The sequence below is a fragment of the Magnolia sinica genome, chromosome 3 (assembly GCF_029962835.1).
Source record: "Magnolia sinica isolate HGM2019 chromosome 3, MsV1, whole genome shotgun sequence".
NCBI lineage: Eukaryota > Viridiplantae > Streptophyta > Magnoliopsida > Magnoliales > Magnoliaceae > Magnolia > Magnolia sinica.
The window spans coordinates 104,352,569-104,424,657 of NC_080575.1; the positions used below are offsets into that span (position 1 = coordinate 104,352,569).

The 72,089-nt window shown below is 39.0% G+C and overlaps 2 protein-coding genes across 5 annotated transcripts; one reads left to right on the plus strand and one right to left on the minus strand.

Moving 5' to 3' along the window:
* The first annotated feature begins 19,226 nt into the window (after positions 1–19,226).
* On the plus strand, positions 19,227–24,068 carry LOC131240518 (heterogeneous nuclear ribonucleoprotein 1-like). 2 transcript variants are annotated; one of them, XR_009168794.1, is made up of 3 exons: positions 19,227–19,589; positions 21,771–23,084; positions 23,602–24,068. XR_009168794.1 is itself a non-coding variant. In XM_058238793.1 (2 exons), the coding sequence occupies exons 1-2, from the start codon at positions 19,368–19,370 to the stop codon at positions 22,938–22,940; spliced, it is 1,392 nt and encodes a 463-aa protein (XP_058094776.1). In that variant the 5' UTR covers positions 19,227–19,367; the 3' UTR covers positions 22,941–23,330. The 2 variants fall into 2 exon arrangements, 1 of the variants encoding a protein (XP_058094776.1); XM_058238793.1 differs by lacking the exon at positions 23,602–24,068 and having other exon boundaries at positions 21,771–23,330.
* Positions 24,069–26,836: 2,768 nt separating this feature from the next.
* LOC131240519 (uncharacterized) lies at positions 26,837–51,268 on the minus strand. 3 transcript variants are annotated; one of them, XM_058238795.1, is made up of 25 exons: positions 51,159–51,268; positions 49,309–49,551; positions 46,215–46,432; positions 43,133–43,238; positions 42,925–43,026; positions 42,680–42,739; positions 42,282–42,360; positions 41,378–41,525; positions 35,066–35,189; positions 34,655–34,835; positions 34,228–34,256; positions 33,560–33,708; positions 32,812–32,917; positions 32,566–32,661; positions 32,416–32,465; positions 32,185–32,308; positions 30,458–30,520; positions 30,290–30,349; positions 30,025–30,186; positions 29,695–29,768; positions 29,498–29,591; positions 28,960–29,096; positions 28,782–28,862; positions 28,017–28,122; positions 26,837–27,094 (listed from the first exon to the last, which is right to left on the minus strand). In XM_058238795.1, exons 2-25 carry the CDS (start codon positions 49,480–49,482, stop codon positions 27,023–27,025), a joined length of 2,595 nt encoding a protein of 864 aa, XP_058094778.1. In that variant the 5' UTR covers positions 49,483–49,551; positions 51,159–51,268; the 3' UTR covers positions 26,837–27,022. The 3 variants fall into 3 exon arrangements, with proteins under 3 accessions (XP_058094778.1, XP_058094779.1, XP_058094780.1); XM_058238796.1 differs by lacking the exons at positions 46,215–46,432; positions 49,309–49,551; positions 51,159–51,268 and adding an exon at positions 43,808–43,884; XM_058238797.1 differs by lacking the exons at positions 42,282–42,360; positions 42,680–42,739; positions 42,925–43,026; ... (2 more) ...; positions 49,309–49,551; positions 51,159–51,268 and having other exon boundaries at positions 35,066–35,203; positions 41,378–41,517.
* Between the last annotated feature and the right edge of the window lie 20,821 nt (positions 51,269–72,089).

The following is a 72,089-nucleotide window of genomic DNA, read 5'->3' on the forward strand; positions in this document are numbered from 1 at the left end:
TCGATCCGAGTTCGATTTGAGCTGAGTTCGATCCGAGTCGAGTCGAGTTGGGGCCAGCTCGAACTTGGCTCGAACTCATTTTCAAGCTTAAAAAATCAGCTCGACTCAACTTGAACTCAGCTTTGAAATGAGTTGAATCGAGCTTTTTCGAGTCGTGTCGAGCGAGCTAACCGAGCTAGCTCAGTTCGTGTACACCCCTAAACATGAGTGGTCGTCCCTACTTGTCCAAGCCCGACCCTAAATTTGATCGTCCCTACATGTTTAAACCTGACCTTAAATCTCGATCATCCTTGTCCGAGCAAAGGCTACAGAACACCCATTCCCGCCCGTCCGAGCCCGACCCCAAATTTTGGCGGAACACCACTCAACCCTAAATCCCAACCATCCATGTCCAAGTCCAACCTTAAATCTCAGCTCTCTCTCTCTCTCTCTCTCTCTCTCTCTCTCTCTCTCTCTTCGTCCCTGTCTAACCACTCGGTCGTCTTTGTTTGACCACTAGAGCTGGTAACCCCCTTTCTCCCCCTCTCTCTATTTGGGCACTCGGCCAGCCGCTGTCTATGGCAACCTGACTGTTGGTGGATGTCAATTAATTTAAGTATATATATAATCAATTACATTTATTATATAATCATTTGGGTTTGGACTTAGGACCCGGACCATGTATTTAAATTTTGATAGATATTGGAATCATGTGAATTAGAATTAATGTGAATCATATTTATTGTTAAATTGTTAGAATTATTGTGAATAATGTTTATTGTTAAATTGTTAGAATTAATGTGAATCATGCGTATTGTTAAATTTTTATTAATTGTTCAATTAATTAGATCGATTTTTTATTTTTTATTATTGTTATAATATAAGATAATCAATTGCTTGTTCGAGAATTTCTATGTAATCAAGCATAAATACAGTCTATTTTTGGAAGCATGAAAAAATCTCAAATTATCTCATTTTTGGACAGTTCAATGTTAAATAGATTGGAATGCTTTTATTTATTATAATTTAAATGCATATGCTTGTTCTGGTTCATCTCTTTATTTTTTTAGATATATTTTTTTACATTTATTTTAGTCGTCAAATATCCACACTTTGTGTGGATACTTGACGTGGGAATCAAATGTATGATCAATATTTATAGAAAGATAAGGAGAGATGATGCCAAAATTTTAGCGTGTCATTTAAATTAAAAAATAAAAGATTGACAATTTATCCAACCTTGAATGGGTGAAATATGATTTAGACAGTTAGGAAAGTCTAGAAATGTCACGCCCCGAAATTCGAGTACAGAGTGTGCACCCTCAGACCCGAGTTTCGGCCCATGACATGTACACTGAGTGTACTAATTTCATTCAATTATACAATTATTCATTTACCTACTAGCTCTATCGTAGATTTACATTCCATTCATACTCAATAACATCTCAAAAATAAGAAACGATAATTTATTCCAATAATTAAAAATAAACATAACTAAGGACTCTCTCAATTGGGATCTTATAAAATGAAATAAATATGTCCAACAACTTGAAAGAATTAATTTACAATCTAAGAAAATTAAATATAATTAAAGTAAAAAATATCATGACTAGTCTAAGGCTGCAACTTCTTCTTTTGTCAAGTAGGGTCACGTGTCCCTTAAATCCTTTCTGGCTTGACCACATATTCTTATTTTTGAGTCACCGGCCCACCCTCATTCATATCTGTATGGTTTTTCCATCAATAAAAAATATAAGCTGGCCAGGCTTAGTGATATAACCCAGCATGGTTCATAATCATATCAATTAAAATAATACAAAAAATACATGTACAATGATGTAAAATGGAGTATGAATATATCAGATGGGGTGATCGTCCATCTGCTTGGGTTGGAAGTCGTCAACCCGCATCCACCCATTGGGTAGGCTTCCACCTTTCGGTAGGCTTGGGCATAGCCCGCATTTGGTAACGCTCTACCAGGATAGACATTTCTTCCAGGGAGGGCCCCTAGGATCGACCATGCATTATGCAATGTAATGAATAAAGGATGATATGTAAATGCATATTTTTCATAATTGGTATAGTTGTCTCGATTAAAATATTTACATATAAATTTATCGTACAATTATCATATCAAAATATTCAAACCAGTAAATCAATCAAACAATCACAATGATTTATTTTAATTTTAATTAATTATGAGACAAGTTGGGTTACTCACCTGAGTCTGGTAGTGTAGAATCCACAGGGTAATTATGTTGGTTTGAATTCAGAAATCCTATCAGTTATATCAACAACATTATTATTCATATGTTTTATTACATGGTGGGGCCCACCTCTGATTAACATCCTAGGTGGCTAGATCCAAAATAATCAAATAATTAAAATTTCTATTCTATTTTTTTCTCTTTTTTAAGATTATAAAATTGAATGAAATTAGTACACTCAGTGTACGTGTCATGGGCCGAAACTCGGGTCTGAGGGTGCACACTCTGTACTCGAATTTCGGGGCGTGACAAGAAAAGTATTACAATATGTGGAGTTGTATGGTGAAGATTACAATCCAGTAAAATGAAAGCATTATAATCCATCCAACCTTTATTTTAATGAATACTTAAAAATTAATTTTTTATTTTGTATTTATAAATGACTAGTGAGGAAGTCACGCCTACTCTCGGTGTTGGTGCGTCAGCCACATATCTTATTGTAGAGGAAGAAGTGTATTCAGATTTAGCTAAAGGAAAGAAAAATCTTCGGTGTGGGATGACTTCAAAGAAGTCATAGTTAATTGTGTGTCAAAGATTAGATTTGTTCATTGCAAATCATTATACACTAAGAATCCTGGGATGTCAACTGCTCATTTAAACAAACATAGGAAAAGTTGTTTAAAGAAACTACGAATCACAATTCTAACCCAGCAATTGTTGTCATTTACCAATTTTGAAGGAGACAACTCTCAAGGTATACTTTGCACTCATAAGTTTGACAAAGAAAAGCTTAAAGAGTGGTATGTAAGATTAGTAAGCATTGAAGAAAAACACTTTAGAATAATAAAGAGTAAAGTTTTTATGAAATACAGTAAATTTATTAACCCTCAAGTTGAGAAGGCCTCCTGTAATCCCTCACAAAATTCACTGTACTCATTCCTAACGTGTATGCAGGTATTACTCTCAAAGAATTGTACATCATAGACACGGCTATAACTATATATTGGGAAGATACTCCTCCTATGGAAGATATTAAAATAACGTTGTGAACACTATAAGTTTGTAATATTTTCACTTTTTCATTTGTAAGTCGTCTTTAATTTTCACTTTTACATATATGATGAATTGAATTTTATGTATTGGATTTTATGTACAACCTTAAACTAAAACTCAAACTTAGCTTAAGATGGCCCGAGTTGCTGACCAAGCCGAGCCGAGCTAACCAGTCAAGCTCAAATAGCAAGCCAAACTTGAGCTGGGATAGCCTACTAGCCAAACCAAGCCATGCCACGTTCGACTTGGTTCAACTCGATGTCCAACTCTAACCGCATTCATGGCGAAAAGCGTATCATCAAAGGAAAAAAAAAGGGCAAAAGATATCCCTTGACATGAGTATGATTTTGACAGCATCAAACCCGTAGTGCTACTACGTGACGACTTTTTATTAGCTCACATTTGGGTTGGGTGTAAACACACATCATTTGTGTGTGTGTGTATATATATATATATATATATATATATATAGAGAGAGAGAGAGAGAGAGAGAGAGAGAGAGAGAGAGAGAGAGAGAGAGAGAGAGAGAGAGAGAGAGAGAGAGAGCAATTGAAGATGAAAGATGTATACATGGCATATTGGTACATGTGGAGTACTGCCTTACACATGTAGGGCACAAGAGAAGTTAAACGGTAGTACATGTAATACATCAGCACACGTGGAATGCAAGAGAAGATGAATATTGGATACTTTACACATGTAGGGTGATATAGAAGATGGTTGGTTTCACACGAAGAATAGTAGTACATGCTAAACAATTTATACACGTGGGGTGCGAGAGAAGATGAAGGGTACAGCGGCACTTGTTGGGGTATAACCATAGATAGACAATAACTATTTGGCATGTCCACACATGTGGCACATGTGAAGTAATTTAAGATACCTTGAAATTTTTATTTTCCTCCTATCATAAAATAATACCTTTTTTTAACAGTAAAAAGTGAAAAAAATCCAGGGTACCAGATTCAATTGGGATGGAGCACAAATCAGAGATCCAGGCCATTCATCAGGTAGGGTACAATCTTTACAAGCCATGGACCAAGATTAATGTGTGGTCAGCAAGTCAAACTTCTACGACAAAAAGGAGCGGTTGGGAATATTTTTTCAAAAAGTCTGAAATTCAACGTGCATGTGTGACTGACTCTATGAGCGTACGTCCCGGGCTTTTGTCATCAGCATTTTCACATTTTGCAGTATGCCACTACCTGATGAATGGCCCAGATATTCGACACGTCTTTTCTCTGAGTGGATCTTCGCCACTTGTTCTGCCCTCATCATATGATGGCCCTCTCATTGGATCACCACCCCAATAATACATGATTGCGACTGACGAGTGTGGTGGACCACAGACATTGTTGGAGAAATAATTTGATACACTGATGGAGTATGATGGTTGATACACAGGCACTAAATAGGCACAATTGACGTATAAGTAGCTTAAATTTAAGCCGCTAAGTGGATCTTAAAACCAAAAATTACACTGATTTGATTACCTAAATATCCCATTAGTGGACATCCACTTGGATGGTTAGAATGAAAATATCCAACGGTTGGCAAGCAAGTTTACACAAATCGGAGGTAAGAGTCATTCAACCAAGATAATTTTGGGATGACAACCTGTCTATAGTGGGCCCCACAATTTGGGCTGTTTAATTTGAGTTTATGTGTGCCACTTGTACAATTTCTGAGTGCCAGGTCATGACCCTCGGCCAGAGTATCAAGTCGCTCCCCGTTGCATTTATGCACCAATCTAGTTACCTCATTCCCAATCATTCAAACTTGCTAGTACACCCCCCACCAGTAATGCCTTAGTGGGTGTTACCCTTACTATGTGGGTCCACCCAAATTGATGAATTTTTTGTATATCCACGCCGTTCATCCATTTTTTAAGATTATTTTAGAACATTTTCTGAAAATGTAAGCTGATCCAAACCTCCAGTGGACCACACTACTGGAAAAAGTGGTGAATGGCCATTAAAAGCTTTTGCAAAAAAGTTTTAGATAAATCTTAACTTTGTATTTTCCGTTCATCCAGGTTTGGTTGACTTTATTAACAGGTTGGATGGCAAATAAAACATTACGAATCTGTTTAAGGTGGGCCCGGGCAAGTTTTAATGGTGGGTGTTCAATAACCACTGTATTCTGTGGTGTAGTCCACCTGAGATTTGGATCCTCTTAATTTTTTGTACCACCTTCTAAAATGGGCTGTAGAAAAAGGATGGACGGTGTAGATATACAACACATCATGAAGGTGGACCTACACGGTAAGGGTAAGTGGGTGTTACCAGGATAATACCTAATCCGCTCCCACCGCCACCGCACCAAAAAAAAAAAGAAGAAGAAGAGGTGAGTTCAATCATTGATGGGCCATAATAAAAAAATATAAACATGTAGAAGGACGTGGGCCAAGTGAATGTCACATAGCCCAAAAGGCTCTGAGAAAGGATAATCAAAACCATCTAATTTCAGCAAATGAAGCTGGTTTGATGCCCATTTTATGTTTTGACCGTTCCTTTTGGTAGCCACTCATCGGATGGTTAGGATCGGTCCCTCGGTAGATCGAGGAGAATGGATGATGAGAAGACTAGGAGGAATACTCGGCTGGAGGGATGTAAGGGGAGTTTTCACGACAAATGACAATACGGAATCGCAGGTGAGATCCGGGCCGTTAATCAGGTAGGCTGCACTGTTGGACACGTTAAATAAAAAAATCTGTGAGTCATCTAATGAGATAGGCCGTACTCATCAGTTGATTAGGAATTGTTTAAGTTGCCTGACCACCAATTTCTCTCCTAATTAATGGTGACGCAGGAATGATGAAGGAAAGGTGACGCAGGAAAAAACGTGAAATAATAAGATAACAATAAGTTTTTCTCAAGTAATTAAAACTTTGAACTTATACGGAGAGTTATTAAATAATGTTTATATGACATTTCGATTAAATTATTAATAAATAAAATCTAAATTCTAATTTAAAATTATCCACAATAGTAAAATTCTTCTAACATGCTAATTTTCTAATTCATTTATAATACTCGAAATAGAAAAACTTTTCAAAAGTGTAATTTGTCAAAAATAGAAACATCTAGATAAACATTATTGAAGTATTCTTACTAAAAGTAATAAATTTTTCTAAAATTATAATTTTGAACCAGAAGCAAGAGTTTTTTTTTTTGGACACTGAGGTGTGTGACTTCATATATAGGCTAGTGGACCTTGGAACTTGATAGTTTGTGTTTAATGGCAATGCCTAGATAAAAAGTTGCGGCTTTTTTATAATCAAAACTTTGAACAATAATTTTTCCATATCTGGAATGAAAATTTTCAAATCAGACTTGAGACCCAATTATATCATGCCCTGAATAGGATCGGGTCCAATTCTAACCAATTACTTTCACTTTTATTTGAGCTTCTTTTGCTCCATTTGTGTTAAGAATGCATGTCCTACACTAGACAAGTTTACTAATTGACTTTTTGGCCTATGCATGCTTCTAAGGCTTTAATAAGTCTTCACTAATAAGCATCTAACCCCTAATGTTCCTATGGTGTGTTCCACTTGAGCTTCGGACATGGCTATTTTTGGCTCATGCCCTACAATGAGTTGGTAAAATGGACGGATAACCTGGATAAAACACATATGTTATAGTGAGCCCTATTGGAATTTTCCACTAAGGGTCACTAGCCATTTCTCATTTCCAATCCAGCTAGTGGGTGGTAAAGTTCTATAAGTCCCATCGTGATGTGTTGTATATGTCCTATTAATCTATTTTGTTAACTCATTTTAGTTGATGAGCTTAAAAATTAGGTAGATCCAAAGCTCAAGTAAACCACACCATAGGAATAAGGATTGAATGCTTAAACTTGAAATTTATTGGAGGCTCATGGCAATGTTTATTAACCATCCAACATGCCCATAAATTCATATACAAATGCTCGCTTGATTTAAAACTTCTGTGCCGTGGGAAGTTTTCAATGGTAGGCGTTCATTCCCTACTATATTGTTGTGGTGTATTCCACGTCGGCCCTCGTTTTCAGGCTCTTGCCCTCAAATGAGCTTAAAAACTGGATGTATGGTGGATAAAACACATACATCATAGTAGGGCTCACAGAGCTTTTCCACCTTTTGTACCTTATTTCTGATCGTTCGTGAAATGACCAATGAGAAAAGAACGCATGTCATTCTATGGGGAAGAAATAGTGTACAAAAGATCTTTAGAGATATTTAGAGCACTTTTCACGAAAGCACAGCTGGCGCTGAGCTGGACGGTATACATCATATGATGATGGGGCGCGACTAAGAAGTCTAAAAGGCAGAAAACGATCGAGAGAAATGGAACGGTTAGAAGAATACAAAGGGACAGAAGGATGTGAAAAACTAGCGTGTCAACGATTCAGGTACCATAACAATTGAAGTAAAGAAGAGAAATAGATGCAGAGTATCCGTGTAGCAAAGAAGTCTATAAATAATAGAGAAAATCCACAAAGCAAATGGTCTTACCCTAATCCAACAAATCCAGTCGAATTTATCTTATCTTATCTTAGCATAATCCTTCAGCCTTAGCTCCATCTTAGGAGTAGCAATAATCTCTTAGTTGTAATCCAAGTCTACAACTATATGCTGGAATTTATCTATTCTCAATACAAGCACTTCTTCATTTATAAAGGCTCCTTACAGTCGCATCTTGATTGGCCATAAATATTTCTTTCTTGTTTGATGACAGCTAGGCATAAAAAGTCACTTCGTTATGAAAGGCAAAGTTGAACCCATCTTTGGAGGAAGAAGTCCACCATCTGATTATCGCCTGATCATTCTCTAAAACAATTTGCGAGTGGTTGAATAGGCAACCGATTTGCTCAAACCTCGGTCATATATAATCACAATCATTGTATCTGCTTATATTGCGGCTTGGGTTCAGGTTGTTCGGTTGGAATTGAGCCGCATAGTTAGTTATGGCACACCCACATGCACTACACATGACTACAAAATCTAAATTGGGAAAAGTGCCGAACAAATTTTGGCACACCCAGTGGGACTAAAAACTGCTTGGTTGCCATAAATATCTATTATGCACCGCTGTAATATGAGCCAAAGAGGTCATAATGCTTCTAGCACTACTAAACCACCTTCTCAATAAGAGAAAATGCAAGTGAGGCCAATGCCTGAGGTATTGTCGAATCTAAGACTGTAATACCCCGGGTTTTCAGGAGCTGTGTAGGAACTCGACTCCCAAATTCCCAGGTGTCATGGGTGCCCTAATGAGCTTCAAATTTTAATTACATTTGGATGATCTCATAAACAATGGAGAGTTTAGCAAGGCATGCAGCGTAAGTAAATCATAAAGCAGTATCGAGTGCTACTAAATATAAAAGTATCTAAACCACAAATCTCAAGTCATCTAAATAGGGAACTAGTCTCACCCATACATGACCCAAAGCGACTAGAGCCCTGGCCCATACCCCGCGGTAGCCCGAACTCAAACTAAAAGCATCCGTTGAAAGTTTGGAAGCAGAGAAACTCCTCAACCTCATCCATGCTCACCTCGCTCGGCTCGTCAAGCTCCGCCTCACCTGCATCTAGTAAAAGGTCTATTTGGTGTTTTAAAATACCGTCCCAGAGTTGGAGTAAGTAGCTAACTCAGTGGTTATTATTAGCCTTAAGTTACAACAAGCAGCAATTATATGATGAATTTAATGAAAGGCATACATTCATAGATCTTAAACTAGTCTTGTTAATACATGTACATGTATTATTATATGATGCATGACCTCGCAACAACACTCCCTCGAGCGACTTCGTCTAACGATCACGGATAACCAACACTCTCTCATTGCGACCTCAACTGCCGAGTCGCTAAATCCTAACTAATGCAATGCGTGAATAATGTTAGCCGAGTATTTAATTAATTCCGTTCATCCAATAGATTGAGAAAACTGGTACACCCCATGTATCATTGCCTTCAACTGGTTGCGAGGCCAAGGCCCCTCAACATGTGAGGCCATGACCCTACGATCCTTGATCCCATCGGATTCTCCATCCCCAATTTCAAGTACATGGGGAGTACTGAGAAGAGGAATCGCTCACGGTCACTACAGGGAGGCTCGTCACCCCAACGTAGACCGACAGCTCGGACACAGTGTCCTATTCCACCATGCCCCGCTCTCGAGTCAGTGGATCGGTTTCAAATGGTTCAGTGGTTGAAGGGTGTTCAGGTTCCATACAGGCATTATCACGCCCCAAACTCGGAAACCGGGCTCACAAAATTTTCGATCACCGAATCTAGCACCGACAGCCTCTGTAAAACCTCATTCTCAGCTCCCGGCACCCATTTGCCAGATTTCGATCCTAGGATCCTACAAGGAGAATTTCTAATATCAATTTGATTCGTAATAAGCATAACTATAAGCATAACCCACGAACAATAATTACAAGAACATCATCACAAAATCCACTATGATAAAAAAACATTGAGTATAATGCGTAAGAAAGGAAAATACAATATAATGAAAGTAACAGAAACTCTAAAAGCTCGGCTGCACACTCCAACTGCGACGAGGCTATGACTGCGTCCTGGCGTCACTTCCATGCATCAATCGTGCATAAGCTTATAGAAAGCTTAGAGGGTGGTGTAAGTGTGTGCGCAATATGAGCGTGCTCAGAATGCAATGTCAGAGTAATGCGGAATCATGCTGATGATACATGAATGCAATCAGCTGTACCAAGGCTATGCGGTGCAAGATATGAATGTTATCGGTCATATCGAGACCATGCGATGCGAGATGCAACTAAAGCATGCCGATCTTCATTCAAATCCTCATACAACTCATCAGATATCAGTACAATTCTTATTCTGGATAATCATCTGGGTTTAGTACACTCCAAATGGCACTGCCCCTCTTCCAGCCGCATAGTCCAAGTGAGCGTAAGAAACCTCACTATCCGCCTGACCAGTAGTCTGCCAATACCTATCCGGCACGTCGATAGCAGACCCATTCACGAGCTGGTCAAACTCAGCCTAGTAATGCCTCCTACTCTCGAGCGAGTAAGGCCACACCCTTTCCAACTGACCACGACACAATGGGAGACGCGACCTCCTGGTATTCGGCCCTTACGCGCTCATATATCCACTCAATCTCGACGTTGGAGTCATCTTCTGGTACCATCGGATTTAGAGATTTTCACCCAGGGACATCTATGGTGCCCCGATGCTTAGTAACAATATTTTTGGTGTCCAATCCTACCATCCACGATATGCTTGTGGAGGTCATAAACTTGATGTCGCTAGGGTGTATAGAAATCATGTCATACAAATGTGAAGTGCATGAATCACACTACCAATCATGCAATAATTATGTGCGTACTGCGTGCTTATGTAGGACAACTCCGCCTATCAGGGAGCCCATAAACAATCTGCCCGAAGGCATATGCTATGATTAATCACTCCTCATATCAAGCATACGTATGATGCGTACGAGCATGAATCATGGAATTATACTAAACATGTTATGTGATGATGGATTCTGTTTATAATGAAGATGGGCCTAGATGACCTACACACTATAAGTATGGGCCTATCAATGGGCCCTAGGGAGAGTTACAATGCGGGCATTTAACCATCATTGCTCTTACAATGTGGACGTCAAACCACTATTGCTCCCAAGGCATGGCCGCCAAAACATCACGACATACATCGTGGTGGAATCTCACATCGCAATGGGCCTCATATACATAACAGTCGACCCATACAAAGGCCTCACATATGTCTCATTGGGCCTCATATATATCAAATGGGCCACATCATGTGGGCTACTCCAATGAGTCAATCATACATCAAATGGGCCGAATCAAATGGGCCGATCGATTGGGCCAAATCAAAGGGGGCAAATCAAATGGGCCGATTTATATGGGCCGATCAAGGGGGGCCGAATCAAATGGGCCGACCAAAGGGGTCAAATCAAATGACCGAGTCGAATGGGCTGAGTCAAATAAGTTGAATCAAATGGCCGAGTCAAATAGGCCGAGTCGAATGGCCGAGTTCAATACACCATTCATCCACTGTTAGAGATCATTATAGGGCATAAAAAAATGAATCATATCCAAAGGATCATCTGGACCATACCACAAATGACAGTGGTGATAATAATTTTCATGGTGGAATTTCCAGTGGGCCCACCATAGTGTTTATTTTTCCATCCAGTTCCCAGGGTCACAAAGTTCTGGACAGGGGGAAGAAACAAATATCATATTAATTCAAAAACTTCTGTAACCCAAAAATGGGATTTCAATGGTGGGCATTCTACTTCACTGCTTTCTGTAGTGCGGTCCACATGATATTAGATCTATTTCATTTTTGTCTCAAGCCTTAAGATGAGTTACCAAATGGGTGGACGGTTTAGATATAACACAAATCTCAGCAGGGTCCACAGAATTTGTTACCGTCAATCCAGTAGCTATTCCGCTGGTGGATGGGTGGTTTGAACGTTACACATGTATTAAAGGGCCCCACGCAGGGACGCAGATGGATGGCATGAAGAGTACATGCATCAAGGCAGGTCCTACCGTCCAGAAACGCTGGACAGTGAGGATTTACAACACGAGCATCATGGTGGGGCTGTCAGATGGGTGAACGGTTGGATGGGAAAACACCCATCATCAGCGTGGGGCTGTTGGGAGGCCAGATGGATGGATGGCGTGATATATACATGCATCCAGATGAGGCCTTACATGGCTGGTGACGTATAACACCCAACAACAGTATAGCTGGGGTGTGTGACCGGGCCAGACCACCGTCCAGATGGATGGTCGGGATATATCATATACTGTATATGGTGGGTCCCATGAAATTAGGATGGACGGCGTGGGTAGGACGATACATCAAGGTGGGGCGTACGACAGATGGATGAACGGTTAAATATAACACATACCTGGTGGGGTCCACAAGCTGCAGACGTCAGCTGCATGATATATAATATAATATAATATAACATAATATAACATAATATAATATATATAAAAGATATATTATATATAAATATCTTTAAAATGCCCACCGTCCAGACCCTCTGGACGTTCTGGGACCTTACACATCCCTCATGGTGGGTCCACACATGTGGCCCACCTCAATACATATACAATATATATATATATATATATATATATATATATATATATATATATATATATATATATATATATATATTAAAATATTATATCATGCATCTGATATATATATTATATATACATTTTTTTTGCTGAGGAGTACACTCACCGTCAGCTCACACTACACTTTAGCCATACACCACTGTCAGCTCACACGCTTCATTGTGGGGCCACGTCCAGCATCCCTGGACGCTGCTGGACAATTTGGATACAACACAGGCATCATGGTAGGTCCCACATGGACGTGGCCCACATGTTTGGATTGACCTGATATTTGTGTTTTTCCTTCCGTCCAGGCCCGCTAACGGGCTGGATGATGTAGATCCAACACATCCATTAGATGGGTCCCACATGAAGGTGAATGGCATGAATAAAATACATACTACATGGTGGACCACACACACACACACCATCAATATAAGAGAGAGAGAGAGAGAAACGATGAGATAGAGGGACGCCGCCACTATGGGCCCCTCTCAACATTACATACATCAATGTGGGTCCCATGACAAGTGGCCGAAAATTTTGAAATCAACGGTGGATCATTCACCTCTAGGCCTTCTCCTTGATCCCTTGGATTCCTATGCTCCTTGCCTTCAACTTTGATAGAGGTTGATAGATATTAGAAGGTTGAGATGGAAGATGAGAGAGTGGGAAAGTGGGCCACACTTGGAGTTAGGAGAGAGGAGCTTGGACATATGAAATTTCTCATAAAATTTAGGAAATTGCTAGAGAATGAGAGAAAGAGAGAGGTAGAAATAATGGATGAAGGGATGGATGGAGTGGTGGTTGTAAGGAAAGAAGGTGGATAGGTAAGGTTTAGTTTGAAATTTGTAAAAGAGGGATGGGTAGGGGAGAGAGAGTTGACTTGTGGAAAAAGGAGGGATGGGTGATGTATTGGGGTATGGCTTGTACTTAACATTGATTGATTGATTGATTGATTGATGGGACATGTTGTAGAGATTTCCTCGAAAGTCACAACGCGCGGCGTTTCTTTGAAATGAATGTGGGCCCACATCTCCTGGCCTGGGTATCGGTTCGGTGCGCGAGTCACGGCGTTGAAATCGCGGCGATGGCGCGGTCGCTAAGGTGTAAATTTTGGGTCGAGCTGACTTCGGTATACAGGACTCGGCTTAGGTTCATGCGCAAACGTTGGATACAGGTCAAGGTTTGCCGGAATTCGACTGGGAGGACCGCGGAAGCATACAGGACGGTACGGTCTAGGATACGGGTCTTACAGGCGTGAGCATACATGGTTAACAAACATGGTTGGTCAGTGAATGAACTAGACCGTGCGAGTTCAGGCAAGTACGTGACGGATAACATCGAGTACAAGCGACCCATGTAGCCTAACTACTGTCACCCGTTCCCATCCGCCCAAATCCGTTAGTTTAGTCGCAGGATGGTCCTACTAACGGAACCACCTTCTCCTACCTCAGTTCCCTAACCAACTTAGGGGTTTAATAACATTCAATAATATTTCAACAATTTCGTATTCGTCTTCTAACGCAAGTAAAGTCATGCACTCATACATCTAACATAAAGATTCAGATTTTTCTACAATACAACTATTAATAAAATACGATACTAATGTGTGTGTTGAGTGGGGTTATTGAAGAGACTAAGAACTATACATCATTCATATGATAAACATACAACAAGGATTAATGCAATCATGTATGCCACAAGAAGGGTTATACTAGGATCGCATATGAGATGAACATACCATACCAAATCAAGCCTAATTATGTTGGAGAGCACATAAACAACACTCAATCATGTCATGGAATTTAGTAAAATCATATATGGGATGAATATGTCACACCAAAATCAAACCCAATTACGTTGAAGAACAAATAAACAACACTTATTCTTTTCATGGAATTTAGGGGGACCTATCATATAGGGTTTTGGCTAGGTTCTCTCTAGATTACTCAAGCACATTATCCTAACATTCATAATCATTAAACTCATAGTAATATTTCTGCTAGGCTACCTAAGGATAATAGTCCGCACCTTTAAGAAAGAATCTTCGATTTTGAGCTCCCAGGGTTAAGTTTTTAGAGAAAATTATTGAAAGACCTAAACAAACATATAAGCTTATGAGATTTTGGATAAACAACTATTGAAACCGTAAATTATATTTGAGATTCAATACTTACCTCTAACTATTATCAAGAAAGCTCCAACGATGACTCCGCCTACGGCGAGGTGGCTAAAAAGGGGATGAGAGGGCGGAGGTGCACCAACACCCACACCCCAAGGTCTCTCTCTTCTCATTTCTCCTCTTTTTCTTCTCCCTTTCTCCTTTTTTTCTCTTGCTCTAGGGCATGAAATTCGTATGGGATGAGGGGGTGCCCAAATAAGGCTTTTATATAGTGCTAGATTTGGTGTAAATGGCCCTAAGGGTTGGGTTTTTACTATACTAGCCCTATGGGAGGATTTTTCTAGCCTTTAGGGCCCACTACAGGGTGTACATATTGATATACACCATAGGATAGTTAGCCCTGATGATGATCTACATATGGACATATTCGGCCCGCCATTTGGATACGCCGATCGACAGATATGGTTAGAAGTCTGTTCAACGGTCATCGATGGTCGATCGGGGCCGCGACTATATGGATATGAGTAGAAAAATATCCTTACTCCACGTATGAAGTTTGGTCGTAAACCGACTGTCTGAAATCCTGAACTTTGCATAAGAGTGGACGACCCAATTCACTTAAGTTTCAGCCTCTTTCTTTAGGGTATTTGCATTTCTCATGCACTCGTCCTTTGGCTCAAGTTGAGCGGTTCTGGACAGTACCTAAGTCCGACTCCCGCGATGGACATTAAGCATACTAAGACGGACATTATTTTATAGTTTTGGAACTAGTGACTCAACATCGAGCGGTCCAGAGCTTGTTCGAAAAATCGGGGCATTTCTGGAATGAACTAGGTATTGAGATTTCTCGTGGGCAATGATTAGGGTTTGGATTAATTATGTTCATAATGTGACCTATTCATAAGTAGTGAAAGTGGAGATTTGGTCATGTTTACTCTAAACTGTCGGTTTTAAGTTAAAAGAATAACGAGGTTGATTTGGTCTATTAGTCAAGATTCGGGTCTTATCTGACTCGACTTCAGTTAGATCTTTAATTTAGTTATGATTGTCTTGATTAGTTAACGATGAGTTGGTTAGATTTGGGCCCTACGTGAGTAAATAATGGAGCTAAATTTGATATTCAAGTGATCGGGCGGATTCGTTGACTTCCTACGGTTGATTAATCGGACTTGTGCGGTTCTTTACTGGTATCACCCATGTATAAACTAACATTGAGTGCCAGTGGTCAGTAAGTGATAATATAAGTTAATTATATTAAAAAAATTAAAAAATTTTTGAAAATCCAAAACAGTGAAAATCTAGGATGTTACAAAGACCCAATCCTCCAAGTTAGGACAGGACATAGTCATCTTGGATAGATCCTCTTGAGATAATGTTAGTCAGGTTATACGATATGTAAATGTCAATTCAACAAATTACAGAACAGTTATGAGCTCAGGTCAAGTAATCTCAAATTCAGGTTGAAACCTTTAATAGATGGATGACCAATCAGAATGAAAGCTTGTATCAGATGATGGTCATTTTTGCTGAAAGAGCACCCACCATGCATAAGCACACAATGCCTTAGCCAACTTTGCCTCAACAAACTATTAAAATAAGCTCTATCAGAAACTTAACGCCAGCACGACCAGTCCCAACAACACATCTTTTACAACGGAACACACATCCTGCTCTAATACAGGAAATGAGGAGTATTCATCAACCTGTTGAGGTCAGAAATGTCGTTCCTAAAGAAAGAAACCAGAGTATACTTAGGGAAAACTCTTCCTTGAGAATCCACTATATCATGAAAAACAAAACCTGGTAAGTCTAGAACTATCACCAGTGATTAAACCACACAATCTAGATTGTGACCGAATCATGCAACTAGTCCAAAAAGTAGCAGGCTAAGTTATCAGTCATACTACAACCTTTGTCTATTACAAGCCTTATCTGGAATGGATTGACCAATAGTCTCCCTTGCCATAAACGACTTTGAAGTTTTTTGACCAAGATGGACAACTTTGATGTTTTTCGACCAATATGGATGGCTTTGATATCTTTTGACCAAGATGGTCGAATTTATTATTTTTTGACCGAGATGACCGAGTTCGACCAAGATGACTGAATTTGATGTTTTTCGATTAAGATGTCTGAGTTTGACCAAGATGACCGAATTCGATGTTTTTCGATTAAGATGGCTAAGTTCAACCAAAATGAAAAATTTTGATTTTTTTTTTTACCAAGGTGACCGAGTTCGATCAAGATGTCCAATTTTAATGTTTTTTCAATCAAGATGGTCAAGTTCAACCAAAATGACTAATTTTGATGCTTTTTTGATCAAGGTAGCCAAGTTCGACCAAGATGGACAAATTTAATATTTTTTGCCCGATCGAGCATTCATATTTATTGCACCGAGCGTTGAACCAACGTCACTCTCACCTTTTCAACTAAAGGTGAGGTGAAAATGGGTGCAATGTTGTACCCTATTTTTAATTGTTCCTGAAATAATCAATGAAAAGAAAACATGTGTCATTGCACGGGGAAGAAATAATGTGCGAAAGATCTTTAGAGATATTTAGAGCGCTTTTCATGAAAGCATAGCTGACGCTTAGCTGGATAGTACACATCATCTTATGACGGGACGCGGCCGAAAAGTCCAAAAGGTGAAAAGAGGTTGAGAAAAGTGGAATGATTAGAAAAATACAAAGAGACAGAAAGATTTGAAAAACTAATGTGGCAACGATTCAACTACCATAACGCCTTAAGTAAAGAGGAAAAATAAATACAAAGCATTTATGTAGTAGATAAGTTTATAAATAACAAAGTAAATCCACGCAGCAAAGCGTCTCACACCAATCCAACAAATCTAATCAAATTTATTTTATCTTATATTAGCATAATCTTTCAACAGCTCTATTTTAAGAGCAGCAGTAATCTCTTAGCTGTAATCCAAGTATTGAACTTTATTCATTCTCAGTCTAAACACTTCTTCATTTTTAGAAAAGTTTCCTGCAGTCAGCATCTCAATTGACCGCAAGTATTTCAATTTTGTTTGACAGAAGTAGGATATAAAAAGCCATTTTATTAGGAAAAGCAAAGCTGAACTCATCTTCAGCAGAAGAATCTCACCGTTCAACTACGGCCTGATCACTCTCTGAAACAAAATGACTGAGTGGCTGAATATGCCACCGGATGATCCCAGTAACCGTCGCTTAGGGTCAGGTTGTTCGGACGGGATTCCCCGCGGAAGGCTTTCTCGTGAAGTTCCTGCGATGGGAACCTATGTGGAGCCCACCATGATGTTTTTGATAAATCCAACACGTCCATCCTTTTTTTGAACTCGTTTTAGGGCAGGAGGCCAAAATATAAGCCGGATCCAAGACTCAGGTGGGCCGCAGTAAAGGAAAAGGTGGGTAGAGAAATTCCTACCGTTGAAACCTTCCTAGTGTCGACAGTGATTCTTACATGCCATTCATACCGTTCATAACGTCATTCCTACTGGGATGAACTGGAAAAAAATAAAATAAAATTACTAGCCTGTTTCAAAACTTTTGTGGCCCCACTAATATTTCAACTGTGGACGTTCAATTCTCCCCTTTTCGGCCTACCTGAGTCTTGAATCCGGATCATTTTTGGCCTATAGCCCTAAAATGAGATCACAAAACGTATGGACGTGGTGGATTTATCAAAAACATTGTGGTGGGCCCCACATAGGTGAACTTCCTGCGAAAGCCTTTGGCAGGAAATCTGCGTCCAAGTTGTTCGGCCAAATAGTCGTTTCTGACACACTCGCACGCACCACACGTGAACACAAAATCCAAACCGTTAAAAAGTGCCGAACACCACCAAGTAGGTGGCTGGTGTTGTGGTCCCCAGCGAATCAGCGTCGATGCTGTCAATGCCACAATCTGATGAAAGGCCCTATTATCCTAAAAGCGTGCCACTAACGCATGCCTCCGCCAACTATACTCCCACATTCACTCTGACGCGCGTTGCGTCCTACCCCCGCCCGGACGGTAATCCGTCCAGGCGGGGCTCTGTGGGGCCTACCGTGATGTAAGTGTTTCATCCACGCCGTTAAAAACTTTTATTAAATCATTTTAAGATACAAAAGAAAATGAGATAGGTCCAAGCTTAAGTGGACCACAAAGTGAGGATTTAACTTCCACCGTTAAAAACTTCCCGAGAGCTAGAGAAGTTTCGGATCAAGCTGATATTTGTGTTTTCACTTCATCCACGTCTACATGACCGTATGAATAGGTTACTTCTTGAGAGTTGGAGAAGTTTCGGATCAAGCTGATATTTGTGTTTTCACTTCATCCACGTCTACATGACCTTATGAATAGGTTGGATAGTTAAAAAAACATCATGTTTGCCCTTAGAAAGGTTTCAACGGTGGGTGTCATTATCAGTGCAGCTTCCTTTGTTGCGGTCTACTGGAGCTTTGTACCTGTCTCATTTTTAGGATCGTATCTTAAAATGATCTTAAAAAAGTGGTGAACGGCGTGGATAAAAGACTTACATCAAGGTGTGTCCCACAGAGCCCTGTGGTAGGACGCAATCCGCGTCCCATTCACTCCTCCTAATTCATTCAGAATCAAACCCTACATCAAATCCGCACCGTCAACTCCACCCCTAAAAAGTGCCAACACACATAACATCCCGACCAGCCAGCCTCGTTCAATCCCATCCGTCCAAAAAAATAAAAAATCAGTCTGTTCTCGTGTCTTTCCTTTTTCCCCTCATCAGCATCAGAAAGATATTTCTCTTCCCAGAAAATTCCAAACGGAGCCAAAACTCCTCTCTCTCTCTCTCTCTCTCTCTCTCTCTCTGAGCTCATAGCTCTGAAAACAGAGAGAAAACCTAAAGAAAAGAGAAAGGAATGGATTCGGATCAGGGAAAGCTATTCATAGGAGGGATATCGTGGGACACGAACGAGGATAATCTGAAGGCGTATTTCGAGAACTACGGTGAGGTTTCACAGACGGTGATCATGCGGGACAAGATCTCTGGTAGGCCTAGGGGCTTTGGTTTCGTTGTCTTTCAAGATCCTACCGTCCTTGATCGCGTACTCGAGGAGAAACACACCATCGATGGAAGGGCGGTGAGGATTTCTCTCTCCTCTTTTCTCGCCTTTTTTTTTTTCCTCTAGGTTTTTGGGTTTTCATGAGGCCCTCTTGTTCTTTGATGGGTTCTGTTTGTTTTTTGAATAGGGGGTTTGTTTCCAATTTTTGGGCATTTTTTTTTCTTGCTATTTGGATTTGGATTTGTTTTTTTTCCTTTCGAATTAGGGCTAATGATGTCTGATTGGGTTTTTGTATCCTGTAATTCGCTCTTTTGTTGTGGAACGCAACTGCACCAATTGATATATACTACTTTTTGTAATTTTGGTAATACAATAGCATGTATTTGTACAATTGTCTTACCAAAGTGTGGTTATGTCAGTCAGGGTGGGTGTGGATATCAATTCCCGTTTATTTCCCACGATCTGTAATGCGACTGTGGAAGAGCCGTTTGGGTCCAAGCCCAGGGGAAGGAGTAGGGTTGATGTCCGGCGGGCTTATGCCCGTGGAATTTTTGTCGGTCAATTGAGGGAATTGCTGTTTCAAATATGAACCGACATCAGATAGCTGGGATAAGGCTTTGATGGCGATGTTGTGACGTGATGGAATACTCATGGAGTTGCTTGTTTCACAACACTTTTTTGTTGTAAATGTTTACTACCATAAAAATCTACTGATTCTTTTCATTGTTTGTACAGTGACAAAGTCCTAATGGATGGTTGTTTGAAGTTGTATTATGACTTGTTTGATTTTGTTTCAGAAAGATATTGTTGTGTATTTGGTGGCAGCTCTTATTTTTGTTATCTTCCTAAGTTTGTTTTTTTTTTTTTTTCCTATTGTAGCTTTTGCATTGCACAATTTGCTAGTATATAGACTGAAATGAATTCCAACTGAGTTATCAATCCCTTGGGTTTAATGTATATTGTGTAATGTTATTCATCATGGTGTATGCTTAGAACAAAGGAGAATGCTATGCCCAGTCATGTGACTGTGAAAAACAACTTGTTCATGTGTTGATTCATCCACGTATTTTCATACTGACCATGATACGCATATCCGCCCACGCTTAGTTGGGCTTTATCTGGTTTGCAATCATGGCATGCCTGGGTGCCTCTTTTTTTAGTTGCACTAATGGGCTTACATTCCTTGAGCTGAAAGTTTAATGTTTTTCCTCCTTTGCAGATTTCTTATTTCTATGTCATAAATATTAACACTTTGTCGAGGGGTAAATGCTTGATTCTTTTCTCTCCTCACTCTCTGATTAAATTGGAATCAAAGTGACCAAGCTCATTTTTGGAAAATTCTCGGACTGGATATTTCTCTTGAGATTTTCAGACTGAGGGTTTTCTCGGGATATTATTGGGATAATCTCGCCAAAAAATATATAAAGTTATTTATCATAAATTAATCAACTAATTTAAATTAAAAAAATATATTTATATAAAAATTATTTAAGGTTTTACTATTTTTGAGTTAATGTCATGATAAAAATGCAGTATCATAAAATCTGCTGATATTTTTCTTTGCCTATTTTTTCTAATCATGTTTATGGATTTTGGGTTGTATTGATGTCTTTTCCACTAACACGAAATTTTAGCGCTTGCTGTAGGATGAGGGGAACAAGCTCCTTAGTAAGATAAAATTACATGATGCTTTATTATTCAACATTTGGAAAAGGAAAAGGAAACCCTAGTTCATGAGAACATGATGTCACTGTTCTTCTGGAGTTGGCCTTCAGGAAAATAAAACGCTCGCTGAAAATGGGAATCTTTCCATTTTATGGATTGTAATAATGTATCATAAAGAACATGCTCGACAATTGCTATTGTTGAATCAAACATTGATTTTGTTGGTATGCAATGTGGACCTTGAACGTTTCTCTCGAATGCTCTGAATTTGTGATGAATATTAACTGGCATGTTCTAAGATTGGCCATCTTTCCATTTCGTTGAATCACTACCCTTTCCCTCGCCAATTGGAGGTTCTTTTACGCTAGAGATTCTGGGTTCCATGTAAAGATAGGTTTTGTGGTTCATGGATCAATTCGGTGTTTACATAGTGCAAACTATTTGAAATATTTTTATCCTCAGCTACCTACCTGTCTTCAGAGTCCGACATCCTTTCTGTTGGCTTCTATTCATATGTATCTATTATCCACACGTCGGTCTGTTATCTTTCTTCTTTTCCATCTGCCGCGTAACCCTCTTGCTTCCATTATTCAGGTGGAGGCTAAAAGGGCTTTATCAAGAGAGGAACACCAGACCTCTTCTAGATCTGGAAACCCCAATGCTGGGAGAAACTTAGCCGGAGGTGGCAACATTAAGACCAAGAAGATCTTTGTAGGAGGCCTGCCTCCTACTTTGACAGATGATGGATTCCGTCAATATTTTGAGAATTATGGCCAAGTAACTGATGTAGTAATAATGTATGATCAGAACACTCAACGTCCACGTGGGTTTGGATTTATCTCTTTCGATACTGAGGATGCAGTTGATAGAGTTCTGCACAAATCTTTCCACGAGTTGAATGGAAAACTTGTAGAAGTCAAGCGTGCTCTACCAAAAGATGCAAATCCTGGCAGCAGTGGCCGTTCAATGGGTGGTGGGGGTTATCAAGGCTATGGTAGTTCTGGTATGAACGCTAGTGCATATGATGGTAGAATGGATACTAACAGGTACATGCAGCCTCAGGCAGCTGGAGCTGGTTTTCCAGCCTATGGTTCTTCTGGGTATGGTGGGCCAGGATATGGATATGGGGCAGCAAATAATGCTGTAGGTTATGGTGGGTATGGTGTTGGTGGCTATGGTGGAGCTACTGCTGGGTATGGTGGGCCTGCTGGAGCCTATGGAAACCCAAATGCCCCTAATGCTGGTTACGTAGGTGGCCCGCATGGTGCTGCAAGAAGCCCATGGAACAGCCAAGCTCCTGTTGGATATGGCTCTGCTGGCTATGGTGCAGGCTATGGGGCACCAGCTGCTTGGAATGCTGCTGGTGGAGGTGGTGCTGCTGGTAGTGGTGGGACTGCTTCTGCACCAGCAGGCCAATCTCCAAGCGGGGCCACCGGTTATGGAAATCAGGGTTATGGGTATGGTGGTTATGGTGGGAATGAAGGGTCTTATGCAAATGCAGGTGGTTATGGTGCTGCAGGGGGGCGTGCTACTAGTGCCCCAAATAATAATGCCGGCAGTGGTGGAGATCAACAGGGGGCAGGTGCTGGTTACATGGGCGGTGGCTATGGTGATGCCAACGGAAATTCAGCGTATCCAAATGCAGGTTGGAGGGACTCTTCACAAGGTGGAGCTTATGGGGCTGCTCAAGGGAATGGTGGCCAGGTTGGCTACGGGGGCGGTTATGGTGGTGCTCAGTCCAGGCAGCAGGTCCAACAACAGTAATGTGGATGACTACAGTGTCAACTGGGCGGCTTTCCTTTTTCAAGGAATTTCTTCCTTCACTTGCATCATCCGAAATGCGGCTCGGTTCGTCATCTTGCTCGTGGAGCGAACAGCTCTTGCAGACGAAAGCGGGTTTTGGGACTGGTTGGATTGCTTGAATCCCAGTAGTAGTTAGCAGTATTAGCTATTTTGCAAGTATACAATGAGTAGTGTTTGCTTTCAAGCTGTAGCTGTTATATTCAGCATATTAGGTGTGTCTGGTAGCTATGTCTGGAGGATTTTCCTTCTCTAGTGTTAATGCTAGAGTAGCCTATGTTAGAATTCTCTTTTGCCTTGTTTGGTTTGATACATCAGTTACGTACTTCTTTAATGGTATTGCATTAGTATTGATATTTGGCAGCTGATAGGGAGTCTGGCATTGTAGCAGGGTAGAGAATCTCACATTGCTAGTACAACATAAAGCTTCATCAGTAGAATTTGTGCTTTTATCTCAAGAGTAGCTTGTCTGAAATGGTAGAGAGTAGAATGGCTTCTGTAAAAAGGATGGAGCTAGGAAACTTGGGTTGATAGAATAATCACAGATAGGGATAATCACTAGTAGTACTTGAGATATTTGTCAATGGCATAATCATTTCCTCCTGTATTTGGCCTTTTTGTACAGGAGATTCTGCGTTCTAAATGGGAATCGGATGCCTACCCACTTCACCGTTCTCAAAGATGTTTTTTAACAGGGTGAAAGCATGAAAAGCGTTGAGGATTCTGATCCCGCTCGTGCTCGGCGTTCACCTGTGGCCATGAAAGGGGGAAGGCACTGCGGGAGTTGGGGATTCTCTTCGAGCCCAGTTCAGATTCCTTTTCTTTTGATGGGTGTTGGAGACTTGCGCTAGACTTGTTGTGGTATGTCAAGCGTTATGTGGCAAGAATTATTTTTATTTTTATTTTCCCCTTTCTTTTTCTTCTCTTTCTTCTTCTTCAATCAACCGGGGTTCCTATGTTGCACAACAGAATCATCCCCGTGAGTTTCATCAGCAATATTTTGGAATAATCATGTGAATAATCTCGGAGTTGCATGCTTTTTAGGCCTTCTCTAACATGAGCAATTCAAAGGTTTTCCAGCTTTTGATGATATGTCATGTGGAGGTGCTCACCAATTTTGTGATTTAGGAGAGGTTTCCTAAGCCCAGCCACTTGTAGAAGAGCCTTACTCCAACATGCAAACACATGTTTGTGATCCTAACTTTCCGTCAGATGGGTTGCAGTGTTTGGATCTTCTGGCCTAATAAATCAGGTTATTACAAAAGAAGTGGGTGGCAATAAATTTTTTTATTAAAAAAATTTTAGCGGCCTGTTTCTGCACATTGTGACCCCTCCGGGGAGTGAAATGTTCTGGGTTTTGAGCTGGAAGATCTAATCGGTTTGTGATCCACCCAATGGAAAGCTTGGATCTGACCTGTGCCAAATCAGCATGTGCACATTCTTATAAATGGGCATGGCCCAGCAATCTTCTTACTGGGATCTACGCAAGAGGTTTTCTTACATTTCATATTGAGGACTATGAAACTAGAACTTGTGTATGCTGAACCTGTTTTAATCAGAGAAGAATATGTTCAGTTGTAGTGCCATGGTTGTTTGTTCTGGGCTGAGTGGCATGTAATGGGGTGTGAGAGGTGGTGTAAGGCTTGCGTGGGAGTGAAGATAGGTTGGCACTCCTGCAATGGGAGCGCTGCCTTAAATCTGCTCCAGATTTAATACTTTCTGTGAATACATTACTCTGCCCTATTTGGTAGAAGCATAAAAGTGAATTCATCTCGTTTTAGTAGACGGTAATTATGTTAGAGATGTTGATCTTAAATCCTTAATTACAGTTAACAGGAACCCATTTATATATCGATTATCTCTAATACTCGTAAACTACTGTTAACTAAAATGCGTCTACCAAACAGGGCCTCAAAATTCAAAAATGTTTGTATTAAGGGGTTAAAAACAATCATGGGGAAACATGATTAAGTACTCTAGCGAAATGCCTGCATGTGGTTATTGGGACCATCTACCCAATGGCTTCAATGTCATGCAATGATTCGAGTCTGCATGCCTATTGAGTTTGTAGCACGTCTGGTAAGTTTCACCAATGGGATGACCCCGGACCTCATTTTCCTTTCTTCCCATCAAAAATGCCAAATCAGCCAACTATTCCTTTCGATTTCCAACTTTCTGTTTCAAAGCCATCAGTTGGATGGCATGAATCGAGCATTCTTGAATGTTCATTGTAAGTGCCACTAGATGGAGGGTTGAGATTTTTTTTTCCCCACCATTTCCCTGCTGTTCATGGTTAGTGCCACCAGATGGCCAGTTTGGACTCACTGGCTCTACTGCGACATTTGCTGTCTGCTATATATATATATATATATATATATATATATATATATATATATATATATATATATTCCACTGTATTTGAGGGTGGCTTGCAATTCCCATTGAAATGAAAGAACTCAGGCCTGGGCTGGCTCAAACCGATTTATTAATTCGGTTACGCTTGCCTGAAAGCTTACGAGCATGGCCTGTTTCCTGTTTTTCGGGGCATTTTGGAAAATCAGAGAGAATCACATCCACGTATCTCATTCCTTCATAAATGTTAAAACAACTGATGATCAGACAGGCTTTTCATTTATTTTTAATATTTTGCATGGTGGGGCACACCTAATGAACTGCTGAGATCTTGCACAAAAGTGGGTGGACAGGCATGATCATCTTACGCGGAGCATAACAGCCTGTCATTTGCTTGGGTTTAGTCAAATGGAGGTTTACATGGTGGGCTGAGGTGGGATAGAGAGCCTGTTCAGGTGCTATTTATTAAACAGAAAAAATAAGCTCTTATGTGTAATTCTGAAATAATTTTAGGGATATTTTAATCAAAAGTGAAATGAAATCTTAGTAGACCACCACTTTCAGCATTCAGCCTTGAGCATCAAGTGAAGGGATGGGAACTGAAATAGGTACCCACATTTTCAGTGAAAATTAACTTTGAGCACTTAAATCATCTGGATTTTACCAAACGATCTGATTTGTGTTGAGTGCTGAAAATAAGTTCTATCAAATGGTATAGGAGTGAGGGTTGCAATCAGCTAGGCTAAATAATGAGTAAGCCATACATGAGCTCAAGCACCACCCACATACTCTAACAATCCAGGCACACCTGGGGGCAAATTGTTAGCACAATGTTGAGATCTAATGCAGCATGTGGAATGGATGTTGCCCCTAATCACCAATTAATGCAGTTTCAAAACATCCCCATGCCAGGAAGCAGTCGTTTTTGCAGTTACATGCTGCATACGGGAAGCGATCATCTACTTAAAAATAAAAAATAAATTCAGTTCTGTTAAGTTACAGAAAGGTATCATAGGAGTTGCATATGATCTGCAGTGGTTTAAGGGCTTTGATGCATTCCATGGGGTTTTTGGCTTATTGGTTTTAGTTGTCAGAGTGAGCACCATGTCTCATGTCCGAGTCATGGAGGGGACGACCTATGAAAAGGATGACTTGGACCAAAGAGCAAGCATTACTTCTTGTGTTCGAGTTGCTGATGGGGAGACCTATGAAAAGGGCAACTTGGGCTAGAGTGAAAGCAACCGAAAGGTACATGGGCTACTTGGTACCAAAGCTAGAGTGAGAGCTACAACACTGTGGGAAGGGTACATGGTCAAAGGCCAGAGTACATGCTGCCACAGAGCGGGCCACTGCAGAGTTTGGTGATATGTTATCATCACCCATGGTGTAAGGGCCTAGCTTGACACGTTCCATCAATCCCGAGGAGTTTTGCTTATTGGTCAGGTTGTTAATGAGTGTTGAGAAAAATGAATAGGCATTGCAATGTAGCTTAGGATGATTCTGTTCAATATCCTCAAACATGAACATACATTCATTAGTACAAAACATGGTCTTATTTTGTTTGCTTCCCAAGGTATCAAGAACAGAGAAACCAATGCTAACAGATCTAGCAAAATTCAGATCCTTGAAATTTCAATGGGAAAATAATGGGATGAAAAAAGCAAAGTATTATGACTTGAGCAAGAGAGGAGGAATCAATATGCTGATGGTAAACCTTTATATGGATCGTTGAACGCATCAAGGTTTCCTGGACGAGAGAATATGATCTGCATATGATAAGAAGCCATGTGTGAGAAAGAGAGCCTATTATACACATTTTGCTTGATCACACGGAAACCCATGTAAGATATTTTTAACCATTGTATAGTAGATATTCACCTAAGGATGTGTTTAGTCACGGTAAATACCATGGCGGGTGACCAACCAGCTGGCATTGTTGATGCTGGATTCAATGTATCTAACTGCTTCTGCAATGTTTTTTTACTTTTAGATAGGAGAGAAGTAAAAATATTCTAAAAATTCTAGTGGAAGGTGGCAATGTTGCGTTTTCCCGCCTTCAGCAAAATGGCCTATTAACAAAGTTTTAAGTCAGGGATACAATTTTTATGCTATTTTCGTCTTCTTCGTCTTCTTCGTCTTCTTCTTCTTCTTCTTCTTTTTTCATTTTATTTTATTTTTTTAAATTTATTATTATTATTATTTATATTTTTTAAATATGATTTTTCTATTTCACGCTCTTGAAACCATGTCATGTTCAATTAATCTAGAGTCCCCATGTAGCCATCAGCTATACCAATCTGAATAATTGCTGTTCTAGTACTTTCAAAATACTGAAATTGCAGTTCACTTGATCAAAGATGGAATTCTTTTTCATCATCAAGTTCTATTTCGGTCGGATCCAAATTGAATGAAGAAATAGGATTTTAGAGATAAGGAACAAACCATGCATAAATCCAAGTGACTCTTTCGTAAATCCAAGCGATCTTTTCATAGGTTTTTGTCCTCACTTGGATCGGGGGATCGAATTGATTATAGAGACATGAGTTTAATTAGTCAATTTATCTACTTCAAATTCATGGAAATGTCTATAAATTGACTCTCTTTAAGAAGAAAAAGAAAAACATGTCATCTAGGATAGATTCTAACCATGGAAAAAAGATATGCAACTGAAACTTATCCAGATAATACCTGATAATTTCCAAGTGTGTGTGTCTTGAAACCAGCCGCAGAATACACAAAATAATACTCCCATGTGCGAATGAACTTCTCGTCAAATCCTAGCGAAAGAATTTTACTGAATGACAAGGAGAGGTGCTACCATATCAGAACTAATGACTATTGAAATGAAAAAGTATTACCATTTGATGGAGATCTAATCATGAAATTGTATTCTTCTCTTTAAGTGGAATATGTCGAATATATCCTATACAGCTAGTTCAATATCTATCATGTTGCAAATGAGTTCTACTGGAAATATGGAGGGTCCAAAACATTTATTTATTTTTCGAAGGACCACCATTCCGAAGTAGCATCAACTGGATCATCCTTATCTGAACAATGACCTTGTTTGTGATGACAATCCATCTTCCAAGACACTATGAACATCAGATTAAATGTTTCTTGAGATGCATGAACAGTCCATTGATGGGTCCTACCGGATGGGCTGACTAGTTTGATCATTGAACATTTTTTAAATCATTACTTACCCAAAATGTCACGATTCAAGAAAAAAAAAAAAAAAAAACACAAAAGAAAACTATCCCAAATGGCCATTCTACAATCCATTGATCAGACATGATTGCCCTCCCAGTATACTTTCAGCAAGTGGAAAGTCCAGATCAATGAGCACATCATCACCGCATCCAAGAAAAATGATTTCCACTGTAATATCATACAAATTAGTTGTCTATAATTCTAAAATAAGCTAACCATGGCGGAAATTCTAATTCTTACCTCCTATTCGCCATGAACCTATTCCTCCAGTATATCAAAGTTTGGTAGTAGTGAATGCCTATGTTTTCAACGTGTTCCACACTGCATTTTCCAAGTTAATGTTGGTAAATTTTGAAAAAGAACAAGAAAGAGAAGTAAAAGAAAAATGAAGATTTTTAATTGTAGGATTATTACTAACCAGAGTCTGGAAGAAGCTGCCATGGCTGATGTTAATCTACTCAAAGATGGAAGGCATCCACCAGGAAATATATATTCCTTTATAAAATCGGAGCTCCTCCTATACTCATCATATCGTTCATCTGGTATTGATATGAACTGCACAATCGACCACAGCCAGTCAATAAAAACATGAAAAACACACAAATAAATTTGACTGTGTATGTGTAGCCCAAACATGAGGTTGTTTCAGTCATCAGGTCAACATGACCAGGCCAAGAAATCGGGACGGCCCCCTCATCAGGTGGGTCACACTTGCATGAGAAAGATTCACGGTTAGATAATATACGAGTAGTGGCCTATATTCAGCATATGCATGGCCCACCCAATGAGCGGACTGGCTTGAGCTTGAGATAGGGCATCTTCATGTTGGGAACCATTCAGCTAATAGGGTTAGATTGGCTGTTTTAAGACATTTATGATTGATTGATGATTTTTAACTGATCAGATAATTCAAATCGAACCATAATTAAGAAAAATTATAATAGGCAATCTGTAACCTGTAGGACAAACAAACCATCTTCAGCCAAAACGGATTCGCAACAACCGAAGAACTCTTCCATGTATTCATGGCCAACTCCTTCTATCATCTCACTGTAAAAAAAAAAAAAAAAAAAAAAGGTTCACCAGTTGGGGAATGCAATTTAATTCTGCCTCTTAAAAGCTGATGGAGTTTCAGCAGTTGCCAGGAAATCACCATGATATAATCCTGTCATATTTCTGAGAGCTTGGCAGTTGGCGATAGTCACATAGAAGGAATTTTATCTTGTCCTGGAAACACAATTAATTAAAATGAGAATGTCAACCAAACATGTCTTATAAAACCAACTTTCAAATATTTGGCAGTCTTGGAAGATTGATTTTCAAGAAAACAGTATCCATGAGTATTCTTCATCTCTAGATTCCATTTAAATACAACTAACAAAATAAAAATAAAGGGATCAATCAATCTTTGAGCATTTGGTTAGTAATCCATTTCCACTGATATCACAATTTTGTAAATAGAATTTTGAATAAAATAAACTACCTGGAGGCCAGCTTCTTTCACTTTCCTTTCTGCATATTTCAGCTGCTTCTCAGACAATGTGATACCTGTGTATTTACAACCAGTTCTCTTGACAACCTCTATAGCTAGGCTTCCCCAACCACAACCAATCTCAAGAATTTCATGCCTGGCATTGATTCTGGCCTGGATCATTTTGAAAAGTACAGACAAAGTCAGATAAGAACGAATTAGATGGAATCCCATCCAAATACTATTTAAATAGAATAGTTGGTGATAAGGGCCTCACCTTTTCAATCAGGAGAGAGGTTTTCCGTAGCTGCGCAACCTTTAAATCTTCATCCTTGCTCTTTCAGATGGTTCAAACATGGAAGTTAGAATCCTATAAACTGCACCTATAACATACTAGAAATAAAGGATTAAATTGAGTAAAGATTGTTTTGCAAGTGATACACACCTTAAATATAGCGCATGAATAGGTCATTGTTTCATCCAAGAACAATGCAAAGAGGTCGTTACTCTAGAAGCATGAAAGTTAAGGACAGACCGTTAAATTATATTTTGTTATAATACAAAGTACAATAACATCATGATGAACATGGAGAGAATGAGTAAGGCTATGTTTGGAAACCATGGGTTCCATGCCAAACAGTGGAAACAGGTTTTCCTTTGAAGTGACTATTCATGTTGTTTGAATAGCAAAGAAAAGGGTGGGATTCTACCAATAAATCATTACACTTCCATTATTTGGATTCTTAGCACAAAAACTAGATGAATTTTGTGAGAGGAATATGGGATTTCCACTTTTTTTTTTTTTTTTTTAAATTTTAAATTTAGGTTAGCATGTTAGTACACACCCAATTCCACTTATCCAAACATGGCCTAAATGAAAGACCCATGATACAATGCTCAAATTGTAGTATATGAGCAAACCATGAATCATTGGAATGAATCAACTTAGGTAATGTCAACGAGTGCACTAATGGGACTTGTATCCTACAGCTCCTATGGCGAGAATCCAATACAATATCTAAGTGACATTTTGCAAAAGTAGGTGCCACTACAATGAATCTCAATTCGTCCACCCGGTTCTAATATGACAAGCAGCATCAAGGGAAGCATCTTAGGAGCTACGAAATGATTGGCTGAGATAAAAAGTAATGGTCCAAACAGCTATGCCACTTAGTTCTTGGCACTTGTATGAGAATGTGACAAAAATATTGTTGAGAAACAAAAGAATGGCTATACAAAAATACAAAACACCATACAAAAATAACAATCATATCATGCTAGTTCATTTAATATAAATGATTTGAGTTAAACACAGATGAAAAATGAACAGTGGGGCTGAATCTCTCGACTAGTCCAGATTCAATGCAAGATCGCCCAGTGTATTATCATTTCATAATAATGACACAAGCTGAATCAGAGTGGTGTGTGTGGAGAGCTCTTCAAAGATCAGGATTTGATTTCGAACTGGATGAAAGTGAATTGGTATCATCTAACTCAGGAGAAACGGACAAGGCTTACGGGTGTTATACACCTTGGTGATTTCACAGGAAGAAAATTTTTGGGGAGGCAGCATGAGTAACTAAGATGTACATTGTTTTCTCTCAGCATCAAAATTTCTAACAGTTCTATAATCCTCACAATTACAGAGAACAGGAAAAGTAAAGGTCATTGACATAACTTGTACTGACAATTCTGTTCCATTTTCAGTAAGATGAAATCAAATTTACAAAGTCAGATTCAGGAAAAAATTGACAAAGCAATTGATTCCTATTTGGGAAAATTTTGGGAGACTTTCAAGGACGATTCAAGAAAAAAAGAGAGGAAGAAATATTAAAAAAATAGCAATAAATATGATTTCATTGAATTTATTTTGGATTTTCTTTAAACTATTCTACAACGACAGTGTGAGTGAAGATCTGTGCACGAGGCATACACTGACAGCCATGGATGCACTGACACTATACAAGTTTCTCTAGTTAATCAAAGTTCTACTTAGCAGATGGCCATCTTGTACAAAAATGAATATAGCGTTATCAGATAGTAAATTTGAAGTTAAAGCCGTGAATCTTCCTCGGTCGAAAGTTGAAAGGGAGATTCACGATGGATAACAAAGACCGGTCACAGAAGTCCTACAATGGAATAGTAAATTCAATACTGATGGATTGAGCAGACCAGATCATAATGACGAGAGATGTTTCGACGAGCTTGCGTGAGAGTATTTTGCCTTGAGATGTGCTGATAGAAATATTTTGCAGATGCTACTCCAGCTGTGAGGAACAGTGGTGTCCACCAACCCCTGGAGATGCAATTTACCGAATCTTTAGGCAATGAAACATGAGACATCTACATAGGAGATATCAAATTATTGTCTTGTTTTGCAGCTGAGTGTTACTAATAAAATACCTTTTATTAGAATGCTTTCTAGCACTTGTATCCCTGTTGGCAATAAAAATCTGCAAAAAATAAAATTAAAGAATACCAAGCAAGATAGGTAAATTAATTTGATTAATGATTTGCGATGCCAAATATCGGCATCAAACATGATTGTCTTACCATGAACAAGTTTAAAAGACCTTCTACTTCATCGACAAAAGAAATATCGCCATTGATATATGCATCTGCAAGGCCTAAATCAGCCTGTGTAGCAACCTGTTAAACAAGTTAAATGCAACTCAGCATGTGTGCCGCATTCTCAAAAGGCATGGAAATGTGATTTTAGTTGGCATTTATGTTCAGTTGAAGATTATCAAGTGACATGTGGTCAGTATGAACTGTTGCTCGATATAAATGGAAAACTACCTTCCAGTAGAACAAGGGATGATGAACTCTCATGATGGATTTCGGGCTACTTTTCTTGTTGGTGGCTCCTTCAAAAACATAAATCGTACCTCCTTCTTCCAACAATCTGTGGACATCAAGAATATTCAAAATGAAAATATGTATTGTACACTATGAGTCAATTTTAGTATGGATGGCCTGAAATGAAAACAAGAGTGAAATAGTACGTTAGAACAATGTAATGCTGCGAGCAGAAAGATTATAATGAACAATGGAAAGATACATGAGAAACGATTTGACTCCATATTTCTTGAGTCCAGGATACAGACATGGAAATGGTTATTGTCAGAAAGATTCTACATCAAGCTTCCATTAAACTGATATAAAGTTACAATTAACTAAAATTAAATAGGCTCTTAGTCTTTGTAGCAAGTTAAAATCATTGACATGAATGGAATGTTGTAAAGATACCCAAATCTCTGTTCTTGTTGTTCTTTCTTTCACCTTTCTCATTGGATTCTGAAACATAGGATGTAAATGTGACACAAGTTGTTGGAGAATTCAAAGTCTAGAAGACTATATATGCCGAAGCAACATCACTCAATTTCATCATATAACATGTAAGAAATAAGCAAATTCTGCGGATGGTGGTACTGAACAAAGTTGTCGCTGATAACAGTAATTACCAAACACCAATTCAGATGTCCCTCTTTCACTATTTTCTGAAATATTAAATGAGTGGCTTTCCGCTTCGAGGATGAAAACTTACGTTAAACAGCCTATGGATATATATCGTTCAAGGAATCTAGTAACAATAAGGCGTGCTCCAGTTTCCACTAGAGAAGGTACCATATGTTTTCTGTTTCTCAGAAGAACACAGCTCTTTCCAAGCACACCATGTGCGGCAACCCTGCCAGCCTGAAAGAGAAACCCAGTATTCGTGAGCAGCAGCCTATTTGATTCCTCAATTTGATGAAAATTACTGCTTAATGAAAAACGAGCATGAGGTGCCCACAGTCTACCAAAAGCTATATATCTGGTGATGTCGGCAGGATAGATAGTTTGGAATGAATCAGTGAATAGAGATAAATATTATAAAGAAGACGGAATATACAGTGTTCAATCAAGTATTTGCCAGCCTAATAAACCATATATGCCGGGGCCACCTTTTGGTGACCCGAATTGTTCATATGGAGGGCCATGGTGGATGAGAGGTGCCCCAAAAACTCTTCCCCATTTCTTAACCCGAACTGTCTGATTGGGCTCCCATTAAAAAAATGGACCATTGGTTGTAATTCTCCATTTTCATCAGATGGACATGATCATCTGACCAGGGAGAAATTTGGCCATGGTCCATACATCTCTTTGCTTTCGTAGGAATATTTGGCTTTTTCTGAATTACTTATGCCTAATGGTAATATGAAAGCAATCAATTACCTTCAGTCCGTCCTCGTGGAAGCCAAACCCTGCAAAGGAAGCAGCCTACTCATTAATAGCCAATGCAAAAGACGATCATAAAGAAGAAGGAAGCAAGTACTTGTGCAACAAGAAAGGAAAGATAAATTGCATAAGACTGCATCCATCTATTTTGTTTCATGACTATAGCAATAAAATTCCATAGACTGCATCTATCGATTCCAAGATGAAAAAGGCTTGTAAAATAGAAAAGCTTATACATGAAAAACCCAACTGCTGCACTTAAGATACAACTTCAAATGTGCCAATTTTCTGGAAATTATGAATGATTTAACACAGGTGATTGAAAACTCCATCACTTTTTAATGGAAGGCAGAAAATGAGCAACCACTCCATCCATGTACCTGCCGATTCGATTATCAGAGAGAAAGAAAGGAAACTAGCTCACCTTGATATGCTCCACAAAACCATATTCCTCTCTTCCCTTGAATTCTATCAAGCTCATGTATAGCTTTTGAGGCAGCAACTGATGGAAAAGGATGGCTTGTTGACCATTTAAGCAAATTATACTGTGGCATATGAGGTGGATTAAGAGTAACAAGGAAAGGAAGACCACTATCACCAAGATTCTGCAATTTCATACAGGCCATGCAATAATTAGAGTACTTGAATCATGGACGCAGGTATATGCTTTTGAAGACTGTCACATGGAAATCATTCGGGTGAAGACAAATAAGCAGAGCTCACATTCCTTTTGTTCTTACAAAGACATTTATATGAAACCTTTTGAAGGAGATGTAATCAACGATATTTCATGCAAGAGTAATGTCAGAAAATGCATGAAGGACATGTTGCATACCTGTAGTACATTCAGCCAATATGTTAGACATACTTTGTCACCAGTGGTTCCAAGAAAATTCCATGCACTCCAGGCTGATGGGTTTTGGGGCATAAAGGTTTTGTCACGGTGAAGGAATATATCACTGCCAACAGAGCACTATAGATGATTGCACTTTTTAATGAGAAACAATCACAATAAAATGCATTTCGTTAGCTTTGGTAACACATTTTTTATTAAGCAGAGTTAAATAAACTCATGAACCCAAATGATATGAGAAATATATCTTTGATCTGAATCCACATCCTCCAATTGAAAACATCTTTTGAAGGGCTCTTCAAACACCATCACAAAGGAAATAAATTTCTGGAAGTTCTTAGTTCAATCCATCATTTGATTTGCAGAAATAAATTAGGACTAGTGTTAGTATTTGTTTTAGTGAATCAAACAAAGGAAATCCTCAGAAAGAGCTCCATCAATGAAAATGGCGGCCTCTCTTTAACGGTAAAGGAGCCTCTGCTGATATCTGTTTGAAGGTTTCTTTGGGAAAACCGGGAAAGAAAGAAAAATCATGCAGCAACCCTGGATTTGGGCTACAATTATCGTGAAACAACCATTCTCTATTGAGATTTGGGTGAAACTAATTCATCATGGGACACTGCTGGCTAGAAATGCTCTTGAATCACATTGGTTAGTCAAATGTTCCAAGACAAGAAATTCCAATGACGGACGACTTAGTCAGTTGAAAATATAAAGACTAGTATGTTACTTTTTAATATTAATTTGAGTATGACTATCATCATTGTTTCCTAAAAACCCCAAATTGCCCCAAATTGGCAAAATAAAATAAATCACAAAAGAGCAACCCAGTTCATTTATGAGTAGCTGACCACTTTCTCAAAAGAACCAAATACGCGCAATGCGCCGTAACTTAAAAACTAAGCTCACTTTCTTCAATATGCAAAAACAAGAGTCGAAATCTCAGGTCCACCCAACCATATTTCTTAATCCTTTTAGTATGTTATCCTTGCCATACTGTTAATGCTTTGCACTAAAAGATTGTAGGTAATTGCATCTGAGTGGCAAACAAAGATGAGTCCTTTCCGTAATAAAACAATTTATGGTACTCAGGCATGACAATGATACAGAATGAGTATAGTTTCTACACATATGATCGAAGTATCAAACATGGATATGATATGAATGCGTTACCTTTGAAAGCAAAGAGAAAATGATTCTCCTTTGGTTTTCTGTATTCCAGACAACCCTAAGAGGTTGAATATATAGAGATATACAACATCTATATAAAGAAAAAGATAAAATTAGAATCAATTATCTATACATGGAAATAAGACACGTTTCCTGTCTAACATCCCCCCTCAAACTGATGCTGGTCATCGACAAGTAATAGTTTGCCAACAAAATATGAGTGACGTGCAGAAGTGAGGAACTTTGTGAGAATGTTTGCAATCTGATCATGGGATGCGACATGAGGAAGAGAAATGAGCCGAGACTGAAACTTCTCTCAGATGAAGTGACAGTCAACTTTAATATGCTTTGTCCGTTCATGGAAAATAGGATTAGAGGCAATCTGAATGGCACTCAGATTATCTACATGGAGTGGAGTAGGATTCTGTAGATGAACGCCCAAGTCAGAAAGAAGTCCACGTAACTAGATAAGCTCACTACATGCAGTTGACATTGCTCGATACTCGGCTTCCATGCTTGATTTGGAAACAGTGGCCTACTTCTTACACTTCCAAGAGATGAGAGAAGTGACGAGAAAAACACAGTAGCCAGTGATAGATCTGCGTGTGAGAGTACAACCGGCCCAGTCAGCATCCGAATAAGCACGAAGGTCCAGATTAGCCATAGAGGAGAAGAACAGTGATCGATCCAAAGTTCCACGTAGGTTTCGTAAGATGTGCAACATTGCAGTCATATGAAGAGTTCGAGGAGCAGAAATAAACTGGCTGACAACATGGACAACGTAGGCAATATCAGGACGAGCCATTGTTAAGTAAAGCAGACTCCCGACCAAACGGCGGTATAATGTGGGCTCCGCAAGGAGATCACCATCGTCATGGCCATATTGAACTTTAAGTTTTAAGGGAGCCTGAACTGTCTTCTGATCCATCAATGAGGTTAAGGCGAGAAGATCCTTGGTATATTTATGCTGGCTGACTAGGATCCCACGTGTAGAACGTAAGAATTCAAGTCCAAGAAAGTATGTCAGATGTTCAAGGTCCTTCATCTTGAAGGATGATTTCAAAACTTCCTTTAATGCTGAGATGCCAGTAGCATTGCTACCAGTCAGAAGTAGGTCGTCAACATATACGAGAACAATAACAATTCCACGATCAGTGATGCGCAAGAATAAGGATGGATCATGACCACTTTGAGTAAAGCCAGCACCTGTAACAACATCATGAAAGCGTTGGAACCATGCCCGAGGGGCCTGTTTGAGACCGTATAGAGCTTTCTTTAGGCGACAGACCTTATTAGCAGGGATTAAAGACCCAGGAGGAGGTTTCAAATATACTGTTTCTTGGAGGTCGTCAAGAAGAAAAGCATTTTTCACATCCATCTGAGTGAGTGGCCAAGAACGAACAGATGATATTGCAGAAGAGTGCGAACAATTTTCATCTTGGCCATAGGAGTGAATGTCTCATCATAATCTATTCTGTGTTCCTGTTTATATCCCTGAGCCACAAGCCGAGCTTTGTATCAATCCAATGATCCATCAGACTTGAACTTTACAGAATAAATCCATTTACTCCCAATTAATTGTTGGTCAGTGGGTCGAGTGACAATATCCTACGTATAGTTATCATCCAATGCTTCCAGTCCTTCTGCCATAGCCTTCTTCCAACAATCATGAGTGGCTGCCTGATGGTATGAAGTAGGAATAGATACAGTATCCAGAGTAGCATTCATGGTAGACATAGAGTATATCAAGCGATCAGGTTGTTGATGTCCACGAGTGGAACGATGTACTAAGGTAGGATCTGGATCGGTAACAGGTACGGTAGGTAGAGTAGTAGGTGGTGGATCTATACGTGGTCGTCGTAAGTAAACCTGCAACGGACAAGGGAGTGTACTCGATGCAACAGGAATATCAGGAAAAACAGTAAGTCCAGGAGAGTTTGGTGTGGGTGAAGGAGGAACAGATGCATGAAAGGCAATATGCTCAATAAAAATAATATGTCGTGACACCCGAACACGACGAGAGACTGGATCATAGCAACGAAAACCTTTCCGAGTTTCTCTAGATCCTAGGTACATACATTTGACTGATTTTGGAGAAAGTTTGTTACGTTCACGTGATGCCAGATGAACATAACATATACAACTAAAAACACAAAATGTGGAATATGTAGGAAGTAAACCGGTGAGAACAAAGTAGGGAGATTTACTGTTCAAAACTGTGGTTGGCATTCGATTAATCAAGTAGACTGAATGCATCATAGCTTTCACTCAGAAGGAACGGGGAACACTCATAGCTGTCATCAGGGTATTGGCAGTTTCAACAATATGACGATTTTTTCGTTCAGCCACCCCATTCTGTTGGGGAGTATCAGAACAGGTGGTCTGATGAATAATTCCATGATCCTGAAGATATGTATGAAAATTTGTGGAGAGATACTCTCCCCTTGAGTTAGAGCAGAGAGTTTTAATTTTTACCCGAAATTGAGTGTCCACCATAGAGTGAAATATCTTAAATTTTTAAAAAACCTGTGACTTGAAGTGCAGAAAGTAAATCCAGGTGTAACGTGTGAAATCATCAATGAATATAACATAGTATCGTAGTCCAGAAAGTAACATAATTGGTGAAGGACCCCAGACATCCGTGTGCACTAGCTCAAACATAGATGATGATTTCGTAATACTTAGAGGAAAATGAATACACTTACTTTTTGAAAGACAATAGGAAGAACAAGAATAATTCAAATTACTTTTATTAATAGAAATATTCTCTAACATGCCAGAAGAAAACAGCTGAATAAACCGATTAGAACATGGATGACCCATTCGAAAGTGCCATAGTTTTCACATTTTATTTGCTAAAGAAATATCCGAGGAAGATGGAGAAAAGAAACAACGAGCTGGAGTGATAGATGGGGTCAAAGTCCAGCACGTACAGACACCCATGTCGCCTACCCTTCCCAAATACCTTCCCCGTTGCTAGATCCTGCACAAAACAACAATTTGGAAGAAATATGACTAAGTAGTTATTGGATGTAAGTTGACCAACAGAAATTAAATTTGAGGAGAGTTTAGGGACATGAAACACATCACGAAGGGTAAATTGGTGATGGGCAGAAGGAGAGACTCAATGAACCAACAGACTGAATGAGTAGTCTAGTGTCATCCGCAGTAAAATTAGCCTAATTTTCAATGTAGGGACGAATGTCACGAAGATGTGATACGTCACCAGTTATATGATTGGAAGTACCCGAATCGAAGAACCATGTAGAAGATGAGGAGATACCTGACATACCGGCTGCAGAAAAGGCCTGCGCGGTCTGCTGGAGAATCGCAGGAGTCAAAGATGAGGAAAGACCTTCAGCAGAAACAGTAGATGCAGTATCACTAATAAAAGGCTCGGAAGAACTAGTCGCGGAAGTAGCAGAAAGAGCACGACCACGGCCACGACCTTGACCATCATGGCCACGGTCGAATGAGAATGCATAGGCACGTGAACGGCAATCCTGAATATCATGACCAGTCCGTCGACAATAAGCGCACCAATCTTTGCACTGAGCGACGACATGTCCCACTTTGTTATAGCCGCGACAAGTTAACGGAGTGGAACCACGGTTTGGTGCAAAGGTGGATACAGCAAGTACCAGATCAGAAGGTCCCTGAGATGGTCCCTGAGAGAGAACTTGCAGTCGTTGTTCCTCAGCTAATAAATCATCAATAACTGAATTCATTGAAGGAGTTGGGCTATGGTTCAGGAGAGCGGCCCTACAATGCTCAAATTCCGGACGCAGCTTCATAAGAAACTGTCTAACTCGCGCACTATCGCGCATTTTTTGGAATATCTTAAAGTTATTAGGGAATTCTGGATCCATCATAGCCATCTCTGTCTAAATTGTAACCATTGTAGAGTAGAATTCTGAATACTTTTGTCACCCTGAGTAAGGTGAACCAGATCTTGTTCCAGGCGGTATAACCAAGCCGCATTACTCTGTTGATAAATAGTCTGGAGATGCTCCCACATTGCCTTAGTAGTGCGATGTGGCGTGAGACCAACAACAATTGTCCGATCGACCGAATCGAGAATCCAGGTAATAATCTGTCCATTTTTCATTTCCCACTCAGCCACTTTGTCGGCATTTGTGGAAGTGAGGACAGTAATAGATCCATCAATTAGTCCCCACAAACTATGATCCTTGAGAAAACTCTGAAAGTGGATAGCCCATAGATTGTAGTTGGTACCATCGAAACTACATCGTGGGGCCTCTGTACAGGAGTCTTTGTCAATAGTTAGGAAGTGATATAAACCACGCCAAGGAAGAAGGTACCTTGCAGCAGAAGAGCCGGTTGTAGTGACAGAAACAGAACAACAACAACAACAGCACCAGAGGCAGGGACTGTGCACAGTATAAAGGCAGGGGCGTGCATAGTACAGAGGCAAGGGCATGCGCAGAGGGTGATCAGATGAGGCAGGGACGTGCGCAGCAAGGCGTGCAGCAGGACGTGACAGGACGCGGGCAGGGATGTGATCGGACAGCAGGGGTGTGAACAGACAGCAGGGGTGTAATCGGACAGGCCTGGGGATGGTTGGACGGGGGTTGGGGATGGTCGGAGGTTGGGGATGATCGGACGGGGGTTGGGGTTGGGGATGGTCGGACGCAGTAGAAGCGCAGAAGGAGGTGCCGGAACAGGGTTTTCTGACGTAGGAGGGGCCGGATTTGTCAGGAGGTGGTGCCGGTGATGAAGGAGGTGCCGGATTAGGATCGGTATAGCTCTGATACCATGAAAGCAAAGAGAAAACGATTCTCCTTTGGTTTTCTATATTTCAGACAGTCCTAAAAGGTTGAATATATAGAGATATACAACATCTATGCAAGGAAAATAAAATAAAATCAGAATCAACTATACAAGGAAAAAGATAAAATCAGAATCAATTATCTCTACATGGAAACAAGACACGTTTCCTATCTAACAACCTTCTTTAACCTATCTGTCTCATAGACAACAATTGATTTGTTTTTGTGGTTCCTAAAGGTTATTGGTTGGCAATTTCTCATAAATGACACCAGCTTCAAGAACCGTACAAGGAAGAAAAATAGGAAATGCATGGAAAATGGAAGGACAAGGTACCTGCAAACATATTGAAAAGCACCAAGTATTTTTCTTTCTTCATGAGTTGTTTGTCCTCCTAAGATTCTCAAAGCATCTGGGGCATGAACGGCCAGTATACATCCATCATACGTTTCTTGAGAACCGTTTGCATCTAGCACACAGCACCCTGCCACATAATACTTATTTTAGCAGCAGAACCCACCGAGCTTTGGAAATAGGATGATTAAAGATATAGAGCTTTGGAATTGGTTCAGACAATCGTTTGTATTTAAAATGTTGAGCTTCTATGCTTATCAGATATTTTCAAAATGATTAATGGACCCTATGCCTTTTTATGAAGGAACCCTTTTTTCTACTTTTGGTCCTACAGTAGAACCAAAATGTATATATGTAATACCCTAAGTAGAAAGAGAGGTGTGTGTTTCGAGAAGGGTGGGTGTAGATATCATTTGTCAGGTGGTTAATCATGTTTGAAGTTCCATTGATGAGAGAAGCCTCTAGCAACTGTTTGAATTGCACCGTGTTTCGAAATTTTCTTTTGGATCAAGCATTCCGGGATCGTCTCTAATCATTTATGAAAGCCCAGTTGGACACTACATTGCTTCAATAAAGAAAAAGCCATATGGATTATAATATTTTGAGATGAGAAAATTATCCGGTTTGTTCTATTATGCTTATGGTACCTAAATTTCCAAAATCACCTATGTTTTCAACATTGACATTGATTCCTTGTAATGAAAAACAAGCTACAAGTTTCTACTTTTTTGAAGTAATTAGATTAAGAACTATATAGCTTCTTTGTCTTACACTTTCACTCTTTTAGACAAACACCTATAAGGCGAACCCCAGATTGATCACGAGATTACATGAAAGTAGGCCTTTCGAATTACTGTCCAATACTCTCCAGTAAAAAACTGCTTACCTCCATCAATCGTGGAAACAGACCGTACCTCGCAGCCTGTCCTTATCTGGCAGCATCTATTCTCCAGCTCTTCTCTGACCTGAACATCATGAATTTTTACAGATTATTCAAAAATAATCATCAAACTGATCCCTTTTATGACTTAAAAGTGATATACTTAAGGTGTGTTTGGATGTTTGATTGGAATGAACTTCAAAAATTCAATTCAGTAAAGTCCAAATAACAAAACCAGGGCTAGTTCCACTCTGTTCATTTCCTCAATTTTGAATAAAAATGTCGCCACTCCCACTTTGTTCATTTCCTCAATTTTGAATGGAACGAATTCCAGTTCAGTTCAACTGGTGCATCCAAACAGTACATAAACATATTTCAAAAGAAGAAGGAAGAAAAAGCATTACCTTGTTGACGTAAGTATGGGAACGCGATTTGACCGTTAGCCATTGTGGTCGACCAAAGAGCTGCAGTGATGACAAAGGTTCTAGTCAGAAACCAAACACATTCCTAACAAATAGTTTTTAAGTAAAGCCTCGCAAGTGTCACATGAAAATCAGGATTGAAAAAAATGGGATATAAAGGACTTGAAAAGCTTATGGGATGTGTAAGATACACACACATATGTACATAAAGCATCAAGGAGATGTACCTGAAGAAGGTGATGGTTGCGGCAAAACGAAAGCACAGAAAAAGCTGAGAAGTTCAACACCCCATCTGAAGGGCAGGACCATATTGAAGCACAAACAGGTAGCTGCAATGTTCCACCATTGAGATCACAAGTAAAAGTACAACAATGCTTGTAACATACCAAACATGTAAATGAAAGTGTAAGTACGTGATCGCCGTGGCAGGCTCACCAAATAAGCTTCTTGAAATAATTTGGAATAACCACGCGACTTGAGGAAACTGCCCAAGGTTTCGCTGCGATCAATGTCTGGGTTGTTCTCAAGCTCTTCAAGGTACCTACCATAAGCAGATCAAAATCTATCATTAGAAATGTATAGGAAAAAAATAAAATCAGAATCTAACAAAGAATGCATTGAAATAATGTATGTGAAATCTGATTTTGGCAAAATAAAGATCCCAGGCCAAGTAGATTCTCACTGAGCATTTGTTACAACCACTCGATTTGGTCATGATTTTTATTTTTATTTTTTAAAAAAATTGGTGTGTTGAAGGTGAATTGAAATATTCATATTATGTTCAATTACTGGAATTGAAAATGGGTGTAAGCAAATCAATCAGTAGTGTGGTAGAAGATATCAATTCACATTAGAAAATTCCATAAACGAAATGAAATGGTTCCATGTCAAGACTGCAGTCATTCAAACTCCTACATTTGGAGTTAAATTCTTTAAAAAAAAAAAAAAAAAAAAAAAAAAAAAAAAAAATTACGGCTCGACTATAATTGAATATGAAAGAAACCATTCACAAATGGATATCCAAATGGATTGAATTTGCAGAGAGCATAATTTTCTATGCACATACATCACATGTATCATATGTGTGATCATCCATGTTCAAACACTCACATGTGCCACGTGTGCCTTCGCCAATCTTCAAGTGCCTTAAATATTTCAACAAGTGTCACCATCCATTTTAAATCCTCACATGCATCATGTGTCCATTTTTACTTCTATGTTTCTGGCCATTCGACAGATAATAGCTAGTCCAAGATAGTATAAAGTAGATAGTTTATAGAAGATAGCATGGCCAAACAATCTGCCTGAAATATTTTAAAATTTCAGTTTCATTTGTGTGTAAAACGAAGATGAGCACAATCGGACGGTTGATATAGTCTGATCAATGCTATTGACCGGCAATTTTCCATCCACAATAGGGACCATGATTGGGCTGCCTCGATTAGTGTGCCCACCTACCCAGATGGACACAGTTGTATGTTGAAACATGGACCATAGACTATACATGTGGCCCACCTGATGAGTGGGCCAGCTTTATCTTTGAAGGGGGTTATGTACAAAGTTGGTGGTCCTGATGGTAGGGGCATGATTTTGAAATGCGTTGTTCCCATGCATGTCTTGCTTGACATTTTGTCTGTGGATGTGGTGATTCACGTAAATCTTATGTCTCTTGTAGCCTGTGGTTGTTAGTACATTTCTCTTCTTGTGTAATTTTTCTCATTTCAGAAAATCCTCACCTAACTGGATTAGATTGCATCTCCATATTTTCTCCCAAAGAGTCTTCGTTTAGGACATCCAACCATAGAATTGGTGGGCTACACAATGAAGATATATAACCAATTAGGTGCAAAAATCGGCTGGTCCAATCATCATGTGGCCCACACAGTAAAAATAAGCGTACAGCTGTTGATGTGATTGATTAATGTACAGGATGTGGCTCACCTAATAAGTGGATCAGAGGGCAGTATTCATCATGGGAGAAATTGGATGGAAAAATGGGGCCACACAGGCTGATTGCATCAGTTCACATTTACAAGAACAATGAGATGGCTACCCTCTCGACACGTGCTGATGATAGCACATGTGTGAGCATCATCTGCTCGTCCCATCATATATGTGCCACGGTACACATTCTAGAAAGGTCCAGCAATTAGGTGGGGACTTTCGTATGAAGAAAGATGGACAGTTAAAAGGAATTGATCACACTTTCTTTTTTTCTTTTATTTTTTTTTATTTTATGTATGTGCTTCGCCCACGTGATGACCATGCCAGCCACGGGAGCGGATTAGGTGTTACCCGGGTAACACGTTGGTGGGTGTTGCCCTAACCATAGGGCCCACCTTGATGTATGTGCTGTATATCCACACCATCCATCGGATTTTCCAGATCAGTTTAGAGCACGGTCCCAAAAATAGAGAAGATGCAAATTTCACATGGACCACACCACAGGAAACAGTGGCCATTAAACGTCCACCATTAAAAACTTCCTAGGCCGACCGTAATGTTTATTTTCCATCCAACCTTTTGATAAGGTCACACAGATCAGGATGTAGGGTCATGGTGGGCATTCAATCTCTAATGTGTGATCCAATTGAGATATCGACCTACCTCATTTTTGGGAACCATGCATTAAAATAAGCTTGAAAAACTGATGGACGCCCTGGATACATAACACATTCATCAAAGTGGGCCCCACGGTCGGGAGACACTCACTAACTATTACCTGGGTAACACCTAATCTGCTACCGCCAGCCACAGCGCATAGATGGTGACCCCCACGTGATGAACGGTCCAAAATCTCACAGACATCTGCCACATTTTGTAGGTGGACCAAGGGATAGTAGTCTTACAAATCCTACTCTCGCGAGTAGACCCATTGTTCAGACGGTGATAAGGTTCCCAAGAAATATATACGGTCGATTGCAGTGGAGCTGACGTGCATCACGGTTCACCATAACTTAAAAGAAGAAGCAGACAAACAAAGAGACGATGTTTTGGCTGCGTTCCGCTTCATCCTCTGCACTAGGCTTATCTATAAATCACCGCATGGCTAGATAGTTTGATGATCCAACCGTCCATTAGTGAATCAGGCTGTTGATGACCTACTGCACGATAATGAGGTGACAATCCGAGCCACTGGATGATAAGGATACTTAGCCACTCTTCTTTCGAACCGTCGATGGTGGGACTACTAGAGTGTCCAAATGATATAATATTTTAAACGATGTCTCCCAGCCATTACATCTCTCATCAGATGGACGGTTCGGATTGTCCTCCCATCCGTCACATTATGTCCACCAACCCGATGGTGAGATAAATAACCTTACTTTTTGGTTCACAATACAGTTAATGTTATAGAGTGTAATTAATTGATTATAATCAAAGGTTAATCTAGTTCCTATCGTGGTTTGACCATCACTTCAAAGAACAGTGATCAGATGGCTAGTATCGTCTGATCTATGGAGAGAGAGAGAGAGAGAGAGAGAGAGAGAGAGAGAGAGAGAGAGAGAGAACGTACTCGATCACGTGGGTCTTGAATTTGAGAATTTCACGGATCATTTGCCAGAAGAAGGGATTAAAGGCATTGGTCTTCTGTGCAAACAAGCTGGAGAAACCATTTCGGCTACCCCACTCGCAGCCCTGGCCCATGCCCAAGCTCACCGAAAATGACATGTCTGACCTTTCCATTTCAATTCCCATGCTCTCGAACCACTCACTCATATTCGGGTAAGTCACCTGTCCATTCCAATTCCATCCCCATTCACTATCTCCAAATTAACAAATTCAAAAATAAGAAAAAAGAAGAAGAAAAAAAAACCAAATATTCTCTTAGCCCATTTTTTCAACTTGGTGGGACCCATTAATTACTAATCACCCATCACATGCCTTTTCAATCTCGTCACCAAAGACCAGTTCCTCTGTCACTTTCGTTGAATAAGCTTATTCCACAAAAGGTTACGTGGGGCCATGTGTGCCTCACATCCAATCTTCCATCATGTCAGCTCCCTCATTTCTCCTAGGACCCCAAAAATATGGCTGACTCGAAAAACTCTGGTGGGCCACACCATGCAAAATCATGCCTAAAGCTTTTAAAATCATGTGGGCCACACCATGTAAAATCATGCCTAAAGCCTCTAAAGTCATGAGATACTCCCACGTGAGTTTTGCAATCGCCTGTTTTTTACTTTGTCTAGTCCATCTAGTGAGTTGCATCTTCTAACACCTTGATCCATATCTCACGTTCGTAGGCTAAGTGAAAGATACCTCATTTCAACAATGAGGTCTTGGCATCGATTCCCCTAGTGGGGGTGGCTAACAGTGAGGATTTCATATATAGAAGGCATTGGCTCACTCACAATCTTAAATAAGATAATGACCAATATTTAAAACTTATGTGAGCATTTGAATTTTGGCAAAAAAAAAAAAAAAAAAGATTCGCGCTTCAGGTCGTGGGTCCTCAATATTTTATATTAAACCCAAGTTTTAGAATAATAAGGTGGACATCCCCATCTCAATTATTCATTGCAGTGTGACCCACCTGTGTTTTATATTGACCTGGCTTTTGAGACACACGTAAACTTGGACACACCTTATGGACAGATTGGATGTGAGCCATACATCATGGTGGGCTCAAGTTGTAGAATAAGCTTGTTCTACAAACGTTGCTGAGGAATCAGCTTCTTGTTTGCAGGCTAGAAAGTGGAGAGCCAGTATTGTCTAGCCATGGAGGCACGGTCCATCGACGGTGCGCCCCCAAAAGGCCAACGACCATGGTCATGAACTGGATGGTCCTGTCATGGTGGAGCATACTTATAAAGGGAAAAAAAAAAAAAAACTTAGAAAGAAAATTAAGTTGTCCAAATTCAACGGTCGATATTTAATGTTTAACATCATTAGAAAACTGTTATTTTGGACTTGTAATGGACAGTTAAAAATATAGTCCCATTTCAACAATTGGGTATCTTCTAATCAAGGGTTAAGATTGCTCAACCAATATTGGGATTATGACTTCATGATTGAGGTTTCAGCAATTTAATCAGTTCAATTTGAGTAAATGTACACCGTGTCTACAATTCCTGGATGCCTGAGTATTTTGTGCGCTGACATTATCATATTCTAAAACCAGTAAAAGGACTGAAATTGTCATAAGCAACGGGTACAACACGCTAGCTATGTTGGCATACCTTACCGTGCATGTGCCATGTTTTTAAAGTGGGATAAGAGCCAAATGTCATCACTGCCTGTTGTACTCAGCAGCTACAAAAACCAAATTATGTGGGCCCAGTTTGTTGTGCATGACATCCACTCGATCCTTTGGGTGTGTGTATATTCCATCTGAGCCATTAATTAGGTGCTAATAACTTGGATGAAGATATCCTTGAATCCAAAACTCAAGCGGGCCCAAAGTGCATGAGCTCTGAGGATTTAGTTGTAATTTGACATTGTTTCTCATGTTGTGGCCCACCATCGGTCTGAATTTTGGGATCTACGTGAGAATCCATATCTCATGGAGGAGTGGATGTCAAACAAGCAACATGATGGGCCCCACAAAGTTTGGTGTTATACACGCTTACTACAGCACGTGTTGTGATAGAGCATTCCAATTTGGTACCTAAGGGATGCGAATATCACGTCGCTCTAGGGAAGCACACGGCCAGGGATTTAGAAAATTCTCAACCGTACATCGTGAAGCACACGGCCAGGCTGAATCATAAATTACCTAAATACCCTTTTCTTTCTGTACAAACCGGAAGCGGATGGGGTTGTTGACCTAATACCACCCATATTCCTGGTGACCCACCAGGATGTATGTGTTTTATCAACGCTGTCCATCCATTTCCAGCTCATTTTATGGCATGACAGCAAAATGACCAAATGGACCACAACACCGGAAATGAGTGGGGATTGAAAGCTTACAGTTCAAAACTTCTTCGGGACCATAAATAAAAGTTTTGGATGAAGCAGATATTTGTATTTTCCCTATGTGACCTTATTGACAGGTCGGATAGAAAATAAACAACACCATAGGCCATGTGAAGGTTTCAACGGTGGATATCAGTATCCCTGCTCTTTCCAGAGTTATGGTCCACTTGAGTTTTAGATATGCTTCAAGTTTAGACTCATGCCTTAAAATGAGCTGAAAAATATACGAACCGTTAAAACATATACATCACAGTGGACCCCACTGAGTCCAGTCACGGGCCACCACCCAATCAACTTGGTACAGATGACATTGGACCTGTTGGCCCCGTGCTGCACACCCATTTATTTTATATCGTTGATGCGGAAGTTGGTGTTTGGATCTACCCTTTTATTTATTTATTTATTTTTTTACACACACACCCCACACACTCACACCTTAGTGGGATTTCACCACCTATGGAAACTCAAACTCTTGATTGGGTGTTAAAACTCCCGAGAGTCTACCACCGTATCTGGATCTACCCATATGCACCGATAACTTATTCCCAAATAATGATTCCTTGTGACACAGCACCGACAATTTTAAGAACTCGGTTACTCTTTAAAAACCAATGCATGTGGACACCTCTTGATGGTATTCAATGAAAACAGAAGTTCACCATGCATGGCTCAAGAAAAATGTTACTTACCCGATTGAAGACCATGAACCCAAGGTCCAAATCTACGCCATCGAAGGTCACGGTCCAAGCGTGCCCGCCCAAGTAATCTTCCTTCTCATACACCACCACATCGACCCCAGCTTTCGCAAGCACTTGAGCCGAAACCAATCCACTGACCCCAGCACCGATCACCGCAACCCGCATTTCGGATTGCTTTTTGAGTCCTTTGGATTTGTTCTTCAAATACACGCTATAATCTGCTTCTTTGATGATCTAATCACATAATTATCTTCTTTAATTAATGAAAGTAGAAAATGTATCTGGTGCAATTGCCTACGTCGACTTCAAGGTACGTGGTGCAATGGCCAGCTACTGTCACGTGCAAAGGAACAGCACCAGCTTGGTTGGTGGGCCGCACATTTATTGGTTCCAAGCATTTGGCTAGCATGTGACACGTGTCAGATCGGGATTGGATGAATTTGCTATGTAAGCGATTACACTGGATGAGACATTTGATACTCTGGCAGAGTATGAACCTTGATACGCAGGCACTAAGAAATACATTAAATTCTGAACCCATTGACGCTAAGTCACAGTCCTAAAGTCAACGTGGTTGAATAATCCGCACCTCTGATTCATGGAATAGATAGGACCAATGGATATTTCCTATTTTAACCGTTCAATAAATGTCCACCAATTCGATTTTCAGGTAATCAAAAAAATATAAATTTTTGGTTTACGATTCATCTAAACTGGGTTTGATAACTTTGACGGTTTAATTCGAATTACTTCTATGCCACGTATGCAATTTCTAAACGCCGGTGTATCATCAGTCACAATCTGCCAGAGTATCAAAGTTTCTCGCCACAAAACAAAGATGAATCGACGAGAGGGAGAGAGAGGGGAACGGATTCGCTACTCCCCCTGCCACCAGCCAATGGCTGGTGGTCGGTGCTCTGTGGGCCCTAACATGATTTATGTGTTTCATCCATGCCGTCCATATATTTTTTCAGATCATTTTATTGTATGGAACAAAAAATTAGTTATATCAAAATCTCAAGTGGACCACATTACAGGAAACAGTGTTGCATGAGCGTCGACCATTAAAAACCTTTGGATCAAGCTGATCTTTGTTTTTTCCCTTCATCTGGGCGTGTATGACCTAATAAAAAGTTTGGATGTCAAATAAACAGTACAGTGGGCCTTAGGAGGATTTTAATGGTGGATATCCAATAATAATTGTTTTCCTATGGTGTGGTCCACCTGAGATCTATATCCCTCTAATTTTTGGGATGAAGCACTAAACTGATCTGTAAAAATGGATGAACGGAATGGATGAAACACATACATCATGGAGGGGCCCACAGAGTACCAACCACCAGCCACTGGGCTGGTGGCAGGGGGAGTAGTCAATCCGTTTCCGAGAGCGAGAACCATGAAAATAAAAACTTGAATTTCTACAACAAAAAATAAAAAAGGCTACATTTAAAAAAATAAAAAATAAAATACATGAAACTCCAATTTGGTCGTTTCAAAATGAAAGTTATTCCAAAAATACTATACAAATTCTTCAGGGAAACTTTAAAATCGGCTTAATATTCGAATAAAAGCAACGGCCACGTTTGGCTGCATCAAATATCATGAAATTTCAAGATTACTCACTCTAATTTGATGCAGAATATTACGAAATTTGGTGCAACCAAACGCAGCCTGAACTAAAATCTTAAAATCTGAGAAACCCAAAACAGAAATTCCTATATTATTTGCATAAACTCAACAAAACAAATGTGGAATAGGATTCCAATTTACATATCTAAATCCAAACGGAAATGGAATGCAATAATCTTCAGAACAGAAATGCAGAAGCTTCTCGACCGTACCTCAGCTTTTCTATCAGAGAATTCCCATAGAGAGAAACTCTCTTCGACTTTATTGATATATTGTATGTTGGGAAAATGAAATCCAACCTACCAATGGCAATGTTCAATGAAGAAACCCAAAAAAAAGAGAGAGGGAAAAAAAAAAAAAAAACCCCAGCATCTAGAAAGACGACCGACCAAGCTCCCACATGTTGTCGAACAGCAATCTAATCTCATTTGTTTTACCTCTGTCGCGACTGAATTTCCAGAATGTGTCGCTCCATTGGGGCCCACATTATAATATGGTCCAATGATTTGGACGGTTCATGCTTCATTTGGTTCCATAAAATACTTACGATCTAATAATAAAATTTCATTGATTATTCTGAATACTGATCTTTGAGTTGAATAAGGAGTCGTTGAAAATTCTATTTTCCATGGTCTGAATTCATCTATATATAATAATGGATAGAAATATTATTTCAGTGTAAAATTATTACTATATCCCTTCTATCATACTATACATAAAATGGACGGATCTGATCATTGAACCGTATCAGAGTATCGGCCAAAATGAGGGGACGAATTATGAGACAACATAGAGAAAAGACGAACTCGTGTTACAGCAGAACCGAACGGACGCAAATTGTCTGTGCCCCGGCCCCATAAAATTACTGTGGTAGGAGGCTATGTGGGGCCCACAGAGATTTCCGTCACAAATCCACTCCATCCACCCGTTTATAATGATCACAATAGGAAAAATTCTAAAAAATAAAAAAGATTCAAAACTCAAGTGGGCCACACCACACGAAAAACAGGAGATGGAACAGCCACCATTGGAAACTTTGTAGGGACCACAGAAGTTTTGCACCATGATAATATTTGTGCCTACCGTTTATGTGAGTGCATGGTAATAACCCTAGGAACGATTGGGATGTCATATAAAAATCATGGTCGGCTCTAGAAAGATTTAATGGTGGACGTTTTCGTTCTCATTGTTTAATGTGGTGTGGCCCACTTGGGTTTTAAAATTTCCTGATTTGTGGACTACTGTCCTATTGTGATCTTTAGAAACTGATGGACAGAGTGATTTTTTCACGGGAATCTCTGTGGGCCCCACAACCTCCGACTGTGTCCCGGCCAGAGGAAGTTTCTGTGAAGGCTAGAATATTTACATAATCTTAAGTACACTCGCGCGAGTGAACTTATATTTCATCCGTCAACAGTCAAAACGTGTAATAGATTCCAGCCGCCCATCATTCGGACCCCACCTTTGGAGTTGCTCGGGTGAAAACGCACTCTTATGTGCTCATTTGGTGAGACATACATGTAATCTGATATAAGATTGGCATTATGGTTCCTTTAAAGATTTTTGACGGTGGAACACTCCAGATTAACGGATTGGATCTTGGACACGTATTCTACTTGCACGTGCGTTTGTGGGCATCGGAAAAGTGCACTGTGGATGGTGGACTACACGAGATCTTTTAAGTCTTATGATACTCATGCACCATATTGATAGGCAGTCTCAAATCTTATTAGTTGAAATGAGACCCTTGGGTATTATTCAATTTTAACCGTCCAATGGGTCTTTACTCTTGCTCTGGTGGTAGACTCTAAGGAGTTTAGACACCGAGTCAAGGGCTCGAGAACCCATAGGTGGTGAAATCCCACTACGACCGTGAGTGTGTGGGGATTTGTGTGCGTGTGTTATATATATATATATATATATATATATATATATATATATATATGTAAAGGTTGTGTTGAAACTCATCAGAGTCTACCATTGAGGTAAGGACTCAAACCCAGATTATCTATTCTTTCGTACATGTGGATCTTTGAATTCCCGATGCCATACACATGTTAACACCGGCCGCTATAAGGAATGATTAAAGCTTAGAAATAGTCTGATATAAAATTCTGTTGAGTTTGTACCCTCAACCCACCATGTGTCCCCTCTTATATTTGGTTTTGATAATTGAAATAGGATGTTGAACCTAAGAATACCTTTAAGGAATTGTTGCACTTCAATCAGACATGAGGCCACATATATTAATAAATGGCTCATATTCGATCAAACGTGTGTGATGAGGATAGTATTAAGCGTGTTAGAGTCTTATTCGTCTCGAGTTTGATTGAACGCTTGTGATCTCATGTACCAATTCAACTATAAAATTAGACCTTTTTTTTTTTTTTGTTAGCTTGTTAGTACATCCCATTGTCAAATCAGACCTATGAAGGTTGACTTGATTATTCAGCCACCAATTACAATGATTAGACAATTTAAAATGAGAGGATTAATACTTTTGAATGAGATATTTTTGACTTGAACTAAAAACTTTTCTTTCAATGATGATAGTGGGCCTTAGTTTTTTTAATAATGTGGTAGTGGATTGAAGAATTAAAAAAAAAGTTGGTTGATGAACTTATTAATTTTTAATGAAGATTAATACAATTAGTGAGAACATCAAATAAGCAAAGAATAAATAAAAGATAAATACCTGATCACTTGTGTAGACAAACAACCTAGGTGGGTGATCAGTAAGATGTGATCGGCATAATCTTCTAAATATGGACTTAGTTGATCGGGATTTGATAATAGTAGATTGTAGATATTTAAACTATTCCTAGGTGTACTACAGCGATAGCGTTGGACATCGACTTTTATGCTACAGTAAATTCCAGACTTTTTATAATGGGGTTGGACAAAAAGTGAATGAAGTAAAGTTAAAACTAAGATAAGACACTATTGTGCTATAAAAAAGGTTGTATGTAATGTCTCGATTACTGCCTTGAGCCCTTTGTCAAATGTTTATGTTGGCTTATATGAGGTAGTGATCGTACTATAATTTTCATATCGTTAGAGATTTGGATGATTGATCATACGAATCACCTTGATTTTCAAGTTAAGCGCAGATGATTATATTAAGACACCCATGCAGAAAATGATATCTTACGCTGCTTGCTATTCCAATCATGCAACATTCATCAAATTTTGCCAGAGTCTTAATGTGATTGGACTCTTTTCTTTTGTAAAATTATTATTATTTTTTAAAAAGATTCTTGCATTTGATGTTTATAGATAAACTTTATTAGATGTGATTTTTGGTAAAAAGTTACTTTTAATAAAACTCTAACATTTAATACTCTCATATGTGCATGTCTCTAACTTCTCTTAAAGCCCATTTACACCACATATTGCGTAATTGTCATAAGACACTTTATGGATCATTCAATCTAGCCATGGTTGGCTAGATATAAACAGTTATATTACCCTAAGGTTTAAGTTATGGACCCAATCCCTAGCCCTGTTGTCACGCCCCAAAATTCGGGTACAGATTGTGCACCCTCAGACCCGAGTTTCAGTTTGTAACTCGTACACAAAGTGTACTAATTTAATTCCTTAATCGGTTTAATCAGAGATGATAATTATATTCAATATAAGGTCCACCATAATCTCAATCACACATACATAATACTTAGCAGCAATTAACTAAACATATATAAATCTTGACGACCCTTAAAATAAAATGAACCTTAAAATCATTCACTTATTATACCATTATACTATAATCATATTTATTCCATGCTAACATTATTTCAAAGAAAAAAATCTAAATAATTGCTTAAAGTCTCAAAATAAATACTAGTATGTATTATCAAACTATGCTAACAAAATAAAACATATAATCAAAAATTGTCTAATGCCGCCACTTCATCTTCAGATAAGTATGCCCATGTTTCAGGTGGGTCATGTTCAGGTACAGTAGATCCTTCCGGTTCTTACGTCACATCATCTGCTAATAGATCCTCTGTACGATTTTTCCATCAATAAAAATGTAAGCTGGCCAGGCTTAATGATATAACCCAGCATGGTTCATAATCATAGCAATTAAAATAATACATAAATACATGTATAATGATATGAATATAAAATGATATATGAATGCATCAGATGGGATGATCGTCCATCTGCTTGGGTTGGAGGTCGTCAACCTGCATCCACCCGTTGGGTAGGCTTCCACCTTTCGGTAGGCTTGGGCATAGCCCGCATCTGGTAACGCTCTACCAGGATCGACATTTCTTCCAGGGAGGGCCCCTATGATCGACCATGCATTATGCAATGCAATGAATGAAGGATGATATGTAAATGCATATTTTTCATATTTGGCATAGTTGTCTCGATTAAAATATTCACATATAAATTTATCGTACAATTATCATATCAAAATATTCAAACCAGTAAATCAATCAAACAATCATAATGATTTATTTTAATTTTAATGAATTATGAGATAAGTTGTATTACTCACCTGAGTTTAGTAGTATTGACTCTGCAATATAATTTGGTTGATTTGAATTCCGGAGTCCTATCAGTTATATCAACGTATTATTATTTATTTCTTTGTATTATATGGTGGGGTCCACCTTTGATTAACATTCTAAGTGGCCAAATCTAAAATAATCAAATAATTAAAATTATATGTTTATGTAAATTTAATTATCAAGATTTAGATTTTCTTTTTAATATCCTGAAATTGAATGTCAAAGAATTAATTTGGGTGGCCCACCGGATGATTGGATTATCCATATTCTTGAGGTGTTATCATGTTTTGCCTCTACACATTAGATGGATGGTGTGGATCTAACCACACATACATCGATGGCCTATCTCGACCTTCTATGCCAAGTGATACCAACACTTGCGCAAAAATCTAAGATTCCTTTATTAAACACTTTTAGATCTGACTAATGTGGCTTATCTGATTGTTAGATTGATTTAAAAATTATGGCCCTTGTATATTTTGGCCTTAAGGATCATATGATTCGTACAGATCTATTTTAACACAATCAGATTCCATTCATTTAATTTATTCCTAAAATATTACTAATTAGACCAAAATCATAAAAACATCACTTTATTAAAATTGACTCTACACACCTATACAATGATGGTGTGGATGATCCACGCCATCCATTGTATAGATCAAGAAGAAATTAACAACATAATAAAAAGTTAAAAAGATCTAACGATTAAAACTTACCCGATCGAGCCTTCTTAGAATTTTCTCTTCCTTTTACTTTAGGGGCTTTCTATCTCTTTTTAAAGAAAATTCTCATAAGATAGGATGAGCACATCCTCCCTTATCCTGAATTTGAATTTTTTTTTATAATATTTAATAAAAAAATTATTATTACTACTTCAAGAATGATCCCTAAACCTTTCTCTCAATTAAGAATTTCGCTACCAACTCAACTATTGACTTGTTTTTATTTTTATTTAAAAATAAAATCTTTAAATATTTAATTTAGTTTTTTTTATAATGTACCAAAATTTAGGGTTGTTACATTCTACCCCCCTTAAAATAAAATCTCGCCCTCGAGATTTAGAAACTAACATTTCAATTTTTATTTTTATTTTTGCTTTTAATGGCATTGGTCACACCTATGTTATGGATGGTTTTATACACTGGATTGGTCTTTTATTTTTTGTAATAGTGAATTTATAAATATATAAAATTTTGTCAAAAACTATGGTTTATACAAGATTCAAAAATTCAGACAGTGAGGGTTGTCTAGAAATAAACATTTTTTTTCTAGTTAAAAATAAACTTTGATTTAAAAAAAAAATTGTAAATTTTATTTTCTTAATTATTTTCTTTTGAACTCGATTTATTAATATACGATGTAGTCTTTGAATCACCTTAATTGGACTCGTACTTAATTAGTTATGAGTTTCTCAAATCAGGTGATTTTTATTATTTAACAAAATATAAGGAGCAAATTTTTTTTCTTTTAAATATTATGGGGTCTTAAGTTGGGTTTCTAAGTTTCAGATACCATAACAATCAATGATCTTATATATTACATCACTCAAAATAATCAATGGAATATTTTAAATTTGGACTTACAGACACAATGTTATTTACAGAATTTTAACATTCGAATTAAAAGTCAAAATAACTTGAAATTTGAAAAATATGTTATTAAGTATATGATAAAAAAAGAAAAAAAAAATTCAGATTAAAAGTATTACTTTTACTAGGGTTTTTATTGTTGCTAAGGGTGAAAAATCCTGCTGTCTAACAGTCATTTTTATCGTTTACAGCCTAGTGCTTAAATGTTTATAATTTCTTTACAATTTGAATCATCATAAAATTTTATGGAGTTGTATAGGGGTATGTATATGACTCAAAAAAATATTTAGGAATTATTTTGAATAATAATTTTATCTGGTTTGATCAGGGATACTAAACTAGTCCATATTTTCACTCTATAATATTGAAATTTGTTAGAAAATTAGAATTTTTTTTTATACCTTCAAATTTGGGGAGGACATTGTCCTATACCTGAAAAAAGGTTCTAGTGAGTTTGATATTAAATATTTTTTTTTAAAGTATTTTTTCACCTAATATGGACTTATGATCCTATAAGAAGGAATTTTTAAATTTTAGTAGAGATTATGATTTTTTTTTTAATACTTAATATATTTTTTAATACCCGAATAGGGTGTTCCAGCTTTATCTGGATAACTTTATCATCGTGTTCATTGATGACATTCTGATTTACTTGAAAACCAGTGAAGAGCGTGAGCTACATCTAAGGACAGCGTTGCAGACTCTAAAAGATAACCAGCTATATGTTAAGTTTTCTAAGTGTGAGTTCTGGAAGGAGAGTGTTAAATTTCTTGGGCATATTGTTTCAGAAAAAGGTATTGCGGTTGGCCCTATGAAAATCGAAGCTGTAATGAAGTGGGAACAGCCCACAAGTGTGTCAGAAGTTAGAAGCTTTCTTGGGCTCGCTGGATATTATAGAAGGTTTATTAAGGATTTTTTGAAGATTGTCGGACCGTTAACGAGTTTAACCCGAAAAGGAGTGCCCTTCAAGTGGACTGAAAAGTGTGAAGAAGCTTTTTCTGAACTGAAGTAACTCTTAACCTAAACTCCCATTCTAACTCTCCCGAAGGATGGGTTGGTATTTGAAGTTTACACCGATGCATCAACTAAAGGTCTAGGTTGTGTGGGGCAAGGTGATCGCATATGCATCAAGGCAGCTTAAACTCCATGAGTGTAATTATCCAACTCATGACCTAGAGTTGGGTGCTATTGTATTTGCATTAAAGATTTGACGGCATTACTTATATGACGAACAGTTCGAGCTTTATACAGATCACAAGAGTTTGATGTATCTATTTGCTCAGAAGGACTTGAACATGAGGCAGAGAAGATAGATGGAATTTCTTAAGGATTATAATTTCTCGTTGTCCTATCATCCGGGTAAGGCTAATCTGATTGCTGATGCTTTGAGTAGAAAAGAATATAAACAAAAGAGTGTAGCCAGCTTAATGGTACACGAATGAGAAATGTTGAATTTCATTAGAGAGTTTGATATTCGATTGAATTTTCAAGAAAAGAAGATTTGCATATGTAATATTACGGTAAAACGGACTCTTGTGGAGTGAATAATTGAAACTCAAACGAATGATGAGTGGTTTTTAAAAATGATAGTCAAGTATCAAAATGATAAGACTTCAGATTGGAGTATGGGGGATGATAAAGGAATTCGGTATCGAGGTCGACTCTGTGTGCCTAATATTCCAGATCTAAAAGACGAGATTCTAAATGATGCGCACCGAACTAAGTTTACAATTCATTCGGAAAGCACAAAGATGTATTATAGTGTGAAACAATCATTTTGGTGGCCGAATATGAAGAGAGAAATCGCTAATTATGTGTCGAGATGTTTTGTGTGTTAGTAGGTAAAGGCGAATCATCAGAACCCATCAGGATTATTGCAGCCTCTGAAAGTACCTGACTGGAAGTGGGATTGTATTTCTATAGACTTTATAATCTGTCTTCCTAAGACACAAAAGAAGCACGATTCAATTTGGATAATTGTCGATCGACTGACCAAGTCCGCGCACTTTATTCCTATCCATATCAATTATTCAATGGAAGAACTCGCCAAACTATACATCGAGGAAATAGTGAGACTTCATGGTGTCCCTAGTTCTATTGTACCAGATCGAGACCCACGTTTTACTTCACGATTCTGGACAAGTCTACAAGAAGCTATGGGTACGATTACAGACTACAGCACAGCATATCATCCACAATCTAATGGGCAAATGGAACGTGTGAATCAAATATTAGAAGACCTGTTACGTGCATGTGCTCTGGATTTTAAGGGGAGCTGGGATGACAACATACATTATGCTGAATTCGCCTACAACAATAGTGTAACGCCCCGAATCTTCAGGACCCGAGTACATGACCCGTTTCCCAAAAAACCTGAGTATTAACATTAAAGGATGGTCAAAGTCGAGTATATATTTTTCTTTTATCTTTCATCAGAGTAAGCAGATGAGCGTAGAAATGGACAAGTAAGCTAAAAGGAAAGTTTCAATTTTCATTTAGAATATACAAGTGGTTACCCATAATGACTTTTACAAACCAATGTCCCCATTGTCACGAATACAAAATGAAATAATATTACATGTGAAATAAGGTAAACTGCAACAATCTTGAACTGTGAAATCCTGTAGCAACCCTTAGCAAATAGAATTATGCACCCTTGTCAACCATAGCCTGCTCCTCACCAATATACGGGGCCACCTGCACTACTTGTACGGTTGTATATTTGATGGATAAGTGGCCAGCTCAGTATGAATTTTCCTCAAGATTACACACCGCTGCATTAGGTAAGCATTGCTATAAAACAACAAAGCAATCAAAACAATACATGATGCAATCTTTTTAAACGCATGGATACATGTATGCACATCGGCCTAGGGATGCACATCCAGCCGGACTTGGGCTCGTCACCCATGCAAATCATCGACTTGGAAAAATCATCCAGTCGGACAGGGGTCGATAGTCGGTGGTCTGGGAGCTAGCGAAACGATACCCCGAAGATCCTAAGGGCACGTGCTACAGCATCCAGATTAGCCACCCATCATCGCCAACATGCTATGGATGAATGATTAGCCAAATCGTTATTAGTCCAGTTACAATCAGCTAATTTAGGTAAGCTCAAGGTCACTATGGGGAGCTCAGAGCCCAGCGTAGGCCGACAGCTTGGGTATAGTGTCCTATTACCACCATCCCCGGCTCATGAGACTACCATCTTAGGATGTTTAATGGAAACTCATCGACTAGTGGTCAATCATATTACAACATATGGGGCTTACCATCGCATGATTACATATTATAAAACATCGAATCTATATAGGAAAAATATTAAACAAAATCACGTAGGGAGAGTATCAAAATATGTCATATAGGGCGAATATCAAAACCATACGATAAAGACCATCCTTAAAAACCATTAGACACAATAACCCTGGATGGTAGGCCCACATCAATGATCCATCTAGACCACCACTCAATAACCACTAGATCGAAGGTCCATAGCAATCATCGTCAATCGAGTTACATCCCAAGTATGGGTGTACAATTATAAGTGGGGGTTACCCACTAATGTACCAGTTTAAGTTCCATAAGTAATCCACAAATAATTCATGAACAAATATACAAGATGAACATTAAGCAGGCAATATAGTAATTCAATTTCCACCAGCTAACACATGTGATTATAAGAGAGAGATATCAAATATAAATTTAAATGAAAACTATAACTTAAGCTAATGAGAAGATGGAAAGCTCAAGGGGAAGAATCATCACCTTATATTTTGAACCGCCTACCCGTGTTGCTAGAGATTGCATATTTCCTTAGAGTCAAACCCTATCATGAATTGTAAAGTTATACCGTTAGATTTAAGCTTTATACGCTATTCTAGGTCAAGGTCTTAACCTAGGGTTTGGATTACCTTAGTTTTAGGATTTTACCCAAGAGTCCAGGTACTTATTAATATTAATGATACAATTAGTATTAGCTAATCTGGTAATCATAATTGTTATGATAGTGACAACTAGTACAATCCATTATTAATGGTAATATTTAAGGATGGTAATTAAAATATTACTATTTAATAATTATAATTATGTTTATAATATTTAATATCAGTGTAACTAGTCTTCCAATGGCTAATCGTGTCTATAATAGTAATAAGGGTGGTAGTTGTAAATCAGGCCTGGAGTTTGTCCATAGCTAAGGCTTAAATTGGGCCATACACATGGGCCTATACACACCACAATGGGCCTGACACAACATAATAAGTCTCATATGTACAGCAAGTGGACCCCTCCAGGCAATGAGGCCCACCACCCAAAAATAAATGGACAGTGTGAGCCACATACATCATGGTGGACTTGGGACAAAAATCAAGTCACCGTGTGGCTTTTGTGAGCCGTACCGTGCACAACAATTACGAGGTTCATCCACCATTAGAGTTCATTTGTTGGGCCCTCCAAGTTGTGGTTCACAATCCAACCCATCCATCATGTGTGTCCTGCTGGGTTAAGGGGTCAAACCAAGTTTTAAGTGCATCCAAATCTCGAATGGACCCTGACAAGTGCTTTTATATGGTTTAACATGTTTTTAAAAGATTGTAGATGGTGTGGGCCACCCGAGCTCTATGTACGGCTGATTTTTGGGGGCACCCCATATATAAAGGGAACCTATCAGATGGACGATGTTGATGTTCAACACACCACATGGTAGGGCCTGTGGTGGGGCCATGGTCCTAGCCAAAATTTCAAGCACAAGGCGGCAGCGTCCTCTGGACGTTTACACCCACAACGCGAATGTTCCCTATTTATTTATTTATTTGATGGTTTTTGATAGGTGGGGCCCACCTCAGGAGGATCGACTCCGTCGGTAGGGTTCCAGGCTCAGGACAGGTCCAATGAGTCCAATATCGATCTGTCTTGATGCACCGAAATATCACGGTGGCCCTAATGATTTACTCCTATTAAATTAGTCTTTCTGCTGGTGTGGCCTACTAGAGAGTTGGGCTGGCTTCATTTTTTGGGTCAACGCCTAAAATGAGGCGAGAAATGGGATGGACGGTGGAGACATAACATACATCTAGGTGGGGTCCCACTTCAAGCAAAATCGATGAGCAGTGTTGAATAACACATACCCCAGTCAAACCCACGTAACTTGGTAACGTCAATACAGCAGCCGTCCTGCTGCTGGGGCCACGGATGGACGCCGAAGAATAAAATACATACATCAGGAGGGACCCATATGACCTCTGACGTCAATACACAGCTACACAGCTGCTCACAGGTCGTGTTTTCAGCCTGTTTTCATGCCGGAAAACAGCTGGTGAAATGGAAACAGACGGCCAGTGGCCCCACCCCAACATGATTCGGACCCTGGATGGGCCTCTGTTTTAGCTATTAGGGAGAGGTGTTAGGCCATACCTGAACCGTGACTCAGAGTAGTCCCAAACGAGGAAGATGACCAGCGGCAATGGTGGCTTCCTATCGGGTGGATTTTTCTCTAAAAGGAGGCATCTACGTGCTGAGTACAGGTCCCTGGGAGCTTGGAGAGATGATACATTGAAGCTTCATGGAAGTTTTCATGGTGGGTTCGATGGGAGAAAGAACGGACGGTTTTGCTCATGTGCGGCTGCAAGGAATGGAGAGCCGATACTATTGCTATATAGGCTTTCCTCTTTCGAAACCTTAGACCTCCCAGAATCGTTGGATGCATGCCGAACGGTAGGGATTGAATCTGCCCAAAACCACCTTCCAAAACCAGTGGGCAAAAACTGAAACCGTCCACGGTTTCATTTGAAACCCCCCAGGCAAATGGACGGCCGAGATATCTTCTGTTTGGATGATCCAGATCAAGCCCGATGCCCAGCACCCGGATCGTGCCAGCTGGCCTGCTAAAACGTTTCCGTTTTCAAAATGTTGTGCTTATAGGGTCTGTTTGCACAGGGAATTTTGTGCTTGAACACGTGCTGAAACATGTGAAGTTTGTGGGTTTTGGTTGAACCCACGGTGCTAACACGATGGACGGTTTGGATCATTGATATGGCCTCTCATGATGGGCCATTTCTTAATCAAACGGGGGAGGGGAAAACACAACGAGCCGTGTTTTAAACGGCAGCGCAGCGGGAGGATTCCCATTTTCGGGAAATGGCGGGTCAGCGTCTAGTCTGACCACACATGCCATTGGGTGTGCTGTTGGTGCACACGTACCGTGTGCACACTCTAAATCTAGAGGTAGGGTCCACCAACTCCTTGCCAAATCTACTTCATCCATTGAGTTCTAGAAGCTCCACCAACGGACCCTGGCCGTTGATCAGACTGATCTAAGGTCTAGGTGGGCCATACGGGTCGATTCCTAGCTTTAACGGTGGATTCTCGTTGATCTAATGGTCAGATTGTTCTGAAATTGAACGTCAATGGCTAAAATAGTCCCTGGAATTTATCAAACGATTGGTCCACATGTTGTAGGGACATGGTGGTGGAAACTACCGTCACTTCCGGTTTCTGAATGTTTCTTTTCAAAATAGGTGGGGTCCACCTGTGATGATCTTTAGAGAATCCACTCCATTCACCGTCTTTGGCACACCGTGCTAACCCATGGTTCAAAATTTGAAATAGATCCAAACTTCAGGTGGGCCGCACAATCTGTTAATGCATTAAATGGTATTAACCGTCAAAGCCCGTGCACGTAGAAATTTGAATGAATTGAGATATTCTGTGAGAAGTTCATTTTACTACTTGTAGTTGTACGATCCACTCTGTTCATTGTGTTTAACATATCTTGCTAGGATTAAGGTCCAAAAATGGGACAGATCTGTTGATCGGGTGGGCCGCACGGTATGTTTTAGCTTCAACCATAGTATGTAATGACATTCATGAATATTTACGATATTGCCATTCATTTCTCAACCAGCTTCCGATGTCCATTACGTCGAAGTGCGCCGCCCGAATTTCTTGAATTTTGGCGGGCATTCTTCATTTTTCGTGTTATTTCTCTTGGTCCAGTTTGGGCCCCGATCTCTCAAGGATGTCCAAGATGCTCCTTTAGTGGCTTGCACACTTCGTAATTCAAAATAATATTTGTACACCTCCGATTGACAAGTTACCAGGTAATTGGAACTTAAATCCGAAGATCTTCACAATGACCGATTCATCCTGATATTCGGATGACCCATTTGGCGGATCCAAATCTGATGGACGGTCAGGTGACTTGTTAAAAATAAGGAAGCTTTATGGTTAACACTCTAACCATGCATATGGGTGGACGTATGGTCAGTTTTGTGAATAGGTAAACACAAAGTGGGTTTCCCGAGTGATTAGGGGTAAGACTTATATAACATTAGATTCGAGTGACTTTCTTATACATGAAAGTTTCTCAGATTCTGATCCTAATGGTGGGCTAAGCATATTCATATGGTGTGAATAAGATGGACAGATCAGAATCTTGATCTGATAAGTGTACGAACGGATGTAGAGGCCAAGTAGTTGATTTACTATGATCTAAGGGCTGAAATTTGACGTGTATGATTAATTTATGATAATTAGGCCTAGTATAAAATTTTACAGATCATGGGAACTATGTGATCTAGAATTCAGGGGTCTAGATTAATGGCATTTTCGTAATTATTTCTGATCTAAGAGTTTTGTGAAATTTAATGGTTCTAGATGATTATATATCATTTTCTAAACAATTCTTACAAAAGGACTTATATTTAAATCATTATAAATAAAGACGTATTCACTGCTTTAGTTAAAGGAAGGTACATGAGCAATGGTCAGACGACTTGATTTATAGATGAATATCATTCATAATTAGTCAGATTCATGTTGAAGGATGGATGTAGGGTTAGGTTGACTAGATTGGTACCGTACACGTATATATAATAGGTTAAATTTATGGTAACACTCGAGGACTTTCAATACTCGGTATTGAAAAGTTCGGGGTATTACAAATAGTTACTAAGCAAGCATTTGTATGGCTCTGTATGAAGTCTTGTATGGACGTCCTTGCCGAGCACCAAACTGTTGGGCCGAGGTAGGTGAGAAATGTTTAATTAGGCCAGATGTTGTTCAAGAAGCTGCTGAAAAAGTTAAAATTATTCGAAAGCAACTACAAGCTGCTTAGAGTCGTCAAAAGAGTTACGCCAACAATTGAAGACGAGATCTAAAGTTCACAGTAGGAGACCATGTGTTTTTGAAGGTTTCTCCCATGAAGGGATTGATGCGATTTGGTACTAAGGGAAAACTCGCACCACGTTTTATCGGACCATTTGAAATATTAGAGCGGATTGGAATAGTGACATATCGACTTGCATTACCTCCTCAGTTAGCCAATGTCCATAATGTTTTCCATGTATCGATGCTACGGAAGTACAAGAGGGATGATTCTCATGTGATTGAATGGCAAGATCTCGATTTACAGGAAAATACATCTTACGTGGAGAAACCAGTTCGAATACTAGATCGCAAGGAACACGTGTTATGCACTAAGATGGTGTATTTGGTCAAGGTTTTATGGAGTCATCATGAAGTAGACAAAGCATCCTGGGAGCAGGAAAGAAAAATTCGCGAAAAATATCCCCATCTCTTTAAGCAGTAGTTCCTGGTAAATTTCGAGGACGAAATTTTTCTTTTAGGGGGTAGAATGTAAGGGCCGTGAATAATTTAATAATATTAATAAAAATATATATATATATTATATCTTATCTTTATTATTATTTATTTATTTTAAATCTACCTTATCTCATATCCTATCTAAATTTTTAACTCATTTAGTTTAAATATACCTTTAAACCCTCCCCGTATCTCTTAAAATAAAAAGAGTTCTAGTCAAACTTAAATATTAACAAAAAGGCTACCTGTGACAACAGAGAAAGGGAGAAAGAAAACTTTGGAGTGCGTACATCGGGTATGTATATCATCCTCATTCTAGTATTTTTATATATCTAATATAATTTGATTCGGTGAATGCAATGAACGGTGTGGATTGGTCATACGTTCATTGTATTGGATTATGGGTAAAGGCCCTTTAAAGGTGAGGTGAACCTAAAATTATATAATTGTAGTTGGTGTACATCTGATCAAATTAAATTTGGTCTGTACCCGGATTTTGGGGCGTGACACCTGTAGGTTCAGACCAAGCTAGTTCACTGGGTCCATAACCACCATTGTCATGGAGAAGGAGGAATTTTTGTTGTACGTCTGAAGTGAAAAAATATGCAATGATCCTGTTTCAACAACCAAGTAAACTACAAATTAGTGGTTATATATATATATATATATATATATATATATATATATATATATATATATATATATACACACACACACAATTTCTCTGGATGCTTGTGTATGAGTATCAATCATTTATCGTCGACAGCCAAAGCATTGATATGACTTCTCTTACGACTATTAAAAAACAAGAGCAAATTTTATATTAGAAAAGCATAATAAAAAATAAGATTAATGAGAAAAGAAGTGTATTAGAATACATCCCCACATATTGCTTTATGGTGGGCCTTATCTTATCGTGGATGCCGACTCCAGACAAGAAGAAAAACTTTTAGACTGAAATATTTCAACTATTATATTATTCGAGATTTTTCATGGAACCGTCTTAAATAAGATAAAAAAGAATCAAATGATCATATGGTTGAAATATTCTGAGGACAAAATACTTCAACCCTTTGAGTGAGTGACACTCTGGAGGTCAAATGAGCAGTGGGTAAAAGGTTTATTTATTTAATTTTCTATCTACCGTCCAAGTTGTGGTCCATTATATGAATGTTTTTGGCACGGCTTTGGTGGATCCCTAACTGTGGGGCCCAACGTGATGTATGTGCCTTGCATCCACGCCATCCATCCATTTTGAAAGATCATTTTAGGACATGATTCCAAAATTGAAGCAGATCTGAATCTCAAGTGGACCATACCACAAGGAAAAATATGATAACTGACCATTAAAAACTTCTTGTAGGTCACAAAAGTTTTGGATCAAGCTGATATTTGTTTGGTACCTTCATCCAGGTCTTTGTGACCTTATCTACAGATTGGATGGCAACTAAACACTCTGGTGGCCCCCAAGAAGTTTTTAATAGTGGGTATTCAATCACAACTGTTTACTTTGTTGTGTTCCAACTGAGATTTGTATTTACTTCATTTTTCGGATCATCCCCTGGAATGACCTCTCTCAAAACGGATGGACAGCGTGGATGTAAGGTGTACACATCACGGTGGGCCCCACACTCAGCTATCCACAAAGCCGCGTCCAAACATTTCAGATCATTGAAAAATGACCCTAGATTTAGAAGCTAAAAAGTCCCAACGCAATCTTACAGCAATGCATTGGGATTTAACTAATCTAGCAAATCTCAACCTTGACGGGTGGTTATGGATTCCATGGATACCCGAGTTTGACTGGACCCGACCCAAATGATAGGGTTCGGGTCGTGTTTGAAATCCATGCCCGATTGCTTATTAAATTGGTACTCGACCATTTGCCCTGGACTAGCATGCGTAATGTCATATGCATAGAATTATTGAGTGATCAAAGCCATTCATCTTCTGGGTGGATATACCTTACGAGCCTTGATGAAGGTGTCATTATGAAAGAATCATTCAGACCACTGATTTTGAAGCTGAATGTGAACCGTAGAATTATTATCTTCAAAGGTTTACATTCGACTGATAAAATTGACCGTCAGAAATTTCCTTTCAGCATATTTTTTTGGACTATGGCCCATACACGATCGATCCTGGAATATGGATGGTTTAGATCATCATATCATCTCTGAATGTGGGGTCCACTTGGTCGTCCATGCTGGCTGAGCATAAATCGCTGTATAGGCACACCGGTTTAACTTTCTATAGTATGCAACGGTACATATTCGCTCGTGTTGTATTCTTTTCCGTGTTATCGTTTTCGATGGAAATAAAAGGCAGTCGCTTTAAAATGCTGATCTCACATCCACCGCACAGGTGATATAATTTCAGCCAATGCAGACCGTCCAAATGCTAATCCACATGGTTGATGGAACATATCATGAAATCATGTTGATCGGAGTGGTCGTTTGGCACCATGGATTTGGGGGGATTTGAGGGGTTTCAAATCCCTTAGTTGTTTGGCAGTAAACGGGTTTTAAATCCGGAGGGTTTGAAATTCACGTTGAGAGTTTGGATTACACCTAAAATCATCTCAATAGTTACATGTGTAACATGTGTGTCACCATACTATTATTCTATTGGGCACATGGCCCGCTAATGATATTAAAAAATAATTAGATTATCAATGACATCACCATTAATTACTTCAATATGATGATCAACATTGTCCAAACATTGTCCATGTGAATCAAAGGTTAAAATCGTTGGTTAGTCATTCGGACATGATCTTGTGCTTGTGGCCCATCCGAGACTTAGAATTTTATCATTTTCAGGCAAAGCATATATTTCAGTAGGCTTATTACAACCATTGTGTCAAATACTACATATGCCACTAATTTGAGCTATTAAAGTTGACTTAGTAATTAAATTCAAACCCCTATAAATATACTCTACATAGCGACTTTTGAATTAAAGTTGATTCCCACTCTAGGTGCCAAACACAATGATAGGATTTCAAATCCAGGGGGTTCTGTATCCACGGATTTCAAATCCACGCTCCCAAACAGGCCTTAGTTGTTTGACATTCTCTGCTGAATTTAGACCACTTGGCACTTTCTACCAATTGTGATGGACATAGAATGGATGATTAGGATCCTCCTATCGATGAAAAGTTTAGCATATTTAACAATGAACGCTACAATTTGGGGAATGTTGGACGGTGTAGATTGAAGCATCATATATTATAATTGTGATGAGTCACAACCTATCTAAAATAAGGGAGTCATTTGGCCCAATTTTTTTTCCTCCGGGAGAGATGCGGGGCCTTCAAACGAGCCCAATTTTGTGTTTTGGCTTCCGTGAGAGAAGCATTTTTTTCATGTGGGTATCCTGCACGTGAGCAAAGGATCGCTGGCCCACCTGACTGTGTAACATCCACACCATAAATCAGTTGCACCTCCTTATTTTAGACATTACTTAAAAAATGAATTCAATTAAATGTATGATTAGGATAGTGCGAGCATTCCAAAGCTGTAATCAAATCGAGCTTGATTGAACACCTTTTTATGGTAAAAACCAAATCAACCATAAGATTAAACTTGTGTAGATTAACTATCTAGCCACTAATGCTGTAGCGATTGGAAAATTTAGAAGGAGAGGATTAGTCTTTCTTAATGTGAATTTTTACCTTGCGTTGAAAACTTTTTTTTTCAATAATGATTGCACACCTTATGTTTTTCAATAATGTAGTAATAGATGAAAAAAAATTAAAACTTCTTTATTTATTTATTTATTTTTATTTTACACATACACACACCCCACACACCCCACACCATGGGATTTCACCACTGGTGGGTACTCGAACCCTTGAACCGGTGTTGAAACTCCAGGGAATCTATCACCCAGTAGTATTAATAGATGAAAAAGATTAAAACTTAAAAGCTAGAATGCCGATCATATTGCTTTATGATCGAAGTTCAATATATACAATTAACAAAGAATTAAAATAAGCAGAGAAAATAGAAAATACCTGTGATCACATGTAAGGATAAATAATCGAAGCATATGGTCAATAAGATGTGATTAGGGCGATTTTCTAAAGACTGGGTTAATTGGAGATCAGATGATAATAAGTAAGTCATGTATATTAATACTACTTCTAATAGCATTGAGTGTAACCAGCGTATCGTGTTATAGCCTTGATGTAATTTTTTTTGACACACCCGTGAGATTATGCTATAATGAGATTTCACCACAATGGCAATGGGTACTAGAACCCATAAACCCATGTTGAAACTTTTGTGAGTCAACCACCATGGCATGAGTAAAGACAAGAGGCTTGACGTGATTAAACTCTTTTCTTTCACATATTCGTTTTGAACTCTAGCATTTAATATTTATATAAAGACATATAAAGACTAGCTTTAATGAAAAAAAAAATGTTAGAATGAGTATCCATTTTTTTACCGTCCGACATGAGGTATGTGAGCTCTGGTTATTTTACCAGATAAATTGGTAAGTGGGACATTCAGGCCCACCAACCGAAATCGGGAGGGGTTTTTAAACTTATGTTTCTATTCCTAGGTGTAACCTAGGTACGCTGCAATGTCATCCTTCTCCTCGGTCCCTCTCTCACTCTCCGGCTCTTTCCGCGTGGGGGTGTATGTCATTACCCTGGTAAGGATGGAGGAGCGGTGGAAATTGTTAGGTTTGGCTGTCGTCTTATATTTTAATAGATTGTCAGAACGTGTGATAGCCAGACATTTTTGGTCTTTTCCTGCAAGTTGTCGCCGGCAGCGTGGCCGAAGCCTGACCGGATAAAATTCTTTTTAATTCTTTTTTAGGATATAGAAATTGGAGGAAGTATATTTACCTTCACCTGTTCTTAGTTCGTGCAAGTGGGGACATAGGTGATCCAGACCGTTGATCAAATGACTCCCACTTGGAGGATGCACCAAAAATCTCAGACATTTATATCCCAACAAATGCCTTAGATTCAGTGACTAGAATTTTCTAACCTAGCAGACCTATTGCATCAGCCATCTATAGCAGGGGTCGAATGTTAATTAATAGCCTAGATCACAGAGCCATTTGGTCCTGTTACACACGAGTAGATCCGATGAGGTTACATGTTACTGTGGTATCGCTTGGGTTTGTAGATTGTACGAGTGAGGCAAGCGTGGCCACACCTCAGTGATCCCAACAGTTGATATTGTAGGTCCCATCGTGGATCGCCCATCAGCTAAAAATTAACCTAGATTCAATCCGAACCCTTGGCTGATAGAAGAGATCACTAAAAAAGAAAATTGCAGTCTTAATTAAAACCAAAATGGGGGATTCGACTCATTGTCGGAAGCGGATTGTGTATTGTGGAGCACACCGTGGTGTGGATGCTCTGTGGGGCTCACCATGATGTGCTTGTTTTATCCACAGAGTTTATCCATTTTCCGGCTCATTTTAGGGCACCGAGCCAAAATTGGAATGTATCGGAACTTCCAATAGAGTACACCACATGAAACGGTGGGAATTGAATGTCTACCATTGAAAATATTCTTGGGGGTAACAAAAGTTATGGATCAAAGCTGATATGGCTCGATGACAAATAAACATTACTCTTAGTACTAGGAAGTAAAAATTACTAAAAATAGTAAGTTTTTCCTAAAATCACAAATTTGAACGTGAGAAAGTATTTTTCTCATGAAACATACCGACGTGACCCGTTGCGGGGTCAATTGACCCTAGATGGACCATTACACTAAACTTCAATAGGTCGTGCATCTTGTAACGATATTCAAATCAAAAGTTATCATTAATTTACGATTCACATTTTAAACGACAATTTTCCGAAACATTACTCATTGCGTGGTCAATTGACCCTAGATGGACCGTTACACTAAACTTTAATAGGTCGTGCGTCCCATAATGATATTCAGATCAAAAGTTATGATTGATTTACGATTCACACTTTAAACAACAATTTTCCCCTATATGTAATGAATTTCTTTGAACTAGATGCATCATAGCCAAATTATATAAATGCCTTATGTAGGATTGGGCCTGAATCAGATGGACTATATCCATTTTCGTCTAGGCTTCTTTCAGTGCAACTGTACAAAGAGTAAGTTTGCGATATCTCTACACCAACAAGTTTTAGCGATTATGATTATTTATGTCATGCCTCAAAATCTAGGTAGAAACTCCAAATCTTAGGCATGTGAACTATAATAATTTAAATATTGACACAATATGCATCACCATTCAATTTCATATGAAATGGTTAGCTTAATGGGGTGTGCACAATGGCCCGGTGGGGTCACCTCGCACTCATCGTCTTTAATTTGAAAAGTTCCAAATTTGCATGTAATTAGAACATATAATCACATCATATCAGATTATTAAATGAAATTCAAGCAATTATAAACAGACATTAAATTATATCAGC

Coding starts and splice junctions, on each gene's coding strand:
- LOC131240518 (XM_058238793.1), top strand. CDS start 19,368: ATGGATTCGGATCAGGGAAAGCTATTCATAGGAGGGATATCGTGGGAC. Junction 19,590..21,770: donor ACACCATCGATGGAAGGGCG/GTGAGGATTTCT, acceptor TCCATTATTCAG/GTGGAGGCTAAAAGGGCTTT.
- LOC131240519 (XM_058238795.1), bottom strand. CDS start 49,482: ATGCGGGTTGCGGTGATCGGTGCTGGGGTCAGTGGATTGGTTTCGGCT. Junction 43,027..43,132: donor TATTTCAAGAAGCTTATTTG/GTGAGCCTGCCA, acceptor GGAACATTGCAG/CTACCTGTTTGTGCTTCAAT. Junction 42,361..42,679: donor CCCATACTTACGTCAACAAG/GTAATGCTTTTT, acceptor CATGATGTTCAG/GTCAGAGAAGAGCTGGAGAA.